The 71,620-nt window shown below is 34.8% G+C and overlaps 7 protein-coding genes and 1 long non-coding RNA gene across 9 annotated transcripts in view; 5 read left to right on the top strand and 3 right to left on the bottom strand.

Moving 5' to 3' along the window:
- Positions 1-666: 666 nt before the first annotated feature.
- LOC145591036 (psbP domain-containing protein 3, chloroplastic-like) lies at positions 667-2,593 on the bottom strand. 2 transcript variants are annotated; one of them, XM_081647424.1, is made up of 9 exons: positions 2,418-2,593; positions 2,133-2,255; positions 1,967-2,032; positions 1,785-1,865; positions 1,606-1,688; positions 1,439-1,514; positions 1,101-1,219; positions 948-992; positions 667-839 (listed from the first exon to the last, which is right to left on the bottom strand). In XM_081647424.1, the coding sequence occupies exons 1-9, from the start codon at positions 2,527-2,529 to the stop codon at positions 813-815; spliced, it is 732 nt and encodes a 243-aa protein (XP_081503550.1). In that variant the 5' UTR covers positions 2,530-2,593; the 3' UTR covers positions 667-812. The 2 variants fall into 2 exon arrangements, with proteins under 2 accessions (XP_081503550.1, XP_081503549.1); XM_081647423.1 differs by having other exon boundaries at positions 2,133-2,327; positions 2,418-2,585.
- A 15,847-nt stretch (positions 2,594-18,440) lies between these two features.
- Positions 18,441-25,021, top strand: LOC145592326 (uncharacterized). Its single transcript, XM_081648768.1, has 11 exons — positions 18,441-19,469; positions 19,566-19,718; positions 20,382-20,639; positions 20,723-21,032; positions 21,105-21,587; positions 21,693-21,842; positions 21,894-22,145; positions 22,239-22,459; positions 22,565-22,623; positions 24,432-24,568; positions 24,954-25,021. The coding sequence occupies exons 1-11, from the start codon at positions 18,441-18,443 to the stop codon at positions 25,019-25,021; spliced, it is 3,120 nt and encodes a 1,039-aa protein (XP_081504894.1).
- Positions 25,022-25,063: 42 nt separating this feature from the next.
- LOC145592325 (protein FAR1-RELATED SEQUENCE 5-like) lies at positions 25,064-26,203 on the top strand. The gene has a single exon (XM_081648767.1). The coding sequence runs from the start codon at positions 25,064-25,066 to the stop codon at positions 26,201-26,203; it is 1,140 nt and encodes a 379-aa protein (XP_081504893.1).
- Positions 26,204-37,252: 11,049 nt separating this feature from the next.
- Positions 37,253-38,016, top strand: LOC145592324 (uncharacterized). The gene is made up of 2 exons (XM_081648766.1): positions 37,253-37,346; positions 37,568-38,016. The coding sequence occupies exons 1-2, from the start codon at positions 37,253-37,255 to the stop codon at positions 38,014-38,016; spliced, it is 543 nt and encodes a 180-aa protein (XP_081504892.1).
- A 518-nt stretch (positions 38,017-38,534) lies between these two features.
- On the top strand, positions 38,535-39,907 carry LOC145591035 (uncharacterized). Its single transcript, XR_014102232.1, has 2 exons — positions 38,535-38,857; positions 39,646-39,907. It is a non-coding gene; the product is annotated as an uncharacterized LOC145591035 (long non-coding RNA).
- Positions 39,908-51,310: 11,403 nt separating this feature from the next.
- LOC145592322 (uncharacterized) lies at positions 51,311-54,444 on the bottom strand. The gene is made up of 5 exons (XM_081648765.1): positions 54,387-54,444; positions 53,018-53,360; positions 52,276-52,544; positions 51,923-52,119; positions 51,311-51,836 (listed from the first exon to the last, which is right to left on the bottom strand). Exons 1-5 carry the CDS (start codon positions 54,442-54,444, stop codon positions 51,396-51,398), a joined length of 1,308 nt encoding a protein of 435 aa, XP_081504891.1. The 3' UTR covers positions 51,311-51,395.
- A 1,176-nt stretch (positions 54,445-55,620) lies between these two features.
- LOC145592524 (uncharacterized) lies at positions 55,621-61,210 on the bottom strand. The gene is made up of 6 exons (XM_081649017.1): positions 60,908-61,210; positions 60,171-60,513; positions 59,125-59,396; positions 58,731-58,927; positions 57,313-57,787; positions 55,621-56,090 (listed from the first exon to the last, which is right to left on the bottom strand). The coding sequence occupies exons 1-5, from the start codon at positions 61,098-61,100 to the stop codon at positions 57,353-57,355; spliced, it is 1,440 nt and encodes a 479-aa protein (XP_081505143.1). The 5' UTR covers positions 61,101-61,210; the 3' UTR covers positions 55,621-56,090; positions 57,313-57,352.
- A 9,466-nt stretch (positions 61,211-70,676) lies between these two features.
- Positions 70,677-71,620, top strand: part of LOC145592523 (increased DNA methylation 3-like) — a 4,233-nt gene continuing 3,289 nt past the window's right edge. The window contains exon 1 of the mRNA XM_081649016.1: positions 70,677-70,830. The gene's annotated coding sequence lies outside the window, so the exon portion shown is untranslated. The remainder of the gene's footprint in view (positions 70,831-71,620) is intronic.

Genomic DNA, 71,620 nt, shown 5'->3' with positions numbered 1-71,620 from the left:
AATGCCTCAGGGATTGATGGAATTATCATCAGTCTGTTAAGTTTAAGCACCTTGAGTATTTGGCAGAAAATTGTGAACCTCCAACAATCTTGTTACTTTGTTAATCAAAGCTATCTGTACTGTTCTTGTTTCTAAATTGGATAAACTTTACTTCTTAATTCTTGTGCATATTTTGGGCTGCATTTTTGTCAGTTTTGGCTAGTATTGAGGTTTCAGAAGCTAATGCTACAGTAGCAGTGGCAACCTCTAAATGACATAGACTAACAAGTAGGGGGCAGTGGTCAGCTGCAGGACCGTTCGTTTAATGTACAAGATATCGTCTACCTTCTAATGTGAACACGTTACAACATGTACACTTTCTTATACTCCCTGTGTTCCATAATATAATGCCCCTTTCGCTTTGAAATCAAAAAAGATTTTGACAGCCATTTATAGTTAAACACAAAGGGATCATGTTAAATACTTGAATGAGGACCATCATTTATGGTTTTGTGGGGGCTTTTAAAGACAAATATTTTATTTATATTATATTAGATTCATCTGAAGAATTGATTTAGTCATACATGAACCAAAAAAAACCCCTCTCAGCAAAACTGATTTGTTGTCTGACAAACAGTGTGATAGTTTTTACCTGTGTGAGCGGCAACATTTTTGCAGCATAGCCAGTTGAATAATATACTCACAATTGGATCATTATTTTCAACCTCAAAATTGATGAATATATACAGTAGGATTTAAGAAAGAGCACAAACACCTTTTCCTGTACTAGGCTAATGACAGCATCAGTTACTGCTCAGGAAGAGTCTCTTCCATCAGCCTAATCTAAATGATTGGACAGCCTGCAAAGAAGACAAAAGCCGAAAGATTTAGCAAATAAGACAGTTTGTTTAGAGTAGCAATAGCTGAATTAAGGTTGATGGGGTTCATTAGTATTTTATTTGACATACCTTTTCGATCTTGGATCCAAATTTATCAGATTCTTCTTCCAGAAACTGCAATGCATGCAAAAATATACTGATAACTTTAGCTTCTTAGTAATTTAATTAGCATCAGTTGCCTGCAATTTTTTTCAGATGAACAAATCTAAGCAAAGTTTTTACCTGTCCAGTAACTGTGTACAGCCTGTTATACCAGCCATTGTTCGCCATCCCTATTGCAGAGTAGATGTGCCGGCGACTTTCTCCAGGATTTTGGAGCGTGTACTCAATATAATAAAGTCCTGGCCGGTTCAAAAGGACAATAGGTTTTAAATGTTACAATTTTACTGCATATACAAATGTACTTAGCTTATTTGTGAAAAACTCGAGTATGTAGTCCTTATCTATACTGGTTGGTCCTCGCTTAAACTGATTTTTCTTGAACATATTTTTTACGATGAAATTAACAGAGCCCTATTCTAGTTTACACCAATAAATAAGGGAGTAAACAAACTAGTTACCGCGTTTAGCTTTACAATCTATGAGTTTTGCTGCGATCCCAGGAGGCCTCTTCCAACTTCTGTCCAATCCATTAACCTGATCATTTGTGGAAACTTCAGATATACCATTAATTTTAGCATATGAATGACAATGGAATATGTTCAAGTGGTGAGTTGTCGGCGGTTACCAGACTTTCTGCAAAAGCATCAACATTGCCAAAAGACTCCAATTTTGTGAAATCGGGCCCAATTCCAGTGATCACCACACTGACTGCAGAAGTAGTTCATCAGGGAGATTAGATATATGCTCACATTTGTGTACTTATTTGACGAAATAGTTTCGCAGAATGATATGCTAGTATGCTACCATTTGAAGTAGAAGCCTCTTCAGGATAAAATGCTGTAATGGATTTGATTCCATCCGTCTCCCCAGCTCCAACTTGCCATTCTGAATGGTAAATCAAACACTTTTCAATAAAACTGTGTATTTGTGATCAAGTTTATGATGTTCAACGCGCTTAAACTGTGCTGTTGAATGACAGTATTTACCTTGAGGGATAGAAATCTTGTACTTGTTAACATCGTCAGAGTAGATGCGAAAGTCTGCAGGAACATCTGAAATAACATCCAATGGCAAATACATAGAAGTATCAATAGATTTATGAATGTTATTGAAATATTATCAGACATAAAAGGGTTGTGTTATTTTCCTCACCATCAAGTGCTAGAGCAGGTGAAGAAACAGCAGCAGTGTCAACTTGAAAAATTGCAGAGAAAGCCATCTGAAGTATTACTTCTCTTCTTCTGGTGCTGCTACTGTCAGTTTCATGTTCTGTCACTGCGGTTTGTCGAGTATTTGGGTGAGAGCAGAAGACAACAGACTGCTTTCTAGTTATAAAGCTTAGCCTGCCTGTAAATATGCCATCAAATGACTTTGTTTATGATTGCAAATTTGGTAGTGTAATCAATAGAATGACAAAAAGGGATGTATGTTTAGGACCTGATGTTCGAATACGAGCAGCGAGGGGCAAGGAAGGAGAGGGAGTGCGCAGCCGGAGCAACGAAGCAGTGGCTGTGCTCCCTGTGGCTGTTGGAGCAGCTGCCATCATCATCCTGACTAATTAAGTAATTCTCTTAGGCAGCCTCTTTTGTGTAGGATATCATATTTCTTGGTTGGTCCATCATATGCCCATTTGCTGATTTGCGCTTTGTGGTGAGCATCAAAATGTGGCCCACTTTCAAAGTAGTCTTTAATTTTTAGGAAGATAATACAGATTGACTCAATTTTCTCCTCAGATTAACTAAATAAGTGTTTTTTAGCAAAATAAGATGATGATAATAAAAAGCCTTAGGCCCTTTCTTTTAAGCTTCTGGGTAGAGCATAGCAGATTTTAGGATAGCAGCCGACTAGAGCAGAGCAGAGCAGATTTCGGCATTATTATTATTATTATTATTATTATTATTATTATTATTGTTATTATTATTGTTATTATTATTATTATTATTATTATTATTATTATTATTATTATTATTATTATTATTATTATTATTATTTGCATATACCACTGATTCAGGTGAGTGCAAACATAAATAAATGTGTACCATATTTAACATATGTTAATAGTAGAAAGATAAAAGAAAATAGTTTAACATCTTCAAATTATTACAACCGCATATCAAAATACGAACATAATTAGATAAGAGTTTAACATCGTGGTGAATTAACCATCTACTTCCATACGATCGTCATTTTCATCATCTTCATTGTCACCGTCTTCATTGTCCCTTTGATCTTCGTTGTTATCACATATTCACATATTTTAAAGCACACAATTTTTTTGCATCTTTTTTATTCTTTTTATATCATTGGTTATTATTATTAAATAAAATTATGTATTTAGTATTATTATTAAATATTAAGTATTTCTTTTCAAAAAAAAAATATTAAGTAATACTATTCCCTAAAAAAATATTAACTGCTTGTTATTATTATTCTCGGTAAATAGTAGAAATTTTTATTATTTTTATTTCAAAAAAAAAAAATTTGGTATTAATTGTAATTATTATTAGGATTTTTTGACTTTTACCACCAAAAAAAATCAAAAAAATGTTTTTTACCACCAAAACTCCTAAAACTTTTATTTTACCACCAAATAAAAAATTAAAAGTTGTTTTTTACCACCTGCCTTCAAAAATCTAACGGAATTTTTTTAATTCTTCGATTTTCGTGTCAAACACATGCTCTTTAGGTGTTTAGGGGGGCACTTTGGCCCTATGGGTCCAATTTGAGGTCAGAATTGACAAAAATTGTTCGAAAATGGCTCGTTTTGCGTGTTTAAAAAACCTCGATTTGCGTGAACACGCAAAACGAGGCATTTCCGATCATTTTTTGTCAATTTTGACCTCAAATTGGACCCTAAGGGCCAAAGTGCCCCCCTAAACCTATGAAAAACATTTTTTGCGCACGAACTTCGAAGAAATTTTTTTTAAACCGTTAGATTTAACGGTTTTCTTGACGTTTGGTGGTAAAAAAACAATTTTTAGAATTTTTTTTAGTGGTAAAATAAAAGTTTTAGAAGTTTTGGTGGTAAAAAACAATTTTTTGATTTTTTTTGGTGGTAAAAGTCAAAATTTCCTTATTATTATTTTGAAACAATTGTTATAACTATTAGAAATTATTAATTAATAATATTATTAAATGTTAATTCTTAATATTTTGAATTATTAATTATTATTATTATTGATAATTATTATTATTCATTATTATTATGAATAATAAATATTAATTATTATTTATATTAATAATAATTATAATTATTATTAATATTAATAATTATTATAATTATTATTAATATTAATAATTATTATAATTATTTTTAAAAATAATAATATTTATAATTATTTAAAATAATAAATTATCATAAATACAATATTAATTATTATTATTATTGAATTTTAATTATTATTATTAACTATTATTTGAAAATAGAGCAGAGCAGATTTCTTTTGAGCAGAGCAGAGCAGGGCAGAGCAAAGAAGCTCTAAAGAACGAGGCCTTAGATTATCAAATAAAAGTAGAACCCTTATCACATACATGGGTGCAAAGAAGGTCTCCAACTAGTATCACTAGGCCAACTTTAAATCTTAGTTGTACAACTCATATAGTCACGAGACAATCTTAAAAGCCATCTATTTATTAACTAAAATAACAACCGCTGATGTCATTATTGCCTACGTGTCACTTTTTTAGTTAATTTTTTCCCTCCAAAATGCAAGGATGATCTCGTATATTTTTTTTCCTTTTTAAGCTACCCTATTTAACATAGCTTTGAAAATATATTCCATTTGAATTTTTAAGTTTTAAATTTTGGGTTTTCTACACATATTATGCTATTTAGTTATTTACGAGTTGTTAACAATAGTCAATAATATAATTTAATTGAAATTTCTTAATTAAATATGAAAATTATGCACTTTTGGGACTTGTATATTAATATTTAATTAGAAATTAGTTAAGGAAAAATGAGGAAGTTATTTTCTTTTATTACGTGTTAAAAGTCTATAATTCAATTCTTATTTTAAAACCGTGCATCGCACGGGGTTAATCTAGTGTGCTATTAATTTAATCTAAAAATTCATCTAAAGGTATTGATAACCGTTTTTTTTTTTAGATTTTATTAATGTTGAATTGTCATTAGTCATTACTTGTATAAGACAACACTTATTTTATTACTCATGATACTCCCCCCGTCCCTAAATTACATTCATACTTTTCTTTTTGGGGGTTTCAAAATTAGATTCCTACTTTCCTTTTTGAACGATTTCCCTAAAAATTGTTCAAACATAAATTTATTCCCTATATGTATCGGTTTAAAAAGTAATTCTCACAATGTTGTCCTCATAGCATTGGTTAGAGCTTCTTAAATTTTTTTTTTCCAGTTAAACATAGAACTGCTAACACCAATAATTAAATAACATCACACTATAATTTCTTTTCCACTTCCTTTTGTCTATTAGAACAGCTAACGGTATTAGCGGTTTTAATGTATAGAACCGCTATCACCGTTAGCGGTTCTATGTTTGACAAAAAAAAAAAAAAAAAAAAAAAAGCTCTGTCCAATCCTACGTGGACAACATCATGGGAATAAGTTTTTAAACCAATGCATATAGGGAATAAATTTACCTTTAAGCAATTTTTAGGGAAATCGTTCTTCCTTTTTAGTAAGTGAATTTTTACCAAATTATCCTTATTCTGCAAATTTATTCCAAAAAATGTCCCCAAATTATCCCTAAATCAGTGTGAGGTGGTAGTACTTTAATTACTTTTCCGTTTGGCAATAAATGGTTGCACATAAACCATAATTTAATTGGTCCATGTGAACAATTGCAATCCATGTACAACACAATAAATGAATTTGATTGGTCCTTTTAAATTTCATAAACAAATATGATTGGTCCTTTTTCTTTTTAAAGGATTGATGACATGTACAGACATTTAATATCATTCTGTTTTGTTTTATTCAAAGACAACAATAAATGTCTTGTAATTCCCATTGTACTTTCTAATAATGGGTTTTAAGGTTACTCCAAGTTCCTTAATTCCCGTGTAAATTTAAAAATAGGAATGTAATTTAGGGACGGAGGGAGTATTACTTTATACTCCCTGTGTCCCTTATTGATATTCCCTTATGCCTAATTTTAAGTCTCAAAATGATAGTCCCATTTGTTTTTTTCAATAACAATTAATATTAATTTTTTTTTTTATCAAAATTCTCTCCAATTTGCAACAATATTTGTGCAAATTTAACTTTTTTCATGTAAATTTTGCTTTTCCATGTGCTTTTATTACTTTCTCTCTCTAATTTTTTGCATACCCAATTTAAATTTACATTTTCATTGTACTTTTATTACTACTTATTTATATTTATTAATTCCCGCAAAAATTGCCCATAAAGGACTATCAATAACTAATAAGGGATGGAGGGAGTATAATAGAAAACCATAATAAATGTGGAGTTAGATATTTATCTAGGGGTGCATAAAGAAAAGAAAATCACTTAAGAATTTAAGTTTACTATTATACGTAGTATTACTTTATGTAAATATAAAAAAAAAAATGATTTTGGCACACCTAAAAGTGAATAGGTGCATCCCTTATTTTTTTTTTTTTGGTGTTTAGAGAGCCACGAGGGCGGGTAATGAGAATCGATCTCATGATCACCTGAAATCGGGAGAAGAGCTTTAACCACTTGAGTTATCCCTCACGATCGAGGTACATCCATTGTCGTGAGAGCACAATTTTTTATGCTCCTCTCACATAGAGGCATGTCAAACTGCCAATATCAATAATAAGTGTGCCAAATCAGTTAATAAATTAGAACTTATGATTTATTACTCTTTCCATCTCTTTTTATGTTATTGTTTTAACCGTGCAAATTTGACAATTAATATCTTTAACCATTAATATTAAACTAGGTAAACGGACAAATTAATTGATAAAGCTTTATCACCGACAAGAAGAAGTGATAAGTTAGGCCCTATTCTTTAGAGCTGCTCTACTCTGTTATTCTGAAATCTACTCTGCTATGCTTCAATCTGCTCTGTCCTGCTCTGCTTAATAATAATACTTAATATTGAATTATTATAATAATAATTAATATTTAATAATAACAATAATAATAATAATAATTAATAAATAAATAATACTCCCTCTGTCCCAGTTTTCTTGCAACATTTTGACTGGACACGCTTGCCGATGCACATGTTTGACCGTTGATATCTTTTATTATATATTTATATAAGTTATAAAAAGTTTATATTAAGAAACTATACATTGAAATAGACCCAACAACATCTTACATGATTACACTGATTTTCATATAATAGTTAAAAAATATGGTCAAAGAAAGATGTGTTAATAGTGCAAAAAGTCAAACCGTTGCGAGTAATTTGGGACGGAGGGAGTATTTAATAATAATAATAATAATAATAATAATAATAATAATAGTAATAATTAATAATAATAGTAATAATAATAGTAATAATAATAATAATGATAATAATAGTAATAATAATAATTATAATAATAATAATTAATATTTAGTAATAATATTTAATGATTATTATAATATGCGATAATAATAATAGTAGTAGTAGCTGCTGCTGCTGCTGCTACTGCTACTGCTGCTGCTGCTGCTACTACTACTACTACTACTACTACTACTACTACTACTACTAATAATAATAATAATAATAATAATAATAATAATAATAATAATAATAATAATAATAATAATAATAATAATAATAAAATATGCTCTGCTCTGCTCGGCTCGGCTCTGCTCTGCTCTGCTCTACTTTACTCTTCTTTAATCTGCTCTGCTCTGCTGACTCCTGCTATGCTCTGCCCAGAAGCTCAAAAGAACAGGGCCTTAATATGGTTATAGCTTAATTCATCTGTTTACCTAGTCTAATCACTTCCTCAAATAGTGTATTAAAATTAAAGGTGTGTTACAAGTATAAAATGAACAGAGGAAGCACATCTTTTAAATGATCCAATTTTTGCATGCATGCATGGTTTTCTTACAAGTGTCAGAAATGAAGTACAACCTTAACTTTTTCCGCTTAAAGTCATAAGACCACTCTCACTCATGGTAAAAAAAATAAATGACATTCTCTCTCTATTCACCTTAAAAAAAAATTAAAAAATCTACCCACTTTCCCATCCATTTTTTTCACTTTTTTCCATGGGCATTTTTTCTAACAACTTCTCACACACTCATGGGCTAAAACAACCCACAATTATAGTAATTTTTTAATAATAACGAATTAAGTAGAAAAATGTGATTTTTCAAAGTGTATTAAAATATAGCAAAATGGATGTCAGCTTAAAAGTAAATTATGAACATTTGTAAATATGTTAAATTGATCAAAATAGCTGTTTTTAGATTTTATTAGTGGGCTCCACTAGTTACTGTAGCATTTTGAAAGTGTCATGGCTTTGGGCATTTCTAATTTTCCTCATGGACATTTATTTTTTTCCCTATGAGGGAGATTAGGGGTGGAATCAAGGGGGGCTGGGGTTAGGGCTAGCAATTTGGGTCAGCGGGTCGGGTTCGGGTCAGATTTTGGGTCGATTTAGGGTATGCTTAGAAACTATAAAAAATAGTGCAAAACTTAATATTATTATGAAGTATGAATTTTGGGTCGAATTCGGGTTGTTCAGGTTTGGGTCGAGTCATGTTCGGGTTTCTCTCAATAACTTCGGGTCGGGTCATGGATTGCCAGCCCTAACTATTATTTTCTTAAAAAAAATCTATTATTTTCTAAAAATAGAGCAGTTATATATGATAGGATAATTAAATTATAGCTTAGTATTCAAAATTTCATAAGTTGTGCAATGAGAGAATAAAAAGTATTTCTGGACGAAATAAATAAAAACTTCGTATATATTTGATCTTGGCCCCCTTAATGTAAAATTTCTAGTTACGCCACTGAGTGAGATCGATGCATGTTTTTGGGGTTTTATTTTGAATTTCTCTTTATTGGCATATTTTTTACCATGAGTGAAAGTTGTCACGACTCATGTCCCACACCCACTAAGGCAGCAACGAGCGTCAATTGGGCACTAGGCAACAATATGGGCCAAGGGAGATGCCCATGGGTGCCAGGAAGCACCTTCCCCCTAAAGAGCTTTATTTTGATATGGGGTTGTTTTCCTAGTGAACACTCAATTGACATTAACACAATAATGGGTCATTTGGGCGACCAAATGAAACCCAAATGAACCCAAACTTTGGGGTCCACCGTTTTTGGGCCCAATAAACACAATGGTGCAGCCGGATTTTTGAGAAGAAGTCCGGAACCTTCCAGAATGTGCTAGGGGACTCGGGATGCGTCCGGAAGCTTCTAGGACTTTCTAGGAAGCTCTTGTACATTCTTGTAGGCCTGGAGTAGTATAGAATACTCCGGAATGATGTACATATGAGTAGGAACTCAGAAATGTATAGAAGGCTCTAGAAAAGTAAGCTTCTAGGACCCTCCATTTAAGGAGGTTAGAATGTTCTAGAGTAGAAACCTCTAGGAACTTGGGAGGCCTATAAATAGGGACCTTTCCCTCATTTTGTAAATAACTTAGACACTTGAAAACTTCTCTCAAGCAGTACAAAGCATTCTTAAAGCAATCTATCTTGTCTCACTTACTTACTTGCTCACTTAGTCATTTTCCTAGCTTTCTCACTTAACTTGTAGCATCGTACTTAGCATAGCTAAGGTACATTGGGGATCCTTGACTAGAGTTGCAGGGGTAATTCTAGTAGGACGCATGCAAGAGACTTGGGGTAAGAGTCAGCACGTGACACGTGGTATCAGAGCAGCGCTGATCGTAGGGGACGGTCTATTGCGGAGTGAAGCTTTGTTGCGGTACGAGGTTAAGTGCGGAGGTGATGATGGCTCAACATAAGGAAACGCTTGGCTCAACCGTAGAGGAACCACAAACAAGCAAGAAGGTAAGTCGCACCTCATTGCTTGAAGAGAAGGTAACTTCCTTGGAGATCTCTATCGCTGATCACCATGATAGCCTACGGCAATTGGCTGACAGCGTTAGTGAACTCCCGGGAAGAGTTGATGGCGTCGAGGAGGACGTCGAGGGACTTGAAACACGAGTCCAAGAGTTGGAGTCAGATACGACGGAAATGAAGGACGGGACGCAGCTCCTAGTCAATCAAATGGCCGATGCTCTTCGGCTAGAAATGGCTCAACTCAAGGACACCCTTATGAAGGAGCTGGGCTCCATGAAGGAAAAGATCGAGTCCCTACAAGCCAACGTAGTGCTGTGCAAGTCGGCCATGGCCGGGGGTGCCACGGTTCGGGAGGGACCTAAGATTAAGGTGCTCGAACCACCGAAGTACCAAGGAAAGAGGGATGCTAGGGAGTTGGACAACTTCCTATGGAGCATCGAGAGGTACTTCGATGCCATACATCTTAAAGAAGATGCTACGAAGATCAACACCGCTACAATGTATTTGGCTGATGATGTCATCCTATGGTGGAGGCGACGGGAGTCCGACATCAAGAAGGGGCTTGTCTCGCTCAACACTTGGGACGAGTTTAAGACCGACTTCAAAAAGCATTCTATCCGGAAAATGCGGAGGAGATTGCTATGAAGAAGCTACGTGGGCTGAAGCATACGGGGAAAATCAAGGAGTATGTCAAGCAGTATACTTCACTCATGCTAGAAGTGACGGAGATGCCGGAGAAGACCCAGCTTCTTTACTTTATGGATGGGCTACAAAGATGGGCGGAACAGGAGCTGAAGCGTCGGAACGTTCAGACTCTCTCGGAAGCTATTGCTGTGGCGGAATCCTTGTTCGAGTATAAACAAGACACGAAGAGGGACCGAAGTAGCAAGTCTAGTAGCAGTGGCAAGGGAAAAGGTGGGGGAGCCAAACCCACCGATCGCAGCCACAATGGAGGAAAGTCATCCGAGAAACAGGACAAGGCGAAGGAGAAAGACAATTCCTCGGATGGAAAAACCAAACAGGGCTGCTTCTTGTGCGGAGGGCCGCACTGGGCCAGGGAGTGCCCACAGCGACAAAAGCTCAACGCTTTGATCGCTGGTTCGTCCGGGGAATCGTCAGGGGACGAGGCACATATGGGGACTATGCGCTTGTGCAGCGCGAAGGCTACAAAGGTCACACCAAGTGAAAGCTTAGCCAAGGTAAGTGTCCTGCCCCGAACGAAACCATGTCTTATGTTTGTAGAGGCCAAGGGGAATGGACAGGCCTCCAAGGCACTCATTGATACGGGTGCAACAAACAATTTTATTGCTCTACAAGAGGCTACAAGGTTGGGGGTCAAGTTCCTCAAGAAGGCCGGGACCTTGAAGACAGTGAACTCAAAGCCAACCGCAATCCATGGTGTAGCAAGCGAGGTACCCATTCGTTTGGGAGAATGGGAGGGTACCATCGATCTTACCGTGATAGACATAAACGATTACTCATTGGTGTTGGGACTTCAATTCTTTGACACGGTAAGACCATTTGCATTCGGGAAGGATGGAACGATGACGATTGCAAAAGATCAACGGGAGTGGTCCATCCCAGTCACTCGAGAAGAGGTGGAAGCCAAGGCAATCTCGGCAATGCAACAAGAACGGTGTCAAGAAGGGACATCCGACATTCTTGGCTACACTCAAAGAAGAGGAGCCTCATGGGGGTGAGGTTCCACTTGAAGTATCCAGAGTGTTAGAAGAATTTAAGGATGTGATGCCTCCGGAACTACCTAAGAGACTTCCCCCTAGAAGGGAAGTCGACCATCAGATTGAGCTGGAGCCTGGGGCAAGGCCACCAGCCATGGCACCATACCGGATGGCCCCATCGGAGCTGGAGGAACTAAGGAAGCAACTCAAGGAGCTACTGGAGGCGGGATTTATCAGGCCATCCAAGGCGCCATATGGAGCACCTGTGCTTTTCCAACACAAGCACGACGGAAGCTTGCGGATGTGCATCGACTACCAGGCTTTGAATAAGATCACGGTGAAGAATAAGTATCCCATCCCGTTGGTCGCCGATCTCTTTGATCGTCTAGGAAAAGCCGGGTACTTTTCTAAACTTGATCTCAGGTCGGGGTACTGGCAAGTACGCATCGCCAAAGGCGATGAGCCTAAGATGACATGCGTTACTCGCTATGGGTCTTTCGAGTTCTTGGTGATGCCATTCGGCCTCACTAATGCCCCGGCTACATTTTGCACTTTGATGAATAAAATATTCCAGCCATTCCTTGACAAATTTGTCGTCGTCTATCTCGACGATATCGTCGTGTATAGCGACGACCTAACGAGTCACTTGGAGAATTTGAGGCAGGTATTCCAGGTGCTACGAGAAAACGATTTGTACGTAAAACAAGAGAAATGCTCGTCGCTCAAGAGGAGGTGTCTTTCTTGGGGCACCGCATCAAGGCTGGAAAGATTATGATGGAGCATGACAAGGTGCGCTCCATCAATAAATGGGAGGAGCCCAAGAATGTCTCGGAGTTACGCTCCTTCCTTGGGCTAGCAAATTATTATCGGCGATTCATCAAAAGCTACTCAGCTCGGGCAGCACCATTGACGGACTTGCTAAAGAAGAAGGTGTAATGGTGTTGGAGTGAGAAGTGCCAAAGGGCCTTTGATGATTTGAAGAAGGCGGTCACCAATGAGCCCGTACTAGCGTTGCCCGACTACAACAAGCCATTCGAACTTCATACGGATGCTTCAGACTTTGCCATTGGAGGAGTGCTAATGCAAGAAGGGCATCCCGATCGCCTACGAGTCGCGCAAGCTAAATGATACCGAGAAAAGGTATCCTGTGCATGAAAAGGAAATGACGGCTATCATTCATTGCTTGCCCATTTGGAGGCACTACTTGCTTGGGAGTCGGTTCATCATCTATACCGACAACGTTGCTACAAGCTACTTCCAAAATCAGAAGAAGATCAGTCCCAAGCAAGCTCGTTGGCAAGATTTCTTGGCGGACTATGACTATGTCATGGAATACAAGCCAGGCAAGGTTAATTTCGTCACCGATGCTCTAAGACGGAAGGCCATGCTTGCTGCTATTAGCAGCATCACAAGCTCCATCCTTGATCGGATCAAGGATGGCCTTCCCCATGACCCCATGGCCAGAGGATTAATGGAGTTGGCCAAAGAGGGGAAGACTCGGAAATTCTGGATAGAGGATGGGATCCTCTACACCACCGAGCGTCGGGTGTTTGTGCCTAAGTGGGATAATCTTAGGCGGGACATTCTGAAAGAATGCCATGATTCAATGTGGGCTGGGCACCCAGGTATTCAACGAACTTTGTCACTCTTGGACGACACTTATTATTGGCCTCACATGCGGGACGATGTGGAGGCCTACGTGAAGACTTGTCTTGTGTGCCAACAAGACAAGATTAAGCAACGGGTGCCGGCTGGGTTACTTGAACCATTGCCTATTCCGGAGCATCCTTGGGAGAGCGTCTTTATGGATTTCATCTTAGCTCTGCCCAAGTCCGAGGGATGCGGGTTTATCATGGTGGTAGTAGACCGCTTCTCTAAATATAGGACATTCATACCGGCACCAAAGGATTGTACAGCCGAGCAAGCCGCCAAGCTCTTCTTCAAGCATGTCGTCAAATATTGGGGCTTGCCAAAGAGCATAATCAGTGACTGGGATCCAAGGTTCACGGCAAAGTTTTGGACGGAGCTTTTCAAACTCCTTGGGTCTGGGTTGCACTTCTCTACAAGCTTTCACCCACAAACTGATGGGCAAACGGAGAGGGTGAATGCCTTGTTAGAGCTCTATCTAAGGCACTTTGTTAGTGCCAATCAGCAAGATTGGGCCAAGTTGATGGATGTTGCCCAATTCTCTTTCAATTTGCAGCGTTCCGAGGCAACCGGAAAGAGTCCATTTGAGTTAGTCATGGGCCAACAACCCTTGACTCCACAAGGGGTTGCATCAGGCTACACGGGAGGTAGCCCCTTTGCATATAGACTTGCTAAAGGGTGGCATGAGCAGCTCGATATCTCGAGGGCCTACTTGGACAAGGCGGCAAAGAAGATGAAGAAATAGGCCGACAAGCATAGAAGACCCCTTGAGTTCCAAGTTGGTGACTTGGTCATGGTGAAATTGCTACCCCAACAGTTCAAGGTCTTCCGCAAGGTGCATAAAGGCCTTGTGCGGAAGTACGAGGGTCCATTCCCGGTCATAAGGAAGGTCGGGAAGGTTAGCTATAAGCTTGAGTTACCGCCCAAGCTCAAGATACACCCGGTGTTTCATGTTAGCCTACTCAAGCCCTACCATGGTGACAACGAGGATCCAACAAGGGGCGAGTCACAACGAGCGCCCACGGCGGTCGTGACTTCTTTTGATCGAGACATCGAGGTGATCGAGGCAAAAAGGGTCATACGAAGAAGGGGCGTACCAAGCTATAATGAGTATCTTGTCCGTTGGAAGGGTCTTCCAGATAGTGAGGCATCATGGGAAAGAGAGGAAGACTTGTGGCAGTTCAAGGGCAAGATCCCGGAGTTCGAGGGACGGCCTTGACGGGGTCGTCAAGACTTGGGTGGGGGAGCATGTCAAGACTCATGTCCCACACCCACTAAGGCAGCAACGAGCGTCAATTGGGCACTAGGAAACAATATGGGCCAAGGGAGATGCCCATGGGTGCCAGGAAGCACCATCCCCCTAAAGAGATTTATTTTGATTTGGGGTTGTTTTCCTAGTGAACACCCAATTGACATTAACACAATAATGGGTCATTTGGGCGACCAAATGAAACCCAAATGAACCCAAACTTTGGGGTCCACCGTTTTTGGGCCCAATAAACACAATGGTGCAGCCGGATTTTTGAGAAGAAGTTCAGAACCTTCCAGAACGTGCTAGGGGACTCGGGATGCGTCCGGAAGCTTCTAGGACTTTCTAGGAAGCTCTTGTACATTCTTGTAGGCCTGGAGTTGTATAGAATACTCCGGAATGATGTACATATGAGTAGGAACTCAGAAATGTATAGAAGGCTCTAGAAAAGTAAGCTTCTAGGACCCTCCATTTAAGGAGGTTAGAATGTTCTAGAGTAGAAACCTCTAGGAACTTGGGAGGCCTATAAATAGGGATCTTCCCCTCATTTTGTAAATAACTTAGACACTTAAAAACTTCTCTCAAGCAGTACAAAGCATTCTTAAAGCAATCTCTCTTGTCTCACTTACTTACTTGCTCACTTAGCCATTTTCCTAGCTTTCTCACTTAACTTGTAGCATCGTACTTAGCATAGCTAAGGTACTTTGGGGATCCTTGACTAGAGTTGCAGGGGTAATTCTAGTAGGACGCGTGCAAGAGACTTGGGGTAAGAGTCAGCACGTGACAGAGTGCTCTAAACCATGTCTTGTATATTTTTCATTAAGTAAACTCATAAATTCATAACAATTTAATAAGTGATCAGTTTGATCACTTTGTATTTAATGCTCAAATTTATTCATGGAAAATGGTTTCAACTTCAATGACCAAGTTGGTGTGCAAAACTCAGTGTCATTTAGATGCTCTTAAGTTGTATACGAAGTGGTAGCTTCTCATATTGTATTTGTTATGTAAAATTAAGACTAACAAACAATAAATAGCAATGTCTTTGTTGCTAACAAGCTATTTTTTCATGTTTGAAATATCCAGATAAACTTAGGCCCCATTCTTTAGAGTTGCTCTGCACTGCTCAGATCAAATTTGTTCTGCTCTGCTCAAAAGAAATCTGCTTTACTCTGCTCTGCTCTATTTTCAAATAATAATTAATAATAACAATAATAATAATATTAATATTGAATAATAATAATTAATATTGTATTGTTGATAATAATTTATTATTTTAAATAATTATAATAATTAATAATACTAAAAATAATTATAATAATTATTAATATTAATAATTATTATAATAATTATAAATAATAATTATAATAATTATTAATATTAATTATAATAATTATTAATATTAATTATAATAATAATTATTAATATTTATTATTAATATTAATAATTAATAGTAATAATAATAAATAATTCAAAATATTAAGAATTAATATTTAATAATATTATTAATTAATAATTTCTAATAATTATAACAATTCTTTTAAAAAAATAAATAATACTTAATATTTTTTTTTTTGAAAAGCAACACTTAATATTTAATAATAATACTAAATACATAATTTTATTTAATAATATTACCAATGATATAAAAAGAATAAAAAAGCTGCAAAAAATTGTGTGCTTTAAAATATGTTCTTCCCAACAACCCTATTTACTCAAAAGCGACAATAAAGGTAATAACAACGAAGATTAAAGCGACAATGAAGATGATGAAAATGACTATCATATGGAAGTGGATGGTTAGTTCACCATGATGTTAAACTCTAATCTAATTATATTCCTATTTTGATATGCGGGTGTAATAATCTGATGATGTTAAACCGTTGTCTTTTATCTTTCTACTATTAACATATGTTAATGTTTTCACTCACCTAAATCAATGGTATATGCACTTAATAATAATAACAACAACAACAACAACAACAACAACAACAACAATAATAATGATGATGATGATGATGATGATGATGATGATGATGATGATGATGATGATGATAATAATAGTAATAGTAATAATAATAATAATAATAATAATAATAACAACAACAACAACAACATTAATAATAATAACATTAATAATGGTATTAATAATAATGTCGAAATCTACTCTGTTCGGCTCGGCTCTGCTCTGCTTTGCTATCCTGAAATCTGCTCTGCTCTGCTCTACTGAAATTTAATCTGCTCTGCTCTGCTAACCCCTGCTCTACTCTGCTTTTCCCAGAAGCTCAAAAGAACCGGGCCTTATATATGACTTGTTGTGAACTTGATGACATTTGTTTTGATTTGTTTGTTAGGTTTTTTTTTAATTATTATTATTATTATTTTTTTATTTTTTTACTCTGGAAAGGAGAGAATGACGCGTAGTTGTGTATGTATGGTATATTCACGTGCTTGTATTTTGCCTGGATTTCAAGCATACAAATGTTGCAAATTTGTTTTATGTGGGCTTCGAGGCAGATTTCCAAAACATTAGTAGTTTTTTACTTATAAAGGATTGGAAAATCTTGCGTGGACCTGGTCCACAATAATATTATTGTGGACCTAAGGTTTATACACACATAACTGGCATTATATTTAACATAGTGACCCTAATTTTAATATAGTAACCTTATTCTTTAACATAATAACCTTTTTTAAAACTTGTGTGACCTTTAATGTTATTATGAATTTAAAGTACGACATTATGTTGAATAATGACCTAATTTTAACATAGTGATTATTATTATTCATATTGACCATTATATTAAAAATTTCATTAAAAAAAACATCTTATATTTCGCTTTGTGCTCACTGCGTGGCTGCGTTAAAAAAAAAAAAAACATCTTATAGCTTTTATAATGTCACACTAACTTTTATTTTAACATAATAACCTTTATTTTAATATGATAACCTTTATTTATATTAATAAAACAATCATATTGTCTCTAATGTTGGTGGTCCACAATAAATTAGTGTGAACCAGGTTCATTTAAGAATTTGTATTCATTCGTAATTAATGTGGAACTAGCTTAAGTATTGCATTACACGTCTTTTTTCGTTCTAACCTACTTGAATTGGGACAGGATTTTTGTGTTATATTATGATAAGATTCCCTTGAAATTTTTAGATTTTAATAATTAAATTCTAAAATAAGTTTAGAATTCATTATGGACTTATCTAGCTTTATATATTTTGTAGATTCCATCATTAGTTTAGGGTTACTTCCATAATATTAATTGGAACAATTTGATGTCTTGAGTATTTTTTTTAATTCTCAAATTAAAGGATGGATTATTTGATTTGCTTTAGGTCTAAGTTAAATTTCCACAATTAAGCTTCTATCTCATATCCTCTTTCAAACCTTTGTTTCTGCATGGATGTTTCCTTATTAAGATATTATCGTATATTCGGAAGATTTGATAGAATATTTTCATATATTTATCTTCTATATTTATGGTAATTCCTAAGATCCTACGATATCTTTGGATAAGAGGACTAGGACTTTGTAACTCTATATGTTCCCAATTATAATCAATGAGAAAGTAAGCTATTCTACTCTAATTATTTTCTGATTCTCTCTAATTTATCATGGTATCAAGAGCGGTTTGTTTTAAAATCAATTTCTCTTTTAATCAACAATGGCTGGTGATGATGTTCCACCACCACCACCACTGAATAAAATCGAGCCAAATTCACCATATTATCTTGGCCCTCAAGATCGTCCCGGCGATTACATTACCCCCACTCGGCTTAAAGGAGACAATTATGACGAATGGGCGGCGGATATACAGATTGCCTTGGAAGCTAGGAGAAAATTTGAGTTCCTTGATGGAACGATCACTTAACCGCAGCCCCCCTGTACTAAGTCCAATTGGACTGCTCTCAATGCAATGCTGATTTCTTGGGTGTCTAACACCATAGATCCAGAGGTTAAGTCCTCTATTTCAAAATTCAGAGAAATTAAACCATTTTGGGATCATCTAAAGAAGCGCTACGCTCAAACCAATGGGCCTCGTATCCAGCAGCTACGTTCATCTCTTGCCAAGTGCGAGCAGACCAAGTCGATGCCAGTCTCTGTTTACTTCGGCAAATTACACGCATTTTGGCAGGAACTTGATCACCACGAGCCTTTAATTTCTTGTGCGTGCTGTTCTTCCTGTACAGCAGGGCGTCTTCATGAACAAAGAAGAGAACAATCTCGTCTCCATGATTTTTTAATGGGATTGTACTCTGATTTTTATTCATCTCTTCGAACTAACATTTTGTCGCAGGATCCCTTGCCTAGCCTTGATAGGGCATATCAGCTTGTGGTGCAGGACGAGCGTGTTCGTTCAGCTCGAAAGGAAGCCGAGCCTGCTCCCACAGAGGCTCTTGGTTTCGCTGTCAAAGCCAGCACAGGCAGTGGTCGTGGCACCTCTGATCGCACGTATTCTCATTGCAAGAAGCTGGGGCACGATGTGTCTAGTTGTTGGTTCAAGTCTCCGTGTCCTCACTGCAACAAAAAGGGTCATGACCCTCGCAATTGCTATGAGGTTACGGGCTATCCTCCGGGTTGGAGTCCTAGGCCACAAGACAAAAGTGCAGGCCAAGGGAGAGGAGGGCCGAGAGCAAACGCTGCCACAGCAGGGGGTGAGACTACTTCCTTAGGTTTGGCCTTCACAACGGAGCAATGGAAGGCTCTTTCAGGTTTTATTGGTGACACAAATATTCCTAAAAATCGCCTTCATGGTAAGTTTGATGATTCTTGTTGGATTATTGATACCAGAGCGACTCATCACGTTACTGGAAATCAATCTTGGTTATTTAACACTCGTTATATTGAATGTCCCGTTGGTTTGCCGAATGGTGGAAGCGCGCTTGCTACTTTGGAAGGATCGATCAAATTATCCGATCAAATTACTATCACTGGATTTCTTTTTGTGCCTCATCTTAATTGCAATTTAATTTCTGTTACTCAACTCAGTGATTAATTAAATGTCGCTGTCCAATTTAATTCTTATATGTGTGCTATACAGGACCGACTGAAGCAGCTGATTGGAACGGGAATTAGGCGAGATGGACTATATTATTTCTTTGGAAAACCGGATGTGGTACAGCGTGTGTCTATGGTTGAAGCAACGTCAGATTTGGAGCTTTGGCATAGAAGAATGGGGCATCCTTCGGAGAAAGTAGTTAAGTTACTTCCGCACATTAGCAATAATAAAAGTAGTTTACATAAAGGTTGTGAAGTATGTTTTCGTGCTAAGCATCCTAGAGACACATTCCCTTTGATTGACAATAAGACATCTAGAATTTTTGAAAAAATACATTGTGATTTATGGGGTCCATATCGACATGTTTCGTCGTGTGGGGCTCGTTATTTTTTAACCATTGTTGATGATTATTCAAGAGCTGTTTGGATTTATTTATTGATTGATAAAACCGAAGTTTTTCAGATGTTTATGGCTTTTGTTGCTATGGTTGAACGGCAATTTAATCAAACAATTAAAATTGTTCAAAGTGATAATGGAACCAAATTTAATTGTTTGATTGATCTTTTCACTGCTACTGGCATTTTCTTCTAAACCTCTTGTGTGGGAACCCCTCAACAAAATGGGAAAGTAGAACAAAAACACAAACATATTCTTAATGTTGGGAGAGCCTTGAGATTCCAAACTAACTTGCCTATTTATTTTTGGGGTGAATGCGTTTTGGCTGCTGCTCACTTAATAAACCGAACTCCAACACCCCTTCTACAAAACAAAACCCCATTCGAAATACTTTTTAATAAACCCCCCACTTTTGATGCTATTCGTACTTTTGGATGCTTTTGTTTTGCTCATAATCAAAAGACTAAAGGGGATAAGTTTACTAGTAGGAGTCGCAAGTGTGTGTTTTTGGGGTATCCGTTTGGGAAAAAGGGGTGGAGGTTGTATGATCTAGACATAAAAGAATTTTTTGTGTCTCGAGATGTTAAATTTGTGGAAGAAATATTTCCTTTTGCTTCTCCGGATGATGTCAATATTAATTTGGGAGTGCATGATGTGTCGGATGATGTACATTTGGATTTTGCTGAGTATGATATTAGTGATGCATATGATGATCTTGAGGTTAATAATAGGGAGGTACCCACGACAGGGGGGGCCATTGAAGATCCCAGCCAACTGCCGCAGGTACCCCGATACACCAGCAGCATTCCAGCTCTGAATTGCCCACTGGAACTGCTGCGGGTGATGGCCTGGGCTCGGCCTCGCCCCTTTCCAGCTCTGCCCAGTCCGCTGGAAATGCTGCGGGGGATGGGTGTGGGCTGACTCCGCATCACAGCAGCAGCACAGGTACTCGGCAGCAGCAACACAGTGACACCACATGCACCACTTCATCCGTACAAGAGGCTCCTATGGGCCGCGGCTTTCGGGATAAAATCCCGTCTGTTTTGCTTCGTGATTATGTTACACACTCGGTTTTTGCCAATAGTCCATCTCCGCCTTCCAATCAGTCTTCAGGTACTCCATATCCTTTAGCACATTATATACATTATGATAATTTTTCTATGAGTTATCGGTAGTTTATTTCAGCAGTTGTTCAAACCAAAGATCCAACAAGTTTCAAAGAAGCTATGCAATATGAAGGATGGCGTAAGTCCATGAATGAAGAAATACAGGCATTAGAGGACAATGGCACGTGGACTTTGGAGCCTCTTCCTCTGGGTAAAAAGGCTCTCGGCAGTCAATGGGTCTATAAGACCAAGTTTCTTTCAAATGGAGAGGTTGAACGCCTTAAATCCCGTTTGGTGGTCTTTGGGAATCATCAGAGAGCAGGTGTAGATTATGATGAGACATTTGCTCTGGTAGCTAAAATGACAACGGTTCGCATTGTTCTTGCCATTGCGGCTGCAAAGAATTTGGAAATTCACCAAATGGATGTTCACAATGCTTTTCTTCATGGTGACTTAAATGTGGAAGTCTACGTGAAGCTCCCACCTGGTTTTCAGAGTTCGGATCCCTCTTTGGTTTGTAGATTGAGGAAGTCTCTTTATGGTTTGAAGCAAGCACCTAGTTGTTAGTTTGCTAAACTTACCACGACCTTAAAACAGTATGGTTTCACACAATCTTACTCTGATTATTCCTTATTCACTAAAACTACTCGTGATACTCAAATTATAGTTTTAGTGTATGTTGATGATTTGATTATTTCTGGTAACGATTTCGCTGCATTGACTGTTTTTAAGGCCTATTTGTGTGAATGTTTTAAGATGAAGGATCTAGGTCCTTTAAAATATTTTTTGGAGATTGAAGTGGCTCGTAGCTCTGCAGGTTTATTCTTATGTCAGCGTAAATATACTCTGGATATTATTTCTGAGACAGGTTTATTAGTCTTGAAGCCTAGTGGTTTTCCCATGGAGAAAAACCACAAATTGGGTTTGGCTACAGGCGATTTTCTTTCTGATCCAGAGTCCTATAGAAGAATTGTTGGTTGTTTGATCTATCTTACTGTGACGCGCCCTGACTTGGCGTATTCGGTTCATATTCAGTCTCAGTTTATGCAGCAACCTCGTAGTGAACAATGGGATGCAGCAATGAGGGTGGTTCGATACTTGAAAGGGACTCTCGGACAAGGTATTTTATTGAGCTCTGATTGTGATCTAAATCTGCAGGGTTGGTGTGATTCAGATTGGGCTGCTTGTCCTCTGACTTGACGGTCTTTATCAGGTTGGCTACTTTTTCTTGGAAAATCTCCTATTTCATGGAAAACTAAGAAGCAACCGACTATTTCTTTCTCTTCTTCGGAGGCCGAGTATAGGTCCATGTCTTCGTGTTCTAAAGAGCTAAAGTGGGTGAAGGGTTTGTTGTTCAGTCTTGGAGTACAACATCCAAAGGCAATTAAGTTGTTTTGTGATAATGAGGCAGCTTTGCACATAGCAAAGAATCCAGTTTTTCATGAACGGACAAAGCACATTGAGATTGATTGTCACTTTGTTCGTGATGCTATTACTAAGGGATGGTTATCTACATCTCATGTTTCGACATCTTCGCAGCTTGCTGATATTTTTACAAAGGCTCTTGGGAAATCACAGTTTGATTATCTTCTTTCCAAGTTGGGCATTTTTTATCCCCATGCTCCAACTTGAGGGGGGTATTGAGATATTATCGTATATTCGGAAGATTTGATAGAATATTTCCATATATTTATCTTCTATATTTATGGTAATTCCTAAGATCCTACGATATCTTTAGATACGAGGACTAGGACTTTGTAACTCTATATGTTCCCAATTATAATCAATGAGAAAGTAAGCTATTCTACTCTAATTATTTTCTGATTCTCTCTAATTTATCATTCCTCCATGCCCCTTACTTGAAGCCGGGATTTATACCTGACATATTTTCCTCCATTTAAAAGGTGGATTTATTTAACAACATTTGTCTCTCAAAATAGTTTTATGGTGATCCCACCATAGACCTTATCAGATTAAATATAACTAATGTACTTAACTTTAATTTGAAATTTGTCATCCAAGATTATTTTAACTCTAAATCAATTCAAGTAACTGTTGTAAAGGTAGAGCAATGACCGATAAAAGTATAGGTAAAAAAAAATAGAGTGATTTCCTTTTCATCTATTTTTCTAATTTACTCACTTGTAATTAAGTGACCTCATATGGCCATTTATTCATTCGAGTAACCCCTATTTTTTTGTTTTGAAAAATGAATTAATGATTCCACTTATGTAATAGAGTAGCCCCTTTTTCTCATTTAAGTAACCCATATACGTCAATCTGACCCCATTTACTCATCACCGTGACCCCCTATTACTTAATTAATTGTCTTATATGTGATGTGGCCAGTTGGCCACACTATGTGGCTAGCCACATATAAGAAATTGTGTTATTTATATCGATAATTAAATATATCCTAATTGATTGAGTACATATCTTTATTTTAGGAAATAATTTATTAGAAAATTGATTTTTTTTTTCCTCATAAATATGTTATGGATAATATTGTGTGGATCTGATTCACAATAATAATATTGTGGACATGAGGTTTACAAGTACTAGCTAACATCATGCTGAATATAGTGATCTTTATTCAAACTTGTGTGAACTTGGCTCATAATTATATTATTGCAAGCTTGTGGCATACGCGTATCAACCGGCGTTATGTTTGATATAGTGACCTTAACTATTTATATTGATCAGTATATTAAAATTTTATTATAAAATATAATAATCTCTTATGGTCTTGATTATAACACGGTGATCTTTATTTTGACTTAATGACATTTTTAAAAATATAACGACCTTTATTTTAAAATAACAACATTCAAATATAGTGACGCTAATATAGGTAGTCCATAAATAAGTTAATGTGAATTAAGTCTATTTAAGAGTTTATGCAAATAAATAACATATGAAAAAAATGTTATCATCGCATAATTTATCAAAATTCAATTTTGAAAAACAAAAAAAATAGTAGCACAGATCGGATATTCAATACCTTAACTAAAAAAATTTGAGCATGTGATTGATATACATCAATATATCAATGGTTGTGATAAGTAGATGATCTTTGCAGCCACGGATTTTCGGACACCCAAACTTGATAACCGCACACCCCCTTTTGGCCCCACTATAATTTACTTTCCTAATTTCCTTCTAAGTGCACTAAGTTTCACGTGCCAATGCCAATGTTTTACTTTTATTTTTTTTTTATTTTTTTTTATTTTGACTTTTTGTGGGTAAATTACCCAACTCCCAAAATCGTAAACATTGATTTTGCTTTTTACTCCAACTCCCCTGTACACACCCCATCATTAATTTTTAACCCCAAAAGCTTCTACTTTTTTATGGAAATTCACCTTTCCAAAATATCTCAATTGTAATTGCATTTTATTATAATTAGGAAGATGGATGGAGAATTTGATTTTGACGGGATTAACGAAAATGAATTTTGGGAGCTTTTTGGGCTAGATGATTTGCAGAATGTGATAGAGGAGAATGACCCTAAAGACTACAATTCTTCACATTCTCATATTGATGGTAATAATTTTCAATCTTGTTTTATTTTTTACAAGCATCTTTGTAATTGGGGGTTGGGTTTTAAAGGGAATTTTTCATAATTTTTTATAATGAGTCAAGTTTATTCCAATATTGTTATACCTTAGTATCAAATCAGTTTATTTGCAAATTATATGTCTCAATTTCAGCTTTTTAAGGTTTTGAGATTAAAACTAGTATAATAAGATTAGTTCTTTTTTTTTAACTTTGATGCTAATCAAAACCAAAAGAGTACTATTGTAAAACCAAAAGAACAAACTCGTATTATCGAACTCTTAGCAGTAGGCTAAGTGTATATGTCTAATGGCTTTTTGTTATTCAAAATATAATTTTGTGACTATTCTTGTTAAATTTTTTGATTGTATAGGTTCACCACAATTTGATAATCATCAACCTCCTCAAATGCCAACTGATACGTATCAACTTTCATCATAAAAATTTTCAAATAGAGAAACATAGTTGGAGACTGTTCGGGGAATGGCCTACTCACAAGGCTTTGTTACGGTGATTCAAAAATCCAAAATAAACAGATGGGTTATTATTGGTTGTGATCGTGGTGGATCATATCGAACTAATCGTAGCCGTATCCCTAATACTGGAAAGAAAAAGTCAGGAACTCGATTAATGAATTGCCCATTTCAAATTTGTGGAAGAATGAACCAAGACACTAGTTGGAGAGTCGAAATTAAAGAGCTTTCTCATAACCATGATTTATCAAGTGATATTTCAGGACATCCTTATACCCGGCGTTTCTCAAGGGAGGAAGTTAATGAGATTAAAAAGATGATTGATGCCGGCATTGCTCCACGGCAGATACTTACAAAAATTCGAAAAGGTAACTCTAATCTAAAAGCAATATCTAGAACACTTTATAATGTGAAGGCTAAAATTATTAAAGATGGGCTAGGAGGCCGTTCAATGATCCAAGCTTTGATGGATGAACTTGGTAAAGGTGGTTTTATGTATGATGTTGAGTGTGATAATGAAGGACATGTGACACATTTGTTGTTTTCTCATCCAAGTTCGATTGAATTAGCAAGAATTTACTCATATACTTTTGTGATGGACTGCACTTATAAGACTAACAAGTATAAAATGCCTTTACTTGATATTGTTGGAGTTACTACTTTCAATACATCATTCTTTTGTGGTTTTGCCTTCTTATTTAGAGAGGAGGAAAGTGATTATGTGTGGGCATTACAAAAATTTGGTAAGATTTTGGGTTATGATAAGCAACCATCGATGATTGTGATTGATCGAGAATTGGCTTTGATGAATGCAATTAAAGTTGTTTTCCCTAATACTTGTAATTTGTTGTGTGTATGGCACATTGAAAAAAATATTTTAGCAAAGTGCAAGCCTTTTTTTGATGATGGTGATGAATGGGATGTGTTTATGTCCGATTGGACAAAGTTGATTGAATCTTCAACTGAAAATCAATTTAATGAATCTTGGTTTGAAATTGAAGTGAAGTATGGGAAGTACAGGGAGATTCTCATTTACATTCAGAATACTGGTTTCCATGGAAAAAATATTTTATTAGAGCATGGTCAAGTGAATATATGCATTTTGGGCATGTTGTTAGTTCTAGAGCCGAAGGTTCACATGCTACTTTGAAGAAATACCTTGAAGTTTCGAGTTATGACCTTTACACAGTGAAGGAAAAAAAATTTCATGTTGTTGATCATCAGTATAATGAGATTAAAACACAATTGTCAAGTGAGAAGATACACATTCCTCATGACTTACGTATCCCCTTCATAAGTAAGCTCATAAGCCGTGTTTCTCATTTTGCATTAAGAAAACTCCTTAACCAATTGAGCTAGCTTATTTCGATTCTTTGTCTCCTACTTGTACTAGTCAGTTTTCAAAAACTATGGGCCTCCCTTGTGCTCACGTGATGAGAAGGATGACAAATGAGGATTTAAAGCTTGACAACATTCATTACCAGTGGAGAATTGACAACATATCACTTTCAAAGAACGAAGAGAATCAAGATGTTCATGGAGATCGGATTGATGTGCTTGTACAAGAGTTACAACTCAAATATCAGCAATTGCCTCTTACTCAAAAAGAAGGTAGTCGAAAAAAAATTTCCCAAATTTTAGTTCTTGAACACATGATTCGTCAATCTAAAACTCTTGGAACTAATTCAAGAAAAAAGAAAAAACAAAGTACTTCTACAAAGAGGGATCCTTCAGGTTTTGAGATGGTCGAAAAGGTCAAAAGGTGTAGCATGTATGGCAACACGAATCATGATTGTAGAAGATGTCCTAAAAATACTACTCAAAATTCTTCAATGTCCTTCATGCCTCCAATTTTGAATGACTTGACTAGTCCATCCACCTTTTTGTTGTTGATTTGAACCTTTTTCCTCCAAACTCGGATTATAATAACCCATCGTAAGGTAAAAATTTTTTGGTAAGTTGTGTTTATATTGTCATGCTATTGTATTATTATATAAAAGATATTATATTAACATGTTTAATTAATATTGTGAAGGTCAAGAATATTTGATATTATGTGATGTCCACGATATACAATGCAAAGACACTAATTAAGGTAATGTTTTTTTGTTGTAGGTTGGTTTTATGTTTAATTGTCTAAACTAATTATTATATGCTATTGTAGTTTTGTCGTAATGGATGCAGGTTTCATCATTGGAGTAGTTAGTTCGAAGTTACCGGCACAAGATCTTTGGAGTAGCTTTGTTGATGAATCGTATTCATGTATCTTTTGAGACAATATTTGTTGATTAAACTTTTGCCCAACATTTGTATTTTGTTAAAAACTTAATTTGAGATAATCATAGCTATTAATTTTAAAATGTTTAATATTTTATAATATCAAATTGGTTATAAAGTGTCATTTTTTTAAAGAAAAAAAATGTCATTTTTTTAAAGAAAAAAAATGTCATTTTTTTAAAGAAAAAAAATGTCATTTTTTTGAAGAAAAAAAAATGTCATTTTTATATTTATGGAAAAAAAAATAGCTAGAAATACTTAACACTTATTTCAGACTTAGAACAAACAAAAGCTGCTACTACTACAAAAATAAATAAATAAATAAATAAATAAATAAATAAATAATAAAATAATAATAATAATAAAATAGATTAATAACTAAAATAAAATGCATAAAGTAAAGAAAAAGTCAAAAAAAGTAAAACATTGGCACTGTCACATGAGACTTAGTGCACTTAGAAGAAAATTAGGAAAGTAAATTATAGTGGGGCCAAAAGGGGGTATGCGGTTATCAAGTTTGGGTGTGCGAAAATCAGTGGCTGACCTTTGCCCCCTTAGATAAATTAATTTTTATGAGAAAGCAAATGAAATTATGACACGTTAAATTATTTACAGAGTAATAAATACTTAAGGATTTGCTCCCTTCACCTTATAAAAAGTAATTAAGTAAAAATAATTTCAGTGCAATAAAATAACTCTAGTTTAGTATATATAATTCCAATTCAATAAAAATAATTTTAGTTGGTATAAATTAGTAATTTTATAAAAGAAATATAATTGAGAATCATTAGAATTAATTTAAATTTAATAAAAATAATTTGAATTTAATAAAACAAAGTCATAATAGCATAAATAAGTTCAAAAGACATGAATTTAGTGGTTACTTTTTTTTGAAAAATAAAAATAATTAGTGATTTAGTGTTTAATATTTTTACAATGACAGGCTAACAGCAAAAACACCTAAGGAAAAAAAAAAAGAAGTTACCCAAAAAAAAAATATTGTAAAATAGTGTATGTACATTATCACTTGGTAGTTATTTTTGTATATATATACTACTTCGACACTACTACAAAATTGTCCAAAGAGACCTAACATAAAAGACCTGTTATCTACATAACGGGTCTCTTTGGTCCAAGAGACCATTTATCATTGTTAACAGGTCTCCAATTTAATTTCTTTACGTGGTCAAAAAACTCGAGAGACGGGTTATTTAAGATAACGGGTCACTGTGATTTTCTTTTAATATTTCTTTTAATAATAAAAACAATTTGAGACCGGTGGTGTAGATAACAGGTCTCTCACGGATTTAATTTTTCATTTATTTTATTTTAAAAATTCGAAGAGACCTGTTTGGTTAGTTAACAGGTCTCTCTACATTCTTTCCTAAACCATCAAAACCCTAATTTTGTAACTCCCCGCCTCTTCACTTTCTCTCTCTTCTCATTTGCCCCTTTCGCCTACCTCCTCACTTTCTCCATTTCCCATCTACTCCTCTCACAATCTAAAAAATCTAAGGAGAGGTTGCGATTGTAGAAGTGTCCTCTTACTTCTCCAATGAAGCAGTTGTAAGTGTTTTCTCTTCTCCTTTGAAGCAATTTGTGGGTTTCATCATCTCCATTCGAGCATGCATTCAGAGGAGATGTTGTAAATTTGGGTTTAAAAGTCATTTATAACATACTCTCTGTTAAATTTCTGGTATTTTTTTAGATCCTAGCTATTTTATCTTAGAGATCTGATTAATTTTTTGCTAAGTTTGCGTTTTTGTTTTTGTTTTTGTTTTTTTTTTTTCCATTTTATGTTCTTCTAATATTGTTTTCATAAAATTTTGATTAAGATCTATTCATCTAGATTCGAGATTAGAGATACATGCAAATTATATTATAATCATTTTAATTTTTTTTGCATTTTTTAAAATAAAATTAGGTGCCCATCATGTGGACTTGAGATTCTCGATGAAGGAAGATCCAAATTGGTTGAAAGAAGTAAGGAAAATGGAGATCTAATTTCTTGTTTGCTTTTGGTTTTCAATTTTGATATCTTTAAAATAATGGAAAAATTGCAGAAAATAATACAACCTTTGTGCGGTTCATTTATAATAATACAACCTTTGGATTAATTCTTAATAATATAACCTTTTACCCCCATCTATTTTAATCAGGCAAATTACAGGCAACCTGTTGAACGCAAGTCAACAGTCTTCTAATTAGAGGTTGACCCAAAATTTCCCCCTAAAATTATCCTACGTGGCAAAGACGTTGCCACCTACCTCATTTACTCACTCTCTTCTTCTCTCTCCTCCCGCCAATACTAAAGCTACCAAACTTCCTCTCTGAAAAAAAAAGCTCCGTACTTCAACATTGATGATTCTCAACCACCAAGGAAGTGCAATTGGCGTTGGAGAAGAGGTTTAAAGCGGAAATCAATTGCATGCGACACAATTCGACCATGGTATGCTGTTCTATCCCTTACTTTGCCCAGATTTGTTTTTGATTTTTTTTATTTACAGCAATTCATCTCTAAAAATGAAGTCTTTAGGGTTAATTGATGTTTGTATTGGTTAAATTGCTTATGAATTATGTAATTTGGGGGACAATTTTAATTTTTTTATTTACATTTGCATGATTTAGGTTGATGGTAATGTAAGCCTAAGATTTTGGCATGGCGAAAAGTTTAAACATGTTAAAAATGGGGAACTTGTGTATATGGGTGGTGAAGGCAGGACTTATAGTGTTGACCCAAACGAACTATGCTACTTTGACCTGTTATTGCTGGCTAAAAAACTGGGAAGTATGAAAAAATTGAAGGGTTGTTGTACTTAGTTCCAGGGATGTATTTGGTTGATGGGTTAAGGAAAATTCAAGGTGATGCTGATGTGTTTGAGATGGGGCAGCATGTTTTGAACAATAGGTCTATTGAGTTGTATGTCATGCATCCTGGTAATGATCCTTCATGGCAGCTTAGTGAGTCAAAGAGTACATCTGAGTCTTTGGATGACATGAGTGTATCTTTGGTGGACCCTATTCCTACTCAACCTCAACTGAGTCAGCCAAGTACTAATACAAAACCCAACACAAATAAAAGAAAAAAATTAACACCAAAAAGGGGACCACCCACCTCACTTATTACTCCACCTAGAAGAAGCACAAGGAAACATGTTCAATTTGCTGATTCAGCCACCACTCAAAACAATAGTATTAAAAAGATATGTGGCAAAGGGAATAAAGTGGATTCCCACTTATCCAAAAAAGATGCTCACCCCTCATCTAGCTCTAACCCAGCTGCCTCTCTTTCCCCTCTAAAACCTATACAACCTTTGGTTGAAAACACTAACCCTCCTCTTGCTGGTACTATATATGACCCAAACAACAACATACACTTCCAGCCTACTGTTGAGGATCTTGATCCATATGTTGAGTATGATAGTGATGGTGATGATGTGATTGACTCAGATTGGGAAGATAATAGGCTAGATAGTCTAATACCATGGAGGGAGTTAGTTGGGTATTCTAGTGGTGACAGTGATGACCCTAGCTACAATGCAGATGATGATTTAGATGTTGCATTAGGGGATGATGAAGATGCTGAACAAGATGATGCAGATCTTGAGATAGAGGTGGGAGAAGTGGAAGAGGAGAGAACTGATTATATAGTTGGTGAGTCAGGAGATGAAGATGAGGAAGTGAGAACAGCTAGGGAAAGGGTGAACAACTGTAACAACAGGCTGCTACAAGTTGTTGAGCAGTTACAAATAGAAGCTAGTGAGGGAAGGCTTATTGATCAACAGCAAACTGCTTCCCAGCAAGCACATCCAGAGACTGGTACATCTGAGGCTAGGAATGAAAGTGACTATGATGAAAGTGAGGATGACATCCACACTCCTCCTGGAAGTGGGGATGATGATGTTGAAATTAAGAGGAAGAGGGGTATGCTTGTGAGTTTGAATGCTGATTTCAGCAAGTTTACTTGGAAAGTAGAATAAAGATTTGCAAAGAGAGATGATTTCAAGCAAGCTGTGGCTAGATATGCTATTTTTCAAGGTAGGAATCTGAGCTACTCACATAGCAAGAAAAAGAGGCAGCCATTTGGTGTGAAGTGTGTCAAAGGGTGCCCATTTTACTTGTACTGCTTTTGGCACTCTAGGAGTGGTACATTTCTGCTGAAGAAGGTGGTTGGTACTCACAGTTGCCATAGGAATATGAAAAACAACAGGAAACTTACTTCTGTTTGGGTGGCTGCTCAATTGGTTGAGGTGTTTAAGGCTAAGCCACATTGGCCAGCCAAGGACATTATTGAAACTATTAGGAGGGCTTATAGAGTTCTGGTTAGCAGGGATTTTGCTTATAGTGTTAAGTACAATGCCCATAAGTTGTTGCATGGGTCTATGAAAGACCACTACTTGAAGCTTGGAAGATATATTAAAGAAATTCAGTCTAAGAGCCTTGGCACAGTTGTTGAGCTAGTGACTGTTGCAAGTGCAGAAGGGAGCACACCAGTTTTTCAAAGGCTCTTCACCTGCCATGAGGCACTAATGGAAGGTTGGAAGGCAGCATGTAGAAGGGTTATATGTGTGGATGCTGCTTTCTTGAAGACCTTTCTTGGAGGGAAAATATTAAGTGTTGTTGGCAGAGATGCCAATGAACAAATGTACCCAATAGCTTGGGCAGCTGTTGAGGGTGAAAATAATCTGTCTTGGGTGTGGTTTTTCAACCACCTTCAAAGATGCTTAAACCTAGGAGATGGTGCTGGCATCACAATAATATCAGATGAACATCAAGTATACTTTCCAAACTCACTCTTGTTGTATCTTTTTATTATTGACACTTTAAGATGTTGTATGTTCTGTATCCATGTCTTGTTGTTGTTTATATGTTCTGTAACCATGTTTTGTTGTTGTTTATATGTTTTGTACCCTGGTTTTGTTGTTTTTGGTTTGTTATGTAACCTGAAATTTGAACTATGTTTTGTTTGCTGTTTGTTTATGTGAAGGCCATACTGCATGCAGTAGCTACAGTGCTACCTAGTGCTGAGCACAGACACTGTGCTAGGCACATATTCTCCCATTGGCATAAGAATTTTAGGGGAGATGAAATGAAACTTCAATTTTGGAAGATAGCTAAGTCCTATAACTTAGCTGATTATGAGGAGGCATTAGAGGAGTTGAAGGAGCTTAACCCTAATGCTGAGGTTGCCTTTAGGAGTTATAACCCCCAAGTCTTTTTTAGAGCATTTCTAGACACTTCAGTGAACTCAGATGCAATAACCAATAATATGGCTGAGACATTTAATGGCTATATTATTAATGCTAGGACTAAACATCTTATATGCATGCTTGAGGATATTAGGATTGCTCTTATGCAAAGGGTGGTGAAGAAAAGAACTGAGATGGAGAAATCAGCTTCAATCCTGTGCCCTATGATACAAAGTAGACTAGAAAAAGAAAAAACCAAGGCTGCTGAGTGTGATGTTATGCCTTCCTCCCATCACAAGTTCAATGTGAGATACATCCTTGATATGGTGACTGTAGACCTTGAAGCTAAGAGTTTTACATGTAAAAAATGGAACATGACAGGTATACCATGTTGCCATGCTGTAGCCTGCATTTTCTTCAAAAACCAAGAGGCTGAGCTGTATGTTGATGAGTGTTTCAAAAGGGAGGTGTATCTTACTGCCTATGTTGGGGCCATACCACCCTTAGAAGGAGATAGACATTGGCCTAGGGTAAAATGCAATGTGGATCCCCCCCCCCCCTTAAAATTGGTCCTGGTAGACCAAGAAAAAATAGGATCAAGGATCCTTTTGAGCAACCAAAGAAACCAGGAACACTATCAAGAACAGGAATGGAGATGACATGTTCTATATGCAAAACCAAGGGCCATAACAAGAGGAGATGCCCTGACAAAGGTACAACGTCTATCCCAGAGCCAGCACTAAAAAAACCAAGGGGCAGGCCTAGGAAGGAACCAGTGAATGAAGCTTTCACTTCCAACATTGCATCTTCAGCACCTGCAGCATCTGGTTCAACAGTTCAGACTCAGCACCACTCTAACACAGCTCAGCCAACTCAGCTAGGCAGAGGAGGGAGGGTTATATTGGGTGGCAGAGGTGCTAGAGGTGGGAGCAGCCAAAGGGGAATGGGTCCTGGAAGAGGCAGGGGAAGGGGCAGAACTCAACTTCCAGTTGGTGTTGGTGTTATAATTGCTGCAGATGGCACAGCTTTGATGCCCAAGGTATACTTTAGCCTTTTTTTTTAGTGAATACTACTAAGTTATTCTTGCCTTAATGTATATCATTATTTTTTGTACTCAGCCTGCTCCAACAAGAGGAAGAGGGAGGCCTAGGAAGCAGCAACCAAGTCAGCTAGGAACCCAGTCTAGCCAAGCTTCCACAGCCCACAAGCTCACACAGTAGCATCAGCAGCATCAGTTTCACTTTGCTTTATGAACTTATTTATGAACTTATTTACTTATTTATGAACTTTTTTCACGTTGTAATGTTGGTTGGCAGTCACTTGTTATGAACTTATGTATTTTGTGGGATCAAAAATATGTGTTTTGTGGGAACAACATTACTCTTATGTATTTTGTTGAGACAATCTTATGTACTTATTTTGCATAAGTTAACATATCCAAATGAAGTTGCTAAGTTCACCTTATCAAATTGCAAATAAATAACATACATAATCTTGTTTAATTAGAGTAATCACCACTCATACAAAGAGTTTAATTAGAGTACTACCACATCACTCACCTAACCATAAACATAAAAAAAGCAAACACAATCCATGACAACAACAACATCAAATACATTCTTTTCTCATTCTTCCTACTTTTCTTAATCTGAGTCTTCAGCTCTTCCATTTCTGTCTTCATCCCAGCAAGTGCATCAGAGTACTTGTCCTTCTTCAATTGCAGCTTCTTAATCTTGTCATCCTTCAATTTCTTCTCATATTCCAACTCACAAATCTCATTATCCTTCTCCATAATTTTCATTTCAAGATCTTCCAAGTCAGTACTAGTAGTTACCCACTTAAACATCTCATATTGAGTATCCTAAATCATACCCAAAATCAGAGTAAGTGAACAATATTAAAAAAAAAAATTAAGAAAATTTAAAAAGAAATTAAATAACTTACTGGCCATAAGGGGCAACCATAAAATCTCATCCCCATATTTGGACCATTCTTGACTGTCCTCACAACAGCATACTTCCCACATGAACAACGAATTCTTTAGTTAGCCCCCCTTGCCGAATTCATTGTGCTTCCAGATCCACCAGATTGGGATGGTTGCCTTCTCCCAGACATATCACTTAATTAGGAATAATTGAAGGGGAGAGTGTGAATTTGAGAAAGAAAAAAGAAAGGGGATGCAGCGAATTTGGGGAAAAATCAAGAAGGAATAGGGTATTTAAGAAGAAGATTTACGAAAATTAAAGAAAGGGATTTTGAAAACACTGTCCAACGGTCAATGACACGTCAAAAGTATTATTGTCATGTCATCACCTTACCTCTTGCAACAGGTTGCCTCGTATATTTGCCTAATTAAAATAAATGGGGGTAAAAGGTTATATTATTAAGAACTAATCCAAAGGTTGTATTATTATAAATGAACCGCACAAAGGTTGTATTATTTTCCGCAATTTTTCCTAAAATAATTCTTTAGATCTATTTTTCATTTTCGTTTTTAGATTTTATAATCTTCATTTTCGATTTTAATTCTTCAATTTTTATTTTTGCGTTTTTATTCTGATTTCAAAAAACAGTTTTCATTTTAATTTTCTGATTTTTGTTTTAGATCTTACACGGTTTAAACTTGTTTCTTTTTTGGTTTTTTTTTAATATTTTATTTCGACTGTAAATTTTGATATAGTTTGTGATTATAAAAACTGGGTAATTTCTGTTTTTTTTTTTTGATTTTTTTTTTCTGTTTTTACTTTCTAATTTCAATATTTATATGTACATTGTTAGTATTATGAATTTGATTTTTTTTAACTCCATAAACTTCTATTAACGGTAAATCTTTAATTTTTATTGCTTGTGTTTAATGTAAATCTAACCTTATTATTGTTAGCTCTTATTATAGGTTATCTAGCTATGAGCTAATGTCTAATGGAGATGATGATATGAAGATGACAAGGGATGATAAAGGATGATGATAGATGAAGATGAAACACTCCAATGAAACAAGTGGATGATAGTTCATTTTTAGTGTTAATTTTCTTTTTATATGATTACAGATTAATAGATTATAGTAGCTAGATAAATTATCTAATACATACTATAAATTATCTAATATGTATTATGTATTTATTTTTTTGAACGAAATTAATTGAAATTTTATATTTGTTTTCGTAATTTAATTATTTTTTTTTAAATAGAATGTAGCAAGAGACCGCTTATCTAACATAACTGGTCTCTCTTTAACTCACAAAAGAGACTACTTTTGTAAGTTCACAGGTCTTAAATTTTTAAATGAGAGACCGCTTTTCTGACAAAAAGGTTCTCTTATGCTTCTATAATTTTAATATTTGAACCACCCAAAGAGACTGCTTTTCTATGATAACAGGTCTCAAGTTTTGAAACTTTAGACCGCCTCTATAGAAGTAGTCTCTTAGCCAAAGAAAGACCGCCTCTAAGGCAGTCTCTTTGGCTAATTTGGACGGGTCTCTTTGGCCAATTTTGTAGTAGTTCATTGGATGATTAATGTGAGATATAGTTTATGATATTCTACATTCTTTCTATATTCTCTCCCTTTTCTCTATTCCTTCATTTCCCTCTCTTTACTTTTACAATACGTTATCAGCACCATTGTGTATAATTATCATTGAATATCAAAGACACATCACAAGGGAAACGCATCAACAAGAAAAAGTACAAAGAAAATTAAATTATTGCAATCATCTATCATGTAAGTTTACTTTGTATTATGATTGTTTTTGTGAATGATTAATTTGTTGATCGCTTATCCGAAGATGTGTTTATTTAGCATTACTCATACTGTCATACAATAATATTTCTTCATTAACTTAGTGGTAGTGGGTTATGTATGCTTTATTCCATTATCAATTTTTATGCTTATAATCCTACTATGTTCGTCCATATCATTATTTTTGTTCCAGATTATGTGTATCTTGTTTTTAATTTTGTTTGTTTCCTACTTAAATTATTTAATAATATTAGATTTTGATGCTTTTTATTATATTAATTACTACTTTGTGTTTTGGTTCAATTGTACATATGATTGTACTGATGTTAGATCTGGACTTTGGCCTAGATTTGAGCAATTGTGTTCTGTTTCTTTAATTAAAAAGGTCTCTACTACCCTGTAGGCAACGACAATTTCGTGAGTTCAACTTCAAATTTTGATGGTTTCTATACTTTTATTTTTGCAATTGATTACTTAATCATTATATTGTGTTAGACTGTTAGTACCTCCATGCTTTGTCATTAGTACGACATAATTTTACCTGTATATGAAATGTCTCATGTGAATGTCTATAATAATGCGTAATAATTTCTTTAGTATATTACTCGCTACCCAATATGAAATATCTGATGGTCAATTTGAAAATTCATCCCTCTCATTTATATATCCCGTAGGAATTTCTTGATGATAGACTTTATTAGTGTTAGACATTATCTTGATTGTTATGCATATGACGAATTATCAGTGGTTATGGTTATTTTATTTGATGATTGTGAGAATTGAAGTATAATTGTAGTATTATAAATTCTGATTTGAATATTATCTAGTATGATGAATAATGTCGAACCTTGCCAAACTTGAATCTGTGGCCCTTGATATTACCGGAGAGAATTATTTATCATGGGTGTTAGATGCCGAAATACACCTATATGTTAAAGGGCTTGGTGAAACAATCAAAGAGGGTAATAAAGCTACATTTCAAGAAAAAGCTAAAGCCATGATATTTCTTCGTCATCACCTCCACGAAGGGCTTAAAAATGAATACCTCACTGTTAAAGACCCAAAAATCCTTTGGAATAGTCTAAAGGAAGGTATGACCACCAAAAAACTGTTATACTTCCTAAATCTCGTTATGATTGGTTAAATTTGAGATTACAGGATTTTAAATCTGTTAGTGAATATAACTCAGCCATGTTCAGAATAACTTCTCAATTGAAATTATGTAGGGAGAAAATTACTGATGCGGAGATGCTAGAAAAAACATACTCCACTTTCCATGCAAATAATATTGTCCTGCATATTCAATAAGAAGGTTTTAAGAAATATTCTGAATTAATATCTTGTTTACCTGTGGATGAGCAAAATAACGAGTTGTTGATGAAAAATCATGAATCCCGTCCTACTGGTTCTACTCCATTCCCTGAAGCGAATGTGATTTCCCTTGATGGAAAAGAATTAAAAAATAGAGACCATTCTTGTAGTAGTGGTCGAGGTCGAGGTCGAGGTCAATGGCATGGTCGTGGTCGGGGACGTGGATATGGTAGAGGTCGTGGAGGTTACTCTAAGTGCTCACATTCCCACCGGAAGTGGGAACGCAAAAATGATAATGTTGAGAAAGAAAAACATGAGCCTAATATTTGTTTTCGTTGTGGAGTAAAAGGCCATTGGTCTCGTGTGTGTCGAACACCAAAACACCTTGTTGAGCTTTATCAAGAATCACTAAAGAAAGGAAAGAAGGTTGAGGACAAATCTTGTAGTTGAAGATGGCGAAGGTCACTTTGACTCTAGCGATGCAACTCATCTTGAAGTTGCTGATTTTCTTACTACCCCTAAAATAAATAATTAATGATGTATTAGTTATGTTGTTTGATTTTAGTTATAGAACTTTAATTTTAAATTATGTTGGTTATGTATATATTTTATTGTTTTATGATTGTAATATGATTTTATATGTTTCATGAGATATTGTAATATTTTAGATGTTTTATTTTATCTTGTTGACATATTTTATTACTATTATTCTAGACATGTTTAATTTTTGTGACATTTTATTTCTTTTAATATATACAGTAGTAGAAATTATAATTGGGCACCGAATAATGGCCACCGATTTTTAAAAACCGGTGGGGAAAAAAATGGGCGGAATTGGAGAAAAGAGAATTGGCACCGGTTCAAACCAAACCGGTGCCAAATTACTTAACGGGCACCGGTTCAAAACGGTGGGTTTTTTATAAACAAATAAACCCTTTTATAATTAGAAAACCCTCCTTCACTCTCATTTCTCTATCTTGTTCTCGCCCCCCTGTCTCTCTCTCTCTCTAACTCTTCTCTCTTTATCGAGTTTTCCACCGCCACCACTTCCACCACCACACCTTCCATCGCCGGTCCATGCCATCTCTCTATTTCTTTTCTTTCAATTCCTCATTCTTCTCGAATCCCCTGTCTTAAAGGCGACGATGGTGACAGCGGTAGCGATCCGTGGTTGGATTTTTAGAGTTTTCTTCTCGGATCCTCCTGATGGATAGAATTTGATGCTTCAGATCTTAGGATTCATAAGAATTGGGTCCATGGAATCCGGGTTTTCCCTCAAAAGCAGCTGCAGGTATGAAATTGATTTTTAGGGTTTTGTAATTTGGATTTTTTTTTTTTAAGATTGATTTTAAATCTGGGTTGCTTTAAAATTATGGATTTGTTTCTGTTTAGGGTTTAATCGAGGAATTTTTAAGTTTTGAATTGGCTTATATGATTTGTAGATGTATATATGGCGAATTAATTTTATTTCTGAATTTTTAGCTAATTTTATTGAATTGGGTTCATGATTTCAGTATTTGATTTAACTTTAAGGGTATAACAAGGGATTGATTTTGAATTTGTAATTTGATCTATGTTTAGTTGATGAATTATCATGGTTTGGATTGATTTGGAATTACTCCGTAATTTGTTTAATTTTCAATATGACTTTGATTGTTATTAATTAATGTTAAGTGTATGGTAGTGGGTTGAATTTGAAAATTCAGTATGATTTATGCTTTTGGTTCAGGGATCCTTAATTTAGATTTTCAGGTAATTGTGAAATAACGATATGATGAATCGATGATTCACGATTGTTTGCATGGTTGTTATTGGTCGAATTGTGGGTAAAATTCAATTTAGAATGTTAGCATAGTACTTAGATTCAATAAAATGATTGAATATTCTACTTTTGTAAAATAAAATTGAAAAATTGAAAGAATAAAGAAGCATTTGATGAAAAGTAGACTTCTGTTTATGCATTATATTCCTGGATCTTTTCAAACATAGAAGGATCAAGGCTTTTATTTAGGTTGAAGCGAGAATATGCATTACATCAGGGGAATATATAATTAAAATCTGAAGGCTAAAATTATATAGATGTTGCTGATGCCGCTGCATCGCAAGGCTGTTGCTGCATGCTTCTATGCTCCTGTTGTTGTTCTGGTCTCCTGATGCTGCTGCTACGCTCTACGCCACTGCTGTTCTACTCTCGCTGCTGCTAATCTGCTCTATGCTACTGTTGTAATATTATTACAAGTCGGTCTGTTTACAATATAAAACTATATTCTGTTTTTTTTTTTTCTTGATTAAAAATTGTAATGTTACAGCTTTATATTAATGAAAATTATAAGTTTATATATATGTATGTGCTTATATATCAATTTAAGTCAAGAAAATGCAAAAAAAAAAAAAAAAAAAAAAAAAAAAAAAAATTAATAATAATAATAATTATTATTTTTTATTTTTTTGGGGCATTAAGGGCATCGGTTCTGAACCGAACCAGTGCTAATAAATGTGTTATTGCCTAGCACCGGATCTGAACCGGTGGCAAAAACTCACTTTTTGGCATCCCTCAAATGAACACCGGTTCAAAATCGATGCTATAGGGGGGTTTTGAACCGGTGCTCTTTTACATTTTTCTACTAGTGATAGTATGAATACTCTTCAAGTTCAAGTGGCAATAAATGATGAAGAATTGTGTCTTGTTGATAGTGCAACTACTCATACTATACTAAAAAATAAGAATTATTTCTCTCAATTGATTTTGAAAAAGGTTAGTGTGAGTACTATATCGGGTAGTTCAAATATAATTGAAGGCTCCGAAGAGCTAACATAATATTGCCTTGGGGGACAAAAATTGAAATAACTGATACTTTATACTCCCTATTGTCTCAAAGAAACTTGCTAAGCTTTAAAGATATTCGTAATAATGGCTATCATATTGAGACAAAAAGTGAAGGAAACGATGAATTCCTTCAAATCACTAATATAAACCAAGGCACAAAATGTATCTTAGAGAAATCGCCTGCATTTACCGGTTTGTACTACACAAAGATCAATGCAATTGAGACACACACTATTGTGAACCAGAAGTTTACTGATGACTTCGTTGTTTGGCATGACCGGTTAGGCCATCCCAGTTCAATAATGATGCGAAAAATAATTGATAATTCTTGTGTTCATTCATTGAAGAGCTGGCAAATTCTTCATAATAATTTTTCATGTGTTGCTTGCTCAGAAGGCAGGTTGATATTTCGTCCATCACCAGTTAAGATAAATTATGAATCAATTAATTTTCTGGAACGTATGCAGAGGGATATACGTGGGCCCATACACCCCCCATGTGGACCATTTAGATATTTTATGGTACTGATCGATGCATCGACTAGATGGTCACATGTATCTTTGTTATCAACTTGTAACGTGGCGTTTGCGAGATTACTAGTTTAATAGATTAAATTAAGAGCACATTTTCCAGATTCTCCTATCAAGACCATTCGTCTTGACAATGCTGGTGAATTTACTTCTCAAGCTTTTGATGATTATTGCATGTCCATTGGAATAAATGTTGAACATCCTGTAGGACATGTTCATACACAAAACGGCTTGGCAGAATCATTGATTAAACGTCTCCAGTTAATTGCTAGACCATTACTCATGAAATCTAAACTCCCAAATTCTGCTTGGGGACATACTATATTACATGCAGCATCACTAATTCACATCAAGCCAACAAGATATCATAAATTCTCCCCATCACAATTGGTTTTTGGTCAGGAACCAAATATCTCCCACTTGAGAATTTTTGGATGTGCAGTTTATGTTCCAATAGCTCCACCCCGACGCTCTAAGATGGGTCCTCAAAGGAGATTAGGAATATATGTTGGATTTGAATCTCCATCTATAATTAAATATCTCAAGCCTACCATTAGGGGGGGGGGGGAAACAAACATTTAAAAAAAGAAATTAGATGGAATGAGTTATCATTAATTCATCTTGATCCTCGAACGAAGCAATGTGAATTGGAAGTTCAAAGAATAATTCATTTGCAAAGTTTAGTAAATCAATTGCCAGACTCGTTTGCTGACCCAAAAAGAGTGACTAAGTCGCATATTCCAGCTATAAATGCTCCATTCAAGATCGATGTCCCAAAAGGGAAAAATGAAGTTGCTAATGAGTCTAAAGCACGCTTGAAGCGTGGAAGACCAATAGGTTCCAAAGACAAGAATCCTCGATAAAGGGAAGGAGCAATGGTTGATGATGGCCAAAATGATGATACAATTTCTGAAGAATCTCAAGAAGAGACCTTAGACATGATACAAAAGGAAACTCAGGTACCTGATAATGAATAAATTTCAATAAATTATATCATGTTTGGAATTACATGGAACCGAAACCAAATCAACGTCGATGATCTTTTTGCATGCAATATGGCATTAGATGTTATGAATGCTAATGAGGATCATGAGCCAAAATCTATTGATGAATGTCGACAAAGAAATGATTGGCCAAAATGGAAAGAAGCAATTGAAACAGAATTAAAATGTCTTGGAAAAAGAAAAGTATTTGGACCTGTAGTCCATACACCTGAAGGTGTAAAGCCAGTGGGATATAAATGGGTTTTCGTGCGTAAGAGAAATGAAAGAGGTGAAGTTGTGAGATATAAGGCACGATCAGTTGCACAAGGATTCTCACAAAGACCTGGTATTGATTATGAGGAAACATATTCTCCTGTGGTGGATGCAACTACTTTTAAATTTCTCATTAGTCTGGCAATAAGAGAAGGACTAGACTTACGCCTGATGGACGTAGTCACAGCTTACTTGTATGACCCACTGGATAATGACATTTATATGAAACTCCCATATGGTTTTAAGCTGCCTGAAGCAGCAAAATCTAGTTCTCGAGAACAATTCTTTATTAAATTGAATAAATCTCTTTATGGATTTATGGATTGAAACAATCTGGGCGTATGTGGTATAATCGCCTTAGTGAGTATTTGTTGAAAGAAGGCTACAAAAATGATCCTATTAGCCCATGCATTTTTATAAAGAGATTTGGATCAGAATTTGTTATAGTTGCAGTGTATGTTGATGATTTGAATATAATTGGAACTGATGAAGAGATTTCAATGACAGTAGAATGCTTAAAGAAAGAATTTGAAATGAAAGATCTTGGAAAAACAAAATTCTGTTTGGGATTACAAATTGAGCACTTAAAGAATGGAATCCTTGTGCATCAATAAACATACATATAGATAAGGTTCTCAAAAGGTTTTCTATAGATAAAGCACATCCATTGAGTAATCCCATGGTTGTAAGATCACTAGATGTAGAGAAGGATCCATTTCGCCCTCGAGAAAATGATGAAGAGATTCTTGGTCCAGAAGTACCATACTTAAGTGCGGTAGGAGCATTAATGTACCTTGCTAGCCATACTCGACCTGACATATCATTTTCAGTAAATTTATTAGCAAGGTTTAGTTCATGTCTAACTCGGAGGCATTGGAATGGAATTAAACATGTACTTCGTTACCTCCAAGGTACGAAAGATATGAGTTTATTCTTTTCTAAATCGTCCAAAGAAGATTTGATTGGTTTTGCAGATGCAGGTTATTTATCTGATCCACATAATGCTCGATCACAAACTGGATATGTGTTTACCTATGGTAGTACTGCCATTTCTTGGCGATCTATGAAACAAACCATAGCTGCTACTTCTTCTAACCATTCTGAGATTTTAGCTATTCATGAGGCTAGTCGTGAATGTGTATGGTTGAGATCGGTAATTCAGCATATACGAGAAGATTGTGGTCTATCTTCCGGAAAAGAAGCACCAACCATTTTATATGAGGATAATGCAGCATGCATTGCGCAGGCTCAAGGAAGGATACATTAAAGGAGATCGGGCAAAGCATATCTTACCAAAGTTCTTCACTCGTGATCTTCAAAAGAATGGTGATATAAATGTTTTAAATATTCGTTCGAGTGAAAATTTGGTATAGCGACAATTAAGAAGCTACGTCATCACATTGGATTGCGTTCTCTTAAAGATCTTCAATGATGTTGATGTGAGGGGGAGTTTTGCGCGCTGCACTCTTTTTCCCTTAACCATGGTTTTTTCCCACTGGGTTTTTCTTTGGTAAGGTTTTTAATGAGGCAGCATTACATGCGCATTAGTAGGTAATATATTGTTTTAGGTAATGAACATCCAATGGGGAGTGTTGTAAAATAGTATCTGTTCATTATCACTTGGTAGTTATTTTTGTATATATATACTATTTCATTGGATGATTAATGTGAGGTACAGTTTTATGATATTCTACGTTTTTTCTATATTCTCTTCCTTTACTCTATTCATTCATCCCTTCTCTTTACTTTAAAAAAAAAAATAAAAAAATCAAACCATATTTTCTTAAATATTAAAGTTAAGGAAAGAAATCACAATGATACTGTAATATATCTATAATAGGTATAAATCATAATACAATAATCAATTAGACCAACAATAATACAAATGATAATTGAATTTGATTCAAATTTTTCTCAGTCATCTTCTATTTATAATCTCATTTCTCTGCTGTTTTTTTTTTTATCTCTCTTCCATTTCGTAATCTCTCTCATTGTTGTCATCATTTCTCCCTTATTTTTGGTGAGTTTTTATTTTGTTTTCAATTTTCCTCTATTTTTTATTTGATTCTTAATTATTGGTAAATAAAAAAAATTCCTAATTTTTATTTTCATCATGGAATTACAAGTAATTACATTAAAATTCGACAAATTCCGCGATTTTTCTGGTTGATCATGAAAAAAAAAAAAAAAAAAAAAAAAAAATAATTATAATTTCGCTAGGAAAATCAGCAGAATTATCTGGTCTGCTGTATTTTAGTAAAAAAAATTTCTTACATAAGGTAGTTAGGGTTTTAATTGTACTCACTCACTTATTTACTCGCTTACTGTATAATTTACTAAATTTCAGGAGTGGATTCTATTTAAAAAAAAAAAAAATAATAAAAAATAAAGTTTTTGACTTGTAAGATCATTTATTTTTGTTCTTAATTATCTGTGGAATTAATGGATTGAATTAAAATTATTTAATTTTTTTTTACTATATCTCAGGAGTGAATTTAAAAAAAAATAAAAAAAAATAATAATGACATGTAAGATTATTTAATTGTGTTCTGAATCATCTGTAGATTAAATGGATTGAATTAAAATTAATTAATTTTTTTTTTTACTTAATTTTTGCAGGGACTTTAAGAAAAAAATAACGGCAGTGAAAAAGAAATGTCAGGAAGCGAAATGACTAACGTTGGTGGCAGCAGCGGCGGCGTTGACGGCGGAGGAATGCAAAATCCACCGACGGGACCTCCGCAGGCGGTGACACAGAACATTCCTGTTGTTGCTGGCTCGGTTTCCGGTATTGGCAGTGGACGTGGCAATGGCAATAGCCGTGGCGGTGACAATGGAAGAGGCCGTGTCAATGGTAGTGGCAATGGCAATGGGGAGTCATCAAGGAAGAGGAGAGGTAGGCCTAGAAAGTATGGCCCTGAAACTTCATCGATGGCAATTCCTCTCTCTTTTGCTCCTCCTGGTGTCACCATTGCCACTCCGCCGCCGCAGCAACGTCAAAGGATACAGTATCGCCAACTGCCTCCTTACCATCTGATGCAGCAGCAGCAGCAGCAGCAACAACATCAGTGTTTTCTTCAGCAGGAGCAGCCACCGCTGCCGACGCTGCAGCAGCAACAGCCACCTCCTCCTCAGGAGCAGGGGCAGTCACCGCTGCTGCAACATCCACCTCATCTTCAGGAGGAGCAGCAGCAGCCGCAACAGGAGGAGCAGCAGCAGCTGCAACCACAACAGCAGCAGGGTGGTGGATCGCGAAGGAGGGTCAGAGGACGTCCCCGGGGTGGTGGGAGAGTGCATCAGGGTATGCATGTACTACTATATGATTTTAACACTTTATATATTTTCAAGTTATCTTCAGCTTTTGATTTCTGAGGTTAATTATATTTGTCGCAGGACAAAAAGAAATGGAGTACTAGTATATATACTTATTGGATTGGTTATGATTGACTTATTCAATATCTTCTGTAGATTAAGAGGTTATGTTGCAATCTCAATTTAAGATTCTCCTGAATTAGGGAAAGTTACATCTTTGCCCTTCTTCTTCCCTTTGATCTTCTTTTTTAAGCCATTGACCCTTAACTCCCTTTTCCACAAGCACTTTTATATATATATGCCACCTTTTCTCCATCATCCTCGCTTTTGAAAATTATACTACTACGGTTTTAAACTAGAAAGCTATTGACTGTATTTGTATATATTTGATGGCTATTATAAATCATGGTTTTTATTTTGTAGTTATGCTAATTATATGAATGATGGTTTTTTTGTTCCTCTTTTTTTTCAAGTTAACATATTAATATATGGTTTTTATAGATAAAAATGGCGTATATAGAATGAATTTGTGAACTAAGAAAGCCTTAATAATGCAGCATGTTAACAAAAATAGACTTACCGATGCTAGGTTTGTGAACATCCTTCATAGTTGAGTCTGTTTTTTCGCACATTCATTCTAAGTTCGGTCTATTTACATCAATTGCTCCTTTTTTTTTTTGTTATTATTTTATTTTTGTAGAACCATCTTCACGCAGTAAGATTTTGAAGTTGCACTTGCTTATTTGATGTTTTATTTGCAGGAAATCCTGCACTTTGCAGCGGCCTTAATGGAGAAGTAATTATTGTTAATACTGGAGAGGTAATACCTCACTTTCATTTTGCTTTCAAAAAATAAATTAAATATAGTTGATGATGTCTTTCAATATATATATATATATATATATATATATATATATATATATATATATAGTTGATGATGACTAATTAATGGGTAGATTTAGGAAAGCTATCTACATTTGGACCTCTGAGACATGCTGGCAAAATTTGTTGAAGAGTTGCTGCTGTTAATTTCGATGTATCTATTGTTGTGTTACCTTGTGATTTAGGTGTATTATTATATAGATTAAAAACAAATTTATTTCAGATTAATAATTGAGAAATTTTTTTAACTCGAGTTTCTTAACTCTTTTGATGATGGTAATCATTTATGGGTCTATATTCATATCAATCATCAAATGCGGCAAAATTTCAATGTTTAATGCAGAACATTGGGGAATCGATTGAACTAAATTTTTTCCTCCTGGAATTTATTATCCCTCTTATAATCTTCTAGTTACTGTGTAAGATTTATACATACTATTTTGTGTGCAATATTCCTCTCTTGTTATCTGCTATGTTGGTGTTATTAAACTAGTCTTTTACATGATGAGAATGCATGTGTTTCTTATCTTTTTGAGTAAATGAGACTAGATGTTGGCTGTTTGGCAGATGAATTCAGTATTGATATCAACTTATCGAGTACTATGTCTTCTCTGCTTATACAACATTCAATACCATATTCTTCCTCTTGCAATGGCAAATTGGTGGATTTCCATCATGTGATACTTGTATACATATGTTTTGTAGATAATTAAGTTGTCAAATAGTCTTATGATATCCTCCTTAATGTCCATGTTTTACTTTGCAAAAACAACTATTGCATCATGTTTAAAAGTAATGATCTGCTTCTAGGTGGAACAAAAAACTTTGGCAAATTGTTATAATAATATATGAGTAGATGTCATGTTTTTGGGTTTGTTTGTCAAACATTCTTAATTTACCTTTAAACTAATCAGGATATTTTGCTTACGTTTTACGTGAGTTAGTTTTAGATTAGTTAAGCGAAAGACCATAGATTTAATAGTTATTGCTGAAGAAATGTATCCTTTTTTATTTGCAGTTGCATAAGCTATATTATTTGCTCCTCTTTTCTCCCAATGTGAAACATGTTTTCGCTTGTCAGTGGTAGTGAATAAAGTAATTCTAAAGGTCACAACTTAATGTAATTAGTGTGTGTAATAAGTGGACATTATATTAGTCCACCGTTGAAAGCTTTTCATGTGCCAAGCTGTTGGCATTTCCTTCAGTTATATTTTGGTTTGCTACAAGTCTCTCTCTCTTTTTTTTTTTTTCCCATGTCTGCATCCAATGTGTTATCAGCCTAGGTAGGTGGATTCATGTTGTAATTATAGTTCTTCCTTCCAAACCTAAATCACAAAAATTGTCATTCTACAAAATTATTGCAGAACAGACGTATCTCAACTGCCAATTTAATTCATCATGAGCATTAGGTGATATATTTACTGAGAATCCGAATTCTTGTTTTTGATGATGTAAGCTGTCTTTATTTTTTAATTTTAGCTTCTTTACTTGTTGGATCCAAGTTTGATATGAATGGCTTTGTGGTTCATATAGTTGAACAAGTTGTTTTCACTTCATGTTTGCACGCAATATGTGCCATCAGGGTAGGCAGGCGGAATCGTGCTGTATTGTAGTTCTTCCTGGTTGTTCCCAAACCTAAACCAGATAAATTATTATTCTACATTATAGTCGAGCCTTTTGGTCAAGCTTAATTTGTTTTTTTGACTTCCATACCTTTTTTTTTTTTTTTTTTTTTGATTGTTGCAGGATATATCCTCTAAAATCATGTCACTTACCCAAAGTGGTGCTAGTGTTATCTTCATTAATTCTGCTATTGGATCTATATCGAGTGCGACAATTCGTCCAGTAGTGTTGCCTGGTGACTCATCAACATATGAGGTTTGTTGCCACATTTATATGCGTTACATGCATCATTTAGAGGTGAATATGTAATGGGTGTGTATGTTAAGTAACTAATTTCTAAATTGCCTTTTAACCATTATTATTGAGAAGGGTTGAACTGTTGAAGCTGCTTTTTAGATTTAATAAGATAGTTACTTTTGCACATTGACAAAATTTGGATGATTTGAACATCACATGTTCATTATACATAAGGTGCTTGCTTTAAGGTTCAAGGGTATTAATTTATGGATATGTTACCTATAATGCAATTTTTAGGTTTACACTACAGTCTATAATGATTCAAAGCGTAATATACTCTGAAAATATTGTTTTTTTTTTTTTTTTTTTTTTTTTTTTTTTTTTTTTTTTTTTTTTTTTTTTTAATATCAATAATTCAATACCCCCTTATTGATTAGATTACATTGTACTCGTATGGTAAACTAAGACAAAACATGCATGGTTTCATCTTACAATTTAATTGGCTACTTATGTATTAATTCTGATAATCCTGCATTCCATAAGGATAAGTGATCTCCATCCTTGTATAATTGCACAGTTCAGGCAACAATGTTTTACAACTGTGGTGTGCTTTTTCTAATTTCACTGTCTGGTTTATAATTTACCATGTCATGAGTAGGCAGAAGATGAAGACTGTGCTACTTTAACGATTCTTACTAAAATCTTCTTCTTGGCTTTCTGTTCTGTTATATTTCTCCTGCTCTCTACTGCAGGGACGTTTCGAAATTGTGTCACTCTCAGGTTCATTCAGGCTTTCAGATGGCAGTGGTCCACGTAGTTGGAGCGGCGGTTTAACTGTTTCTTTAAAAGATCCTGATGGCCATATTTTAGGAGGTGGTGTTGCCGGTCTCTTAACTGCTGCGTCTCCAGTACAGGTTTGACATATGTCCATCTCTCACTCTCTCTCATAGGCCAATTTTATATTTTTCTACCGAGTTTTGCAGTTGTTATAAATCATGGACTGATTAATTTTTGTTAAAGAAATGCTAAAGTCTAAATGCTCTTAGACGGGTGGATATTATGTTTTGATTATGTAGTTGATGACTGGGCAGATATCGAGTGTTCTATTAGAGTCCAGGGCAATGTCAATATATAATCATATGATAAACACTGATTTCAGCCTGCAACTTAAAAATTAGTTTCCAATGCGGCAGATCTTTGTTGTTTAAAATGCTTATTGAGCTAATGTTCTCCTCAAGTGTGTTGTCTTCTTATCCCTAGTTAATCTTGCTGTCTTTCTACTTGTTTCTTGTTATTATAATCGAGGACAGCAAAGCTAGTAGTTTATTCTTCGGTAGCTAAGTGAACATATTCAGGTCTTAGGTTGCTCAAGTTGGGTGTGTTGTTATTGATTATTTTGGCATTAATGGTTTTGAACATAGGATCTTTCTTAGTACTCGTGAACATTCATGGCTCCTTAAAAATTGTTTGCTACTTTTGGAATTTGTGAATGGAGAGTATTTAATACCTTAGACCTTACATGAGTCAATATAAGAAAATATTAGCTTCTCATTATTTTAACTTGATCTATATGCACCCAGGCACAATATATAGGGTAAGTTTTTTTAAAAAAATCTAATAAATCCCCGAATTTAGCAAAATTCATACTAAAATGCTCCCCATGTAGTTACATCTTGCATGAAACACCAAAATGCCCTCTTTGTGATAGAGAATTTTTCAAAACATTTGTGAATGAAATTTATTTATCACTCCTCCAATGGATACAGTTACATTGACCAGTTTAGGCTTTCATCATGTGTATCTATGTTTTTATGTATAATTGTATACCATTTAAAATAACTGGCTGCATTGATTTTGTAGTTATTTTCAGGAAATATAGCTAAACTACCTTTGCCATCTTTCATAATTTATTTCTTACTTCTCCTGCTTAGTGTATCATTGGGATTCTTATAATTATATCATCAAGAGTGAAATGTTCAAGTTCAATTTTAACTTGCTAAGAAAGAGACCTATGTTTTTTGTACAAAAAATAAACTACAATAATAGATGTTGCTTATTATATTAAGACGGAGGTAGTATAATGCTCTATGCCCTTCCAGTAGAAGTACCTGCATTGTAGGTTATTAGAATGTTATTCTAGTTCTTTGAATGCCCGTGTTATGGTTTCGAAGTATGTAAAAGATGGAAAGTCATACATTAAACCAAGTAGTGCATACTCTAAAAGAGTTTCTGATATGTATGGCAGGTTGCTGTATTCTGCAATATGGGAAATACAGAATCTGTTGTTACTCCTGCAAGACCTCTTGCTGTGGCTGGACCAGCAGGACCCAGAAGCCCACCATCACATGGGATTTTGAGTGAATCTCCAGGCGTGGCAGGAATCCCATTTAACCAAACTGCTGGAGCTTCTGATAGCACTCCGGATCCACTCACCATATCCGGCAGTCCATGAGGAAGTGGCATCTTTGCTACATGCTTTGGCATGGTGTAAAACTATCATATTGATCAGGCCACCACAATCTTGGTCCTGATTTGTATTCAATGCCTTTGTTTAGTTTAAGTACTCTCTTGATTGTCATGCTTGACTGACAGGAGAGTGAGTAGTTACTAGTTATAGATGATACAGCCCATAGGTTTAAGATCTACTAGTCTAGGTCGAAGTGTAGCTCATGCTCTCAGGAGAGGGTATTAGATTGGGATTCAGGTCACAATTCTTTGATCTGATGTTTATTTAAACAATATTAATTATTTATTGCAGTTTGATTCTTCGTCATAATGATAGTGAGCAATTCTCCTGCTACTTCACTTTGACGAGACTCATTATAATCTTTATATACTTGGATATTAATAATAATAATGCTTAAATCAGAGTGTGATCCTGTAATTTATGTTTCCCTTGTCTATCTAGCTCTGTCTCATTTTTCCATCCTACTTTTGATAATGCTGATCCACTTATGCTTTACAAATTTCAATCCAAAGCCGAAAACAGTAACTCAGTAAGCCTATGAAAATCAAGGGAAACAGAAAATATGTTAGCAACCTTGTCAGTAATCCTAAAATATGATTAGTTTCTCTGAATCTGTTTTCGACTGTAGGAAAAAGTAATCTGTATATAAGTGCAACAAATTTAAAGTAAAACAATCTTAACAAAGAGGTCACACCCTAGCTTATAGGTCCTGCCCTAGCCAACAGAAGACGCAATGAGAATGTTGCAAGAACCAGTGTCTGCCAAAACCAGCCTCTTGCATTTGCAGGGTCAACCTTTTTCGCTAGGAACCATGCAAAGATGGCCTCAGATATATGTGCAGTTGCCACAATGCACGATACTATCCGGATTTTCCTCATTGATCTGAAGATGAGAAGAGCAATGGCTCTGAGAAGCATCACAGGACCGATATCTGGTAAGAAGTTGACTATAAAAAGACCAGACAACCCAAACACACAAAAAAGCCATGCATATAACTTGGGACTATCTATATTCCGCCTCTTTCTTTCTCTCCAATACGAAATCATGGTCTCCATGCCTTCCTGTGGACTCACAATGGGAAAATATCCCAACTCCTCCTCAGCTTTTCGCAATGAGAAGTAATGTGTCACACCAATCTGTCACATCATTTAATTTGCATATTAGCAATTGTGATGTACCTTTGCAAATATGCTGCAGAAATGGAAGGATAAGGGATTAATACCTGGTACACTTCAGCAGGAAGGATTAGTGGCTGAGGAAGCCATGAGATGCTGAGCAATGGATATAGAATGGTATACAAAACCTGACATATCTTTCCGAACACAAGAGCAGAAGGTACAGTCAATGATGCCTTTGGCACGCCATACTCCAGGCTTTCTAACAGAGGTCGAATGAACTCAAAAGTATTAGATGGGGACCCTGTTAGTGGAAAATCATATAAATTTATTTAGACATAAATTATGCAGATAAACTAGGAGAGAACTGACTCTATAGCAGAACATCCTCTCTGACAGAGTCAATTAAAGAGGACACCTGAAATGTAATATAATTACTAGCAAAAAAAGTACACAGTACCATCTGAGATGACATAAGACTGTCCAGCCGCGATAGGGTGCCTCTCTCTCCCAGAAACCTCGTCTAAAAGCCCAATACTTGCCAACAGAAGACCACATACAAGATTATCTACATAGACCCAGTCTGTTTTCACACTTGCATTTCCAATTTTAAATAGTAGCATACCTAATTTTGCACAATTCACTATCCTCGGGAAAATGTTGTCTTCACTTGGGCCATAGATAGAAGCAGGGCGAACTGCACAGGAGTAAAAATTTCCGCCATTGTCCCTGGTTATCAATGTAAAGGCATTAGATGTGAGGTATAAAAATTTTACACATGCCTGTACAAACTTGTAAACTGCTTAACCCAAAGCAAAGATTTGACATAAGTTCCTATGTATGAGGGTGAATACTGAATACTTTGAAATCACCATGTAGGCAAGTACTTGCCCTCTCTGAAATTAGAGGTCATATTATCCCAACATCTCATATTTATTATATGGTTAGGTTTTAAAAAATACCTTTTATATTAGTTTGTTGTGCTTTTCTATCATTAACGGCCGATCATAAATCATTACTATACTTGAAATTGTGATACTTTTTTGGACATCCTAAAAAGTGTAAATCTAATCATTTCAAGACAGGAGTATTCACGGTAGAGGCAGCAGAATGCAGTTAACTGTACAAGCTCGCAAATCCTTGCATTATAGATGCATGCTGTGCCTTATAAGTAAAGTCAGGATAGGAGATTCTGTGATCACCTGAATGGACGGCCATTGTACTTGAGGACTAGCTGTTCGGCAATAGCTTTACTACGACTATATGGATCGCAGTAGTCATCTAGAGGCAGATAAGGCAGGTTTTCATCTCCATTCACTATCTCCTTTCCTCCAAACACAACATTGTAAGTACTCAGATAGACAAGCCTCTTGATCCCTAATTTCAGACAGACATCTAGTATAATTCGAGTACCATCAATATTAACCTTATTAATTTGAGCAGTCCGAAGCAATTCTTTGCCTGACATGCCATAAGAAGCAATATGAAAGACACAATCTGCCCCTTGTAGAGCCTTTTCGACATCCTTTTTGCACGTAATGTCCCCTGTAGAAACACTAAGCAATCACTAATCCAAGCTCCTTATCAAATATCACCAAGCCCTATTAGACTACTAAATGAATTAGAGACAAACAGGTGCATTGCTGATCTAAATTAACTGATACATAGACGTTGTACATATAAATCATACCAGCAACTTATTATAAGCAAGTACACTACTCTGTAGTCTGTAGTCTGTAGTCTGTACATAGATATTAGTAATAAGATGCTGGTTATATGCATGTGTTATATAGTATATGATTTGAATTGATCACGAGTATACAGCAGTTGTATACTTGTATATCAAGAAACTCATATTTTTGATGATTTAACATTGGCTACCTACTGATTTGATGATTTTATTAGATTGTTGTATATCAAATGCCATCATTAATATTAAAAAAATTTACTATACATAAAAAATCTGTGTGCATGCACGCGTGTATAATATTAAAATTTGTATCTCAAGAAACTCATATTTTTGATGGTCAACCTCTGATACCAACTAATTTGATGATTTTATTAGATTCTTATATATCAAATGCCATCATTAATATTAAAAAAATTTACTATACATCAAAAATCTGTGTGTGCACGCGCGTGTATAATATTAAAATTTGTTTAAAAGTAACCCACGAAGAATGACCAAAGTTTGACTTTTAAATGGCATAGAAGAATTATAGTACAGTATTATGAAACAGTGCGAGTAACAAAATTAAACATACAAAGAAGGTCACGAACTTTCCTAATTAAAAAAGTCAAAAGGATGCAACTATTACTGAAATAAGTTTAGAGTTTATATGTATATCCTCTATTCAAATTACTAATGCTCATCAATATATATTAAAATTATAACATCACACTGAATACAATAATTGAGAGAGATCGAGTTCATACCAAGAATAGAAACAACACCTGCTTGAGAGAGTAGAGAAGACCATGGTGAAGATATACAAACGTCAAGGGATCGAACCTCAAAAGCGCCTTTTCAAACTAGCTTTAAGCAAAGAGGTGCACCCAAGAACCCCAAACCTCCAGTCACTACTATTGTCTTCCCTTCTATTCCTTCATTTCCCTCCTTCTTCATCATTTTCTCTCTTTTTTTTAATGGAGCTTAAACTTCATTACAATTTTAGCATCAAGTCTTCAAGAAAACAGATAGCTTCAAGTTTATAGTTTATACTAGTAGTTTATACAGCTTAACATTTTTAATTCTTATGCTAAACATACTAGCCAGTTGGCAATGACACATCCTTGCACGTGTTTTCTCTTGATTGGGCATCGCGCTTTTGTCATAATTTTGTTTATAAAGAATAAGTTATCAAGATGAAGCTAGCTGGTTCAACGTACAGCTAATCACACGCAACTTATTTAATTAATGTAACACATACTTGATGCATGTAACAAAAAAATAACACATGATCACAACTATAATTTGATACTAGGTCTTAATTACAAATGCGAATTTAATCCTTCTATTTTCTCTGCCCCGTTAAGATTAATGTTCGTTCTAGTATGTTGCATTTAATATATACTTGTAGTTCGTATATAAAATCAGCGACAGAAACTTAATCTGGAGTTGACAAGAACCAACCTGAAATTTCGGATGTTAATTTTTACTTCATATCTAATGTACAATAGATGAAAATCACTGAACAGTAAAGTAAAGATCGAAAACCAACAGACAACTCAATAGGTCACATATAATGCATAGCACAAGCAAGCTAAGCAGCATGCAAACCTGAGTAGTGTGATACTCGAATGTCAAAATACTAACAGTCATTTAACAGACTTGGAGCAAAAAATTTATGTATATCCAGGACTATCTTCATGAATTACAATATATCCATGTTTGTCATTCAGCAAGTAAACCACGGCGTGCAGTCCCTAACTGAAACTGTCAAAAACCAAGCATGACAGAGCACAAGTGGCTGGAAAACAGCAAGCTATGCAAACTGTTAAGCCTAGAAATGCACTCCAGAAAGCTAAGACTTAAGACATAATATTGGAATCCAATCTAGCAGAAATGATCCTTGGTATTATGTATTTTGCATATACCATATGATTTTTATACTTTGATATGACCTGAAACCATCATGAACATCTAATATGAACACTTCGTAAGAGTATTGAGCATAACTCAATATTGAACAACCAATCAAAAAGAAGCAAGTACATGTTTTGTTCTAGCTTTCAAGGACAATTAAAATACTTGGCAAGTAATAAAACACATACAGTACATCATATTAGGTTCAAAACATGAATATGAAGCTGAACTGGCTGAACAGATTCTGAAAGTGGTCAAGACTCAAGTGTCTAGTTCGAAATTCCATTATCTTACTAATTAATGTACATTACAATTACTTTAACAGTTGAAAGAAGCTAGCTAAAGAATAAAAGACATTAAAATTAAGGTATTACATTAAAAAAAAAAAAACTGAAACCTGAGAATTGCAAAGAAACACAAGGATGATATCATTGTTAATGATCCAGATTATGCACATCTTAGTAGGGATGCAGAATAGACACTTGACATCAATGCACAAGGCTTTGATATGGGTTTTATTAGATGACGACATTGGAAGCACCTGAGCGTACTCCTGACCATCATTCTTAACAACCACCTCTTGCTTCTCAAGTTCTCATCACATTACCACTCTTCATGTTGATGTTCTTTCTCTTACACAACAGAATAATAGACCTCTTCTCTTCTCAATTCAATGTTTGATGAGGCACCTTTTATAAGTAAAATTGAACAAAATGAGAGATGTCTTCTAATAATAATAGGCCTTCTCTTTAAGACCAAGTTTCTGAAAGTACAGTAGGTTGATTTTGTTTAATTTAAGTCATGAATGAATATCTTCAAATAATTCACCTCATAAAATAATAAAAAATTAAAAATACACCATGTATCTTTTTCTTTTTCTAAGACATCACTTCCTCTACAACCCCCCCCCCCCCCCTTTTTTTTTAAATGGTAAGGAGAAAGACCTTGACCGAACCTCAACCCTCACGGTTTTTTTGGTCCAGTATTTGCGGGTCAGACACTTTGAAAGTGAGTGGGGAAGGGTAAGGGATCCCTACCCTCAAAGTGCCTCTAGAGGGGATTGAACCCCCAACATCAAGGTTAGAAAGTACTATCGTTACCACTAGTTCAAGCTAAAGCTTGGTAACTTTTGATAAACTATTGGTTCATTGATAAAAGATACTGTATCAATAAACATCAGGATATATATTGAGACCATAACTGAAATTGAGACCATAACTGAAATTTGTATTTCTAATTCTAATATAGAAATTTTATAGGAGAAACAATGATAATAAACAAACACAAACTAACAGAAACAAGCAAAGATCTCAACAGGTAATTTTAATTCCTAGGGCTAACTAGTTCAGTTGTACGCTACATTTTGAGGATCTTCTCAACTTTCTTTCCCTTAATTTGAAAAGGAAAAAATGTCGAAAATAAGTCAAATTTTACGCAGATAGCCCATAATAAGTCAAACTTTTGATTAGCTAAGAATAAGTTGACTTTTGGTACCAGTAACTTTAAATGCGCATTTTGACTTTTAACCTGCTATGAAAGAGGTAGCAGGTCCCCATCCCGCCATAAGACCATAAGTCACCCCAGCCAAACTAACCACCAGCACAACACCAGACCCTCACTGCCCTTCCCTACTTATGCGCACAAAGGTTGAGAAGGTTGGATTAATCAAAAGTTCTACTTATTTTGAGCAAATCGCATAAAGGTTGGATTAATTTTGACAAACTTTCCATTTGAAAATTTTCTCTTATTTGCCTTAAGAAAATAGACCAACAAAAGTACAAAAAGACAACTGAAACACAAGCAACATCCTGCAAGTGTAGTTGATTACTTGGATATCAGGATACGTATATCCCACTAAATCATTAAACAAAAAGGAAAAATAAATAAATAAAAACAAACAAACAAACAAACCTCAATCATGCTTTGACAACATGAGCATAACCTGGCTTAGCTAGTTTCGAGCCCTTTTCAACAATAAACGCAATGAGAAGAAACCGAGAGCAAAAGTCTGCAAACACCAGCCACTTGCATTAGCAGGGTCTACTTTTTTTGCAAGGTTCCAAGCGTATAAGCTCTCTACAGCATGTGCGCCTACAGCTAAAAAGGTAATTATCCGGATAACATGCATTGATCGGTAAAAGAAGAGAGCCAGAGCTTTAATGGGTGACAGAGGACCAAAATCTGGAAAGAGAGCAACACCAATCAGAGCAGACATTCCAAGCACGCTGAATATCCACGCGTATATTGTAGGTCCATCCAGGCTTCTCCTCTTCCTATCTATCCAGTATGAAATTGTTGTCGCCATGCCTTCCTTTGGGCTCACCATTGGAAAGTAACCCAACTCCTGCTTAGCTTTTAGCGATGAGAAATAATGTGTAACACCAACCTGTCACGGGACATGAATATGCAAATCTATTATGATAGTGCACACTTAGTTTTAATGGATCAAAAATGATAAGGCGACAGATATGATTTGTAACTTCACACAACTACACAAGGATATTGACACAAAAAAATGGTCAATAGGAGACAAATTTGATCTTTTTTGTCAGCATCCTTTTCTCTGCTTGACAAATGCTTGTTACTTATTGTAGCAAAGGAGGGAAAATATTGAGAAAACGCTTTATACTCACTTATATAGTGTTTCTACAGTATCAATACAGCATACTGTGAGGTTTTTTAGATTGATGAAACATTGTCTTACAACATAGGACATCCTCTTTAATTCTATTCAGATGATGATAGCACCATTCAATTAGCTATTAAAAATTGAGGTATAAATTTCTCGAATCATAATGCCGCATATATAATTCTAACATTTATATTAAGTAGTACTTTCACATTATTTTTCCTAATAATTTAAAACAAAAAAGTATATAAAATTAACTTATAGTCTTATTATAGTCAGGGTTTGATCTTGAAATATAAAATCAACAGTTAGAAAGAGTTACACAAAGTATTAAGTTTAGGTAAAAAACTCATAGGCGGCATTAGGAGGGAACGAGTTTGTTCCTTTATAGCTTCAGTCATGAGGTGAAGTATTCTGTTTTTCAATCAACCCTATTGTTCTGGTGGAGATAGTATATTAATGTTTTTTCCAGCATGCAGATGAGCTTAAGATTCTCCTTTTACACAGTATTATGCAGTCATGCAGTGAAAGGCCTATAAATCAACACCGAACACAGGAATATTAATGTTTTATTAATTTGTTTCAAACTCCAACAGCTTATTAGCACTTAAAGGTCTAAGGTCTCAGGTTAAGAAATACATGATTTGGTATTTGTATCTCCAAGGAAAAGAAAGGAACACTATAAGAATAGAATAAAGACCTTGTATACTTCAGCAGGAAGAATCAATGGCTGTGGAATCCATGATTTGTTAAGCCATGGGTATAGAATGGTATAGAAAAACCAAAATATATTTCCAAGCACAAGAGCCGAGGATAAAGTTAATGAGGTCTTTGGTAGATCATAATCCAGGCTCCTCAAGAGAGGACGGATGAACTCAAAAGTATTGACTGGAGACCCTGCAGAAAAAAAGTTATAATATTATAACTCTATATCAACCAAGCAAAATATAATCAGTGCTCAGATATAGTATGATTGGCAAGACAACCCAGGTTACATTGTAGCTGATTTAAGAGCAGAAACTTTATCAAGTGACCCAGAGGTGTTCTACAAAGATGATAGCTAAATTATCAGCTAGACAAATTATACATATTACCATCAGAGATGAAGTATGACTGTCCAGCTGCTACTGGGCATCCCTCTCTCCCAGGAATATCATCTAAAAGCCCCATACTTGCCAATAGAAGAGCCAATACAAGATTATCCACATAGACCCAGTCTGATTTAACACATGGATCACCAACTTTAAATAACAGAATACCTAACTTTGCATTATTCACTATCCTTGGGAAGTGTCTGTCTTCACCAGGTCCATAGATAGCAGCAGGACGAATAGCACAGGTGTAAAGATGTTCACCATTTTTCTCCCTGAATGACAAAGAAGGATAAATTGTGAAGCATAATTGCATTCAACTCTATTGCCACAAACTTGTCAATTCCTAGCATCAACAAAACATCTACATAATTCCCAGCTAGAGAAAGAGATCACTCTCAGAAAAACTATGACTAACCAATTCCTAATTTACTCATTTTCACTTCAGGGCAAGCAATTCCTTATAAATAGTTATAATTTAGATGTTTATACTACTTGCTTCCTCCATAAAAGAACTAAATTTTTCCTCTCTTTTGTGCCAGAATTTCTTTGAAATCCATTCCAGGAACGGAAAGTCAAAATATACAATCAAGGAACCCTTCAACTTCACCTTCCGAACTTTTGTTTACTTTTTATCTGATATATAGATATATATATAATATATATATAAAGTAATAGTCTGGTCAATTGCTATCTTTGCATCAAGGGTTATACTCATTGCACATAGTAGGAGTAGGTGTAACAGTGTAAGGCTAAAAGTCACTTTGCAATTGCAAAGTTAATAATGCAAACGTCTAGCCAAGGTTGTCAGAGGTGTTGGGGTCAAGGTAAATCATTATGAATATACCAATGATTAAGAGGCAAAAAACATAGACTGAACATCAATAACTTGAGGAATAATAGGCAAATTTAGCAAGCCTTTATTGAATCATAGAAACCACCTTATCACTTCACAGGAAAAAGCTGCTAAAACTTGGTGACATAATAGTCAAGATTATTTAGTGCCTAATAATTTGCATCTTTGTACAAGCAGGGTACAAGTTTCTCACCTGAAAGGGCGGCCATTGTACTTCAGGACCAGCTGTTCAGCAATTGATTTACTGCGCCCATAAGGATCAACATGGTCATCTAGTGGAAGATAAGGCAGAGTTTCATTGCCGTTAATGATCTCTTTTCCCCCAAAAACAACATTGCAGGTACTCACATATACAAGCCTCTTGATCCCAAGATCCATGCATGTATCCAGTATGAGACAGGTCCCATTTATATTAACCTCGTCAATACGACCAAATTGAAGCATTTCTTTTCCTGACATGCCATAGGAAGCAACATGGAAAACACAATCTGCCCCTTTTAGAGCCTTCTTGACATCATTTTGACACGTAATGTCCCCTACGGTTCAAATAAAAATCAATTTTGCAAGGATAGTGTGAAATTCCAGGAGTCATTCTAATCTCTCAACAGAGGTTTGGGAAAAATGACAGATGATAATGAGCTTATGTCCCATTACACCTGGATTTCCTAATTTCGATATTTCTAATGGAAATGCTTATTAAGTGCAACGTATTATCCAAATTAGAAAAGTTGATAAAATAGAGCCTACTTTCTCAAATTCATATTATCAATTAATTTGTCCATCCAAAAATATCAACACAACAATAAATGAAAGCTTCAAATACAATTACAATAAATAACTAATAAGTTAATAATCTCTAATATAATAGAAGATGAAATTAAAGAAGAGGAGTAGAATACCAAAACCCTAATTGATGTTAGAGTAGAATACCAGTGATGGAGACAAAGTTAGGGTGAAGAGACAATTGAGAAAACCAGGGAGAATTTGAGCGGATGTCGAGAGATCGAACATGGCGAGCACCTCGTCGGAGAAGTTCGAGACAGAGAGCTGCGCCGACGAACCCTAAACCGCCGGTGACGACCATGGTCTTCCCTTCGATTCCTTCATTCTCGCTCAAATGCATTTCTCTCTCCTCAATTATCTCTAGTCTGTACTACTTAGTTACTACTCCGTACTGTTTTATGTTTAAGTTTAAGTTATGATATGAATGATCCCTCCTATTTTCTCAGAATTTTATGGATATCTGTTTCATTTCGAGTTAATTACTCATTAATCTAGACCTGTAATCCATTTAACCCATTCTAACATTCATTAATCAGATCACCGCCCCCACTTTCAAGATTGTATCAACTTTGGAATACAACACAGCCTATCAATCGGTGCAGTTAATGTATTACGGAGTACTTCGTATTTCATTATAATATTTCTTTAATAACTCATTTTTGCAAGAAAAAACCTTTTAAAAGGATTTTTGTTAAAAAAAACTATGATGAATACTTTTTTTTTGTTAGATGAAACCTCCCCTTCCTTTTCCAGCATTGGCTTAGCTTTTCTGGTATTTGACCCTTTATTTTCTCTAGTTACACCAAGTAAAGTTATATTTGCACTCTTTCCTCTTATTTTCCCTTCTCTCTCCTCTTCTTCCATGAATACTCTACACTTCAATCACATCATTTGGGCTCTCTCTCTCCCCCCGCTACACAACATTAATTGAGCAACAGTTATGTGAGGTTAGTGTAAATTCATGAAATTATTGCTATAAATAGTATTAAAATTGGGGGTTTTTTTTTAACACATCCACAATTCACCATTATATTGATGCTGCAAAATTGGACAAAAATAAGGAATTGTTAGAGAGATGAAGAAAGCTAATTGACCACTACAATGGTAAAAGAAAGAGAATTGACAACTACAATGGTGGAAGAAAGAGAATTGAAACCCTAATAATTTACCTTTCAATTGAATGAGTTGGGTGGTTTTGCCTTAATTAACCTTTCAATGTATATACCCTGAAAAATAGAGGGAAAATTGGGGGCCAAAAAAGGAGGAAAAATTACCCTGAACTTGGCTGCAAGTAGAGAAAATAAAGGGGTAAATGCCGGAAAAACTAAGTCAGTGCCGGAAAATGAAGGGGAGGTTTCATCTAACAAAAAAAATTATCATGGTGATCTTTTTTAACCAAGATCCTTTTAAAAGGTTTTTTCTTGCAAAATGAGGCATTTTAAAGATTTTTTCTGACAAATTTTCCTAATTTTTGTCTATTTTTAAGGGTGAGATATCTATGTATTCCAATCTATAATAATATTATTAAAATTCAAAAGGACAACATGGGAACGTCATGTGTCATTTTTCCCTCAAATTGACTGGGCGCCACATATGTATTATGTGTCATCCTATATGTCATATCATTTTCCCCAATATGAAATGGCCCCGTCTCCTTATCTTCATTTAATTGTTTTGCTAGATTTACTCTTAATACAGAGTAATTATTATCATTTTTTTGACATAATTATTCAATTAAAGTTTGGAGCAGAAATTAGTGCCTAAAATTTAATTTGGTAACTCATAGGCTTATTTCAATTTCCAACTAATTTAATGGTTATACCGTTTACAATAGTAAATTTATTTCCATTTAATTTTGGAAAATGGAAACTAATAATCCCACTTTTGGATTTTCTGCTCAAAACAATCCCATCTTTTCAAAATCTGGAAACAATCCTATATTTGACCCCCATCTGCACAAAACAAGCCTTTTTACCCATAACATGTTCAACATGTTATATACTTCCTCCGTTTCTATTTATATGACTAACATTCCGAAAATGAAAATGCCATATTACTTGACCCATACTATTTATGGTAAACTTTTGGTGGATAAATTCTCTAAAATACCCTCAAAAAGTGCACATGGGGACAACTTTTATGGGGACAACTTTTGGGGATAATAAGAAAGGTCATGTGCAACAAATGGCCACAAAGCTACAATTTCTCTCTATTCTCCTTAAATATTGTGCCCAAGGCTATGGGTCAAGTAAATAGAAACGGAGGAAGTATATATATATATATATATATATATATATATATATATATATATATATATATATATATATATATATATATATATATATATATATATATATATATATTAATTTCTTAAGCTTTCCTCCCTAACCTCTTTAATGGCAGCTCCACCATTGTCACCACCCCCTCCATAACCAACACCTCATCAATGTAATACTCCGTATTTTTATGAAGTATTTAAATATTTTTAAAATATATTTTTAGTGGATCAAGTATTTTAATAAAATATTTTAAAGGGGTAAAGTATTTTAATTATAAAGTTTTATAAAAGTAAAATATATTTTGGGCCAAACGATTACTAATTATTGGGCCTTGTTTAAAAATTGTATGTAAACTAGTCCTACATACTCTTTTTGGAACAACCCATTTCATTTAAATAAGTCCAACCCTTTATTTGAACCCTTGTGGATCAAATATTCCATAACCTAAGCCCATTTATTTATTTAGCCCAAATTTAAACCATATTCTCTACTTTATAAATATCTCTCAAAACCCCAAAATTTTCCCACACAAAGAGACTTAAGAATCATATTGGGGTAAATATTATTTTCTTTTATTTTTCCTTGTTTTTTCTTTCTTTTCTTTTTCTCTTTTTCCCCTTATTTCTCCTTTTCTTTTCCTTTCATACGTGAACTTGGGTTCACGCATGGATTCCCATGCTCATCCACTTGTTGCGTCGGCTGCCACCCTGAGTGTAATCCCCCATATTTTTAACTTCATTATAAAAGTATATTTATTTATTATTTATATAAATATTATTTATTATTTATTTTTCGATTTCATTGAATAAAATTATTTTTTATGAAAAGATTTAATTAAACTAGTAAGTTTTGACTACTAATTAATTTTTGACTAATTTAAAAACACTCAATCCCAAACCTCAAGTCTTACTCCTAATCTAATTAGGAAACCCAAAGCCCAAACAAAACCCCCAAAAACCCTCACACCCTTTCTCCCTCTCACATAAATTTCACTCCCCTCATTTCCTCCTCCTTCTCTTGCTATTCACGAGTACACAGAAGGAAAAAAAAAATCGAATGCTTACTTGCTGCCGCTGCCCAGCCGACACACCCCCACCTCCGGCATCCTGCTGCCATGCTGCCGACCACCGCATGCCACCAGCCACCGTTGCCTCCTTCTCTCTTTCCCCTTCTTCTTTTATTTATGATATTCTAAAGTCTTAATTTTTATATTTTTGAATTTGGTTTGTTATTATTATGAGTTGATGGTGTTTATTTGATACAAAATATTACAACTTTATGATCTTTACTATGTTTAAAGTATTGAATAAAATTTCAGATTTATGTATGTATAAAATTAAGGGTTTAAAACTTGATTTTTCATGGTTTAGGGTTTTAAATGTGTTAACTAAGCTATCTAATTATGTTATGACTAAATTATGTTAAAGCATGATTATTTTGATTATTTATAAAATTTCAGATTATTAAAGTTTCAATTTTTATGTTCAACTTTTGTTAGTTTCATATTTTTATGCTTCTAATTTCATAAAATAATGATTGTGGGTATTTTATGAGTATAAAGCTTTGAACTTTAAAATCTAATCTCAAGAATAAATTTTCAGACTTTATAATTATTATTTTGAAGCCTCTAACTACATTGAATTGGTGTATTTTTGGGTTTTAAACATACTAACCTACTATATAATGATTATTTCAAGTATACATGTTTATGGGGTTGTTTTATAATCTTAAACTAAATTTTCAGATTATGTTCTTCACTTTAAAGTTGCTGGAATTTTATGTTATAAGCTATATTTTCATGATTTTAGCATATAAAATTATAGTGAAATATTGAATTATAAACTTTGACTATTGGGAATAATTTAAAGGCATTATTTTGATGGTTTAAGAGGTTTTAAAATAGTTTGGTATTGCTGTAAATTTATTTGCTTGGGTGCTGATTTAGTTCTTGTTGTTTGGTGTAGGAGAGGACTTCATAGAAGGCGACTTCTAGTTTCTAAAGTGGTCAACCAACTCGTTTATTCAAGGTACGTACAAGTTACGAAACCTTGCCCTTAGATGCATGTTTAGGGATGTATCGAGAACTTAGTATCATTGTAATACCCCGTATTTTAATACGTATTTTTTATTTTAAATAAGTATTTTGTGAAGTATTTAAATAATTCAAAATGAATTATTTATGGAATTTTAATTATTTAATTTAAATAAGTTTGGAAATATTTTATAAAAGAAAAGTTTTATTTAATTAATTATTTAATTAAGTTGGGATTTATTTTAGGAAAGTTTTATAAAAAGGAAAATTTTATAAAAGTTAAGTTTTATTAGGATAGGGATTAGTAAGGATAAACTGGGAAATTAAGGTTAGAAGGGTTTTTAGAGAAAGGGTATAAATATTCAACATATGGGCAAATTAAACTTTGCCCAGAGTGGAGAATACCTAATGTAAACTTTCTCTCCCTTCCCCTTTATTTTTCTTTTTTCTTTCTTTCCTCTTCCCCTTTTGTTTTGCACGGCCGGCACCACCATGCACCACCGGCCGCCAACACAGCCACCGGCACAAGCACCAGCAACCGCAGCGGCACCGATAGCGGCCCAGCCGTGCCGTGGTGGCTGCTGCTTGCGGCTGTCGAACAAAAAAAATTTATTCTTTTTTTTTTATTTCTTTTGTTTAATCCTAAATCTAATTATTAATTATGGGTTTTGTGATGATTTTATGATGTTTGATTTTAAGTATGATGCAAATTAATTTTTAGATTTTAATTTTAATTAAAAAGCCCCAAATTTAAAACCTTAAATTTGTAAATAATTGATTATTGAAGGAATATGATTTAGGGTGGTTTAAATCTTTAATTTGAGGGTTTTAAAGTATATTTACAGCAAGTTTTTATGAATTAATATTGCTAGAAATGTCATTAATAAGCTAAAAATTAAGTTTCTTGAAGGAATTTTGACTACCCATTAATTGGGATTAAAGAAAGGGGTTTTAAATTAATTTTCAGCTTGTTTTAATTAAGTTATGAGTGATTTAATAAGAGTATATATTGCTAGAAATTTGTGTGGAGTAGATTTTAATACCATGTTATAATTTTGGATTGTAGGAGACTTCCAAGTGAGTGATTTCTGTTAGTCGTGACGATTTTAAGATCGTATTCAAGATACGTTCGTGTACTTGGTATTTATTTGGTGATATAGAAACATGCTCGGCTTTAAATAATTGATTCCAAATAGTATCATGATAGATTTTGATTGGAATTTATTATTTGGTTAATGTTGGTGATTGAATTATGAAGCATGAATTATTTGTGATGGATTATTGAATGGAAATAATTATTCTGACATGTTGTATATGAACCACACTTTTATTATTGGCATGAGAGAGATCATGTTTAATTAAACTAAATGTTTAATTTGGTTTGGAATATTAAAAAGAAATTTTATTATAGTTCATATAACTTTTATTCATGCTATAAGCATGAGAAAAGAGCTATTTAAGTGTCTAAATGTACTCGAGGAATAAATTATATATTGGTGCCTTAGTGCACTTAAGGTGCTTCTAACACCGAGGGATAAGGAATTGTGGTGCATTACGCGTTTAAGGTGTCTTTGACACTGAGGTAGATTTAAAAAGGGTTCAACATTAAATATTATATGGTCACTAAGTATTCAAGATTAAATTGGAATGTTTAATTATTTGAATAATTATAATGTTTGATTGTGTTATGGTTTGAGAGTCATCACCAAGTTTAATAAAATGTAAATAACGTAAAGTGAAAGAGATTACGCACCAAAACTCTTGGAACGTATATACCTTGAGTATGAACATTTGGGGGGAGTTATACGACTTTATATTAGACCATAACTTCTACTGAGAGTACAGGACGCTGTATTTTCCTTTTATTATTATGCGTAGGAATTTCGCCACTTACGAGTGGTTATTATATACTAGCACGGTTAGCTCCCGTGTTAGTACCTCTTATTGGGGCAGGTTAGGGGGAATGTAACACCCCCAGATTAATCTCCAATAATAATTATTATAAAACATGATTTAGAGAGTAACTTGGGGATGTTACTGCCCCGTGATTACGTAAGGCTTAACAGAGACTTGCAGCGGAAGAAAAGTACTTATCATTTAATAATAATAATAATAATAATAATAATAATAATAATAATAATAATAATAATAATAATAATAATTTTGATACACTTCCGAAGTAACTAAAACACTGATACTATGTTTACTAAATTAAACTAGGTGATCACCGCCCACCGTTCCCAATGCAGCATATAATTCACGTCGTCTGATCGTCACCACCTATCTACTCATCATTAATGATAAGTAGGGCCAAGCCAAAACAAAAGAAAAATACGTATTAGTCAAAATGCTAAGTACATACAAATGCTAGACATGTAAAGTCAATTTAGTTAATTAAACATGCTTTTGAAAGATCCGACTTTAATAAATCATAATTTATTCAAACCACTAAAATTCCACAATCGACATCTTTCAAAGATAGTTCCGAATAAATAGAGTATGGTTCCAAACCTCATTTTCGTAAATCATTTTTCCACCTCAGTGTGCACATCCCCCAAGCTAGTAACTCCTTACATAGTGCTATCAAGGGGAAAGACTAGGTCATACATATCCCATAGTCTTCAATTTTTATCTCCGCATAGTGGGAGTCATAAATCCAAAATCCAATGAATAAATCCGTTAGATAAACCTTCCAATATCCCATACTCGGGATAATTTAAACAATAAATCTTCCTTTTTAAACATCTTGGATATCAATACAAGTTTATAATCAACCATATAAAATATTTAAGCTTTAAGATCAAACAATTAAAACATGATTCACCGAAATATATATATATATATATATATATATATATATATATATATATATTTAACAATCATTTAAACATGGTTCGAAATCATTTAACAAGTAAATCACGTTGCGTATAAAAGCCACTTTATAAAAGATCTAGCCACGTGTACGTACCTTGATCTTTGCACACAAGTATGGAACTCCTAATTACGGACTCCAAAATCCTCCTACAATAAACCAATAATCCTAATCAAATACTTTTCAACTTATGGACACAAGACTTAACATACCGACTTTACTAGTTGTGCATGAACAATTTATCATCATAACCCTTTTAAAAAATTAACACTTGTTTTTATAAAATAATCTTTAATAATCCATAATAATAATAATAATTAAAGTAGAAGTAGTAGTATCATACATACGTAAGTAGTAGTAGTATATAACTTATATGTGTAAGTAGTTGTTGCTAGCAATAATAATAATAATAATAATAATAATAATAATAATAATAATAATAATAGTTGTAGTATACGTAAGCAGTAGTAGTAGATAACTAAATTGTAAGTAGTAGAACCTAGTATAGTAGTATGTAAGTAGCAAAAGTAATAAGTAATAATGACAATAAGACTTAAAATAATGAAATAACTATAAAGTATTTCATAAAATCCAATTATACGTTCTTTAGGATAGAAATAAGGAGTGCATTAGTATGTATTATACTTGACCATATTAGAGAAGGAGTCCAACTTACTCAAAGCTAGAACAAAGACCAATTTGGTTTACTCTTAGTTGAAGCAGGGGCACGAATGAAGAGAAGAAATAGGGGAGGAAGGAGAAGGGGCTTCCGGGGTGGATGTTCGGATGGTGACGGAATGGTAGGGGGTTGGTTAGGCGGTGCGCGACCTGTGGTGGTGCGGAGGAGAGAGAAGCTATTTAGGGAAAGAGAGTAAGGAGAGGAACTTAGAGAAGGAATGGGGTGAAGTAGTGCTATGTTCTCATGGCTATTTATAGCAATGGCTTTGGTACTATTTCATCCATACTCTTTAATGTAGGAGGCAAGTGGGTTGGTAGTTCCCCCCTTGGCGGATTTGACAGCAGTAGGGATGTGAAACTTTGGTGTCTGTTCGGGGTAGTAGACATGGCCAAGGAGGATGGTAATAGGAGGAATGCAAAAGAGATCATAGGCATCAGAGAAAAGGCCCATCCCAGCAATAATAATGGCCTTAAAGTGGTAATATTGTGTCTTAGCTGTGTCTAAAGCTGATAAAACTTTCAGCCCCATGCTTTAATTTTGTAGTTCTATCTTAAAACTATATAATAGTTCAAAATAAATATGATTTGGTGATCAACAAATATTGGAGAAGAGGAAAAATAAAGCAAGAAAAATTAAATTAAGTTGGAAGGTGCTCTCTGCTAAATTGAGTGATGAAGATGACAGATTGACAATGAAGTTTTCTTAATCTAGTTATGTTAAATATGTGATTAAAATATAATCAAGATTTTTTAAAGGATTTGAGGGCAGACTTTGACTTTGACTTGTTTGGTTGGCTGTTAGTCTTCTCTCTCTCCCCTGCTATGGACATTACGAGATGTCCTACTGTAATGGTTGACTATTATTTCAAATGGCCTTGATTTTTCTTTTTAATCATAGTATTATGTAAGTACTCCTTTTTAATTTGACTGACCATGGTTAACACTCAAAACCTTTGAGCATACCAATTTCATGCCACCATGGCTGACTGACCTTTATCTTCTTAATTGAGTAGCGGCTCTCTACCCTTTTTCTTTCTCTCTCTTACCTAAATCGGGTTGGTTTCAATTTCCAAAATTCTGTAATTTTTTTTTTGCATTTTCTTTTGGGAAGAAAAAGGGGGGAAATTGATGAAATTGAAATTGAAGTGCAGTGTGAAAAAAAATGAAATTAAAGAAGGAGAATGGCTGAAAAATTTGAAAGATATCTTAAACAAGGAGAGAGATTAGTGGGTCTTACTTGTAGACCAAATAATACTCTTCGCAAACCCATAGCCCAATATAAACAAATTTCAGAAATTAGAAAAAAAAAATTGTTTTTTGAAATATTCAGGTGATGGGTCGGGTTAACGGGTCGGGTGATGGGTAAAAATTGTCCACCCGAATCCGATCCATCACCCGCATACATTAATCCGTCACCCGCCTATCATCCGTATATACCGGGTTTTTCACCCCTCTAATAAGGCGGGTGGAGCGGGTGAACAGGTGATCCACTGGATATTTCCATCTCTAGTGCTCAAAGATTGATCCAACTAAACTGAACTAGATTAAATCGAAGAATACCCGTTTGAGACTTGAGTCAAGAAATAAAAAATTTCAGTATCTAGTTTGGTCTGATTCAAAAGCCTTAAGAAATCGGACTTGTATTTTGCTATAATATGAAAACAAAGCCACAAGAGTGATTATATATATATATATATATATATATATATATATATATATATATATATATATATATATATACACACTACATCTGATTAGATATCTGAAAAAAATCTGGATTTTTTGATGGAATCGGAGTATTTCGTAATCCAAATTTTATTTATTATTATTATAATTTTTTTAATGATCCACCTCGGTTCAACTTTTGGGCTTTATTTGAGTCTTAATTTTGAGTGATTATTGGTTAGATTCCAATTGTCTCTTAATTATTATTACGCGAGATCGAACACGGGAAGTGCAGCCCGATCACCGCCACGCCAACAAGGCCACAACCAATTGGTGTGTTAAATCAACGGACTAAGAATAAGTGTTAATTACTTTCCGTAACATTAATTATCCACCTGATTTTCACCCATTTTCTTTCTCCTTTGAGCCATTTCACTTATACGCTGCACTCCTTTCTCTCTCCTCCATTGAAGTGCAGCGTCTTCTGAATTCTCCATTGAAGCGCCTTCTGAGCTTTCTCTCCTCCATTGAACCTCCTTCTCAGGTAAATATCTCTTCTTTTCTTTTCATTTTCGTTAATTCCAAAAATCGATTTCGCAATTTAGTACACAAACCCATTCCCAAGCTACTATGGCTTTTAAAGGTAGTTATACTGTGAAATGTAGGGTTTATCGTTGATTTAATTTATAGTTTAGTCAAATTAGGGTTCTTCTATGGTCTATTATTGAAGTATTTGTTATAATTACCGAAGTTGTGAAAAATTATAACGAGCAATTTTGTTAGTGGAATTTTGCTTTTGATATTCATAAGATAGCAGAATTCAATGTAATTTTGGAGATTAATTTGATAATTGAGTCAAATTTGGTTTCTAATGCGTTGCAGAACCCTTTAATGTTGGAATGGAACGGTAAAAATGAACCTTTTATCTTGTTTTGCTCATTGTTGAAAATGTGGAAGGAAGGTTCTATGTTACAGGACTTGGTGATGATATGTATTTGTGGAGTGGAGAGGATTTTAGTCATAGATCAATTTGTTGAATTTGTTATTTGTGAAATTGATGCCAAAGGGTTTTATGCTAGTGAAAAATTTCGTTAGCAATGTAGGATTTGTGTTGTGAGCCCTAAAGTGAGGGATAGCTCAAGTGGTTAGAACTTCCTCCCGGTTCCAAGGGATCTTGGGATCGATTCTCATCTTCGCCCTTGTGGGTCTCTAAGACCAAAAAAGGAACGATACTGGCTTTTGAATCTTGTATTAATGCGCGTTAAAATTTTCTCATATCTTGCATTTTGGACCGACAGTTTCGAATGACGGTTCATGTCAGCCTACCTCAAATA

The sequence above is a fragment of the Chenopodium album genome, chromosome 18 (assembly GCF_948465745.1).
Source record: "Chenopodium album chromosome 18, dcCheAlbu1.1, whole genome shotgun sequence".
NCBI lineage: Eukaryota > Viridiplantae > Streptophyta > Magnoliopsida > Caryophyllales > Amaranthaceae > Chenopodium > Chenopodium album.
Note: the sequence above shows the minus strand (reverse complement) of the source record. Positions and strands in the feature narration are given on the sequence as shown.

What these genes read in the sequence shown, in the direction of transcription:
- LOC145592324 (XM_081648766.1), top strand. Translation starts at nt 37,253, where the DNA reads ATGATATTTCTTCGTCATCACCTCCACGAAGGGCTTAAAAATGAATAC. An exon ending in TTGGAATAGTCTAAAGGAAG is followed by an intron (nt 37,347 to 37,567) that starts GTATGACCACCA and finishes TTCAATAAGAAG; the next exon opens with GTTTTAAGAAATATTCTGAA.
- LOC145591036 (XM_081647423.1), bottom strand. Translation starts at nt 2,529, where the DNA reads ATGATGATGGCAGCTGCTCCAACAGCCACAGGGAGCACAGCCACTGCT. An exon ending in CAAGATTTCTATCCCTCAAG is followed by an intron (nt 1,866 to 1,966) that starts GTAAATACTGTC and finishes TTTACCATTCAG; the next exon opens with AATGGCAAGTTGGAGCTGGG. An exon ending in ATGCTTTTGCAGAAAGTCTG is followed by an intron (nt 1,515 to 1,605) that starts GTAACCGCCGAC and finishes ACAAATGATCAG; the next exon opens with GTTAATGGATTGGACAGAAG.
- LOC145592325 (XM_081648767.1), top strand. Translation starts at nt 25,064, where the DNA reads ATGGCCTACTCACAAGGCTTTGTTACGGTGATTCAAAAATCCAAAATA.
- LOC145592524 (XM_081649017.1), bottom strand. Translation starts at nt 61,100, where the DNA reads ATGCATTTGAGCGAGAATGAAGGAATCGAAGGGAAGACCATGGTCGTC. An exon ending in TACAATGGCCGCCCTTTCAG is followed by an intron (nt 59,397 to 60,170) that starts GTGAGAAACTTG and finishes TTTGTCATTCAG; the next exon opens with GGAGAAAAATGGTGAACATC. An exon ending in GTCATACTTCATCTCTGATG is followed by an intron (nt 58,928 to 59,124) that starts GTAATATGTATA and finishes TTTTTTCTGCAG; the next exon opens with GGTCTCCAGTCAATACTTTT.
- LOC145592322 (XM_081648765.1), bottom strand. Translation starts at nt 54,444, where the DNA reads ATGATGAAGAAGGAGGGAAATGAAGGAATAGAAGGGAAGACAATAGTA. An exon ending in TACAATGGCCGTCCATTCAG is followed by an intron (nt 52,545 to 53,017) that starts GTGATCACAGAA and finishes ATTGATAACCAG; the next exon opens with GGACAATGGCGGAAATTTTT. An exon ending in TTCCTGCTGAAGTGTACCAG is followed by an intron (nt 51,837 to 51,922) that starts GTATTAATCCCT and finishes ATGATGTGACAG; the next exon opens with ATTGGTGTGACACATTACTT.
- LOC145592326 (XM_081648768.1), top strand. Translation starts at nt 18,441, where the DNA reads ATGCTGATTTCTTGGGTGTCTAACACCATAGATCCAGAGGTTAAGTCC. An exon ending in TGGGGCATCCTTCGGAGAAA is followed by an intron (nt 19,719 to 20,381) that starts GTAGTTAAGTTA and finishes CATAATCAAAAG; the next exon opens with ACTAAAGGGGATAAGTTTAC. An exon ending in GCCTTCCAATCAGTCTTCAG is followed by an intron (nt 21,033 to 21,104) that starts GTACTCCATATC and finishes AGTTTATTTCAG; the next exon opens with CAGTTGTTCAAACCAAAGAT.